The sequence below is a fragment of the Phragmites australis genome, chromosome 6 (assembly GCF_958298935.1).
Source record: "Phragmites australis chromosome 6, lpPhrAust1.1, whole genome shotgun sequence".
NCBI classification, from domain to species: domain Eukaryota; kingdom Viridiplantae; phylum Streptophyta; class Magnoliopsida; order Poales; family Poaceae; genus Phragmites; species Phragmites australis.
In genome coordinates, this window is record NC_084926.1 from 22,807,765 (window position 1) to 22,879,853 (window position 72,089).

Below are 72,089 nucleotides of genomic sequence, written 5' to 3' on the forward strand. Positions count from 1 at the left end.
CGTTCCTGGGCACTCAAATGTGCCTTGGAAATTGGCTATGAACTAAGCCTTAAGTTCTGCCCATGAACTAATCGAGTTGGGCGGCAAGTTTAGCAACCAGGACCTTGCGGGTCCATCAAGGGCGGTTAATAGGTAATTGGCCATTACTCGATTGTCACCACCGGCTGCTTGAATAATAGTGGTGTAGATCTGCAACCACTCATTGGGATTGATTTTCCCATCATATTTCTGGATCAGGCCCACTTTGAACTTCTCGGGCCACCAAATTGACTAAAGTTCGTGCACGAAAGCCTCACAGCCCCCGTTGAACTCATTAGGAGGAGGTGGTGGGGGACTGTCACGCCTACCCCTTCGAGCAGGGGAGTCATGTCGATGATCTCGTCCTGTAGATCCGCGGTCATAGTAGCGGCGATCATCTTCACAGCGTTCTTCATGGTGGTTTTTGATCACCGTCCGTAGATCATGCCGATTGTGAGGAATACGATTCTTCAGGTCTTCCTGATTTCCGTACCTATGGACAGGGCAGCTACAGTTTGGCCCACATTGTCATGTTCCGGCTCGACCACCTGAGCTTCCCGTCTGAGATTTCCCTACTCGAGAGTGTTCCCGCCCGTGGCTCCTCGAGCCAGGACTATACCAACTGGGGGGCCTGGAATCGCTGGGATTATTTGCTCGAGCAACTTGGATCTGAGCTGCATCGAGTAGGGTCTTGACTTGATTGATCATAGGAGTTAGCGGGTTTGCTGGATCTAACTCTGGAAGGGATCGGAGGATCCGATGCGCTCCTTGTATGTTAGCGTCCAGAGTACTGAATATGTCATTACCAAGGCTCGGTGGTGGTCGAGCCGATGAAGCTTCATGGTGACTGTTCGGAGGGAGCTTCTCCCTTGATCCGTGAGTCATCACGGGCGGAGGCGCACCCACGAGAAGTCACCAGGAGAGGCCAGGAGGTATCTGCCCTCCCGTGGTCCACCGGTGAAGGGTCATGTTGGGTGCACGTAAGACACCAGCTGCGGATGTTTCTGGTGGTAACTCGGCACCGGTACCGTTGGTGGCGACAGCTATCGCCAGACCTTTGGGAATTTTTGTACCGTGGTCGATCACGGCCATTGGATCTATTGCCATTGGGTCAGACGAGGGGGGTCGTTGCTTCTAGCCATATATACGAATCGATCTGTTCGGCTACTCTGGCTAGCGTTAGAATCACCGTCGCCACCCTCGTCGTTATCGGTGTCCATGCAGTGGAGAATATTAGGCTCCGTGGGATCCCACTCGAGATATCCCACCTCACGGTACGCATCCACTGGTCTGAATTCAAGGGTACCGGTGTGGATCAGTCCACCTTGGCCGTCCCAACGAAAAACCATAGTTCCGAAGATGATCTCTGAGTCGACGAGAGGGAACTCGAAGTTGTCTGTCATCTACTCGAAGTGGTCGTAGAAGCCGTTGTCAGAGAATCCGACGTAAACGTGAGCCCAAGACATGATTAATCCTGCAAAATAGAAGAATGCCCCTACCTCGCGTGCTAACTGTCGAAGATTAGTTTCTGACAATGTGTCCATAAATTGAATGGGTATCTTCGAGTGCAGGGATTAATCACGAGACAAGACAATCGATGTATACAGGTTCGGGCTTCCGATTGGAGTAATACCCTACGTCCTGTGGGGGTGTTGCTGCCGTATATTGATGATCTTGAGTAAAAGTAATGTAGCTAAAACTACTACAGAGAATATCATATCTAATCTAACCTAAAGCTAAAGTCGCCGAATATCTTCTCTGTTAGGGTCTTGATGCTTGCCACGAGTTCCTCTCCTCCCCCCCCCAGCCTTTTTGCCTTATATAGGGGTGAGGTACCGACTCCTATCCAGTCGTGGTCGATAGGGAGTTGTCTTCCTTGACGTCCTTGTAGATAAAGCTGTTTTGAGTACTAATCGTATTGAGTTAGGTAACCAATCGAAACCTTCTTGATATATACTTCCTTGATTCCTGGTGTATCAAGTACCGCTGATTTGGTTTCGTGATATCTAAAGCTTCTTAATATGTGTTGTACATACCCTGTCTGTATATGATATATTCCTTATACGCATATACCCCATAGTTAGATATTCGACATGTCTATCTCGATTTCTTGGAAGATTCGATTCTATCTTTTAGGGTTTTGGCACTACATATACAGGACAGACCCCCTCATTGTAACACACAGACGGATAAAGAATAGACAGTTTTTCCCCTACTCTTGTGTCTCTTTTTATAATTGTACGAAGAATAGACCACATCTGGATAGGAGTCGGTAACTCACCCCTATATAAGGCTAAAAGGCTGGGTGGAAAGAGAGGAACTCGAGGCAAGCATCAAGACCCTAGCAAAGAAGATATTCGGCGACTTTAGCTTTAGGTTAGATTAGATCTGATATACTCTCTGTAATAGTTTTAGCCACATTGCTTGTACTTGAGATCATCAATATACGATAGTAACACCCCTACAGGACATATGGTATTACTCCAATCGGAGGCTCAAACCTGTACACATCGATTGTCTCATCTCGTGATTAATCTCTGCACTCGAAGGTACCCATTCAATTTATGGACACATTGTCAAGAACTAATCTTCGACACATGTGTCTATGTGGAAAAGATATCATAAAAGAGGAGAAAATTGAGAAGACTCTTGACTTTCCACCCGAATGCGGCAAAATTCACACGTAATCACTGCCAATCGAAATACAAGAAGTATTCTGAATTGATTGACGTGTTCCAGCTTCATGAAATTCATGATGAAGTCATAAACAAGAACTTCTTATCCCAACCGCAAAGAAAGAGCAGTAACCTTGAAGTCAATCACAACTCTTTCAAAGCACGCAAGAACCATAATAAGAAGCAGAGGAAGGGAGGAAGGAAAGTGGTGGCAGACAAAGTCAAGCCTGATCATGATAATGGTAAGACAAAGAAATAAGTCAAACCATATGGTGAGTAAAACCAGAAATGCTATAAGTGCGGTGTTTAGGACCATTGGTCTCAAATCTGCAAAGCATTAAAGCATATTGTGGAAGCATACTGGAAGAAGAAGAAGGAGCAGCTAGAAGCACACCTCACCATTGCAACTGGGATGGAAGAGGACAAAGCAGCCATAGTTGAAAGGGATGCATCTCATATGGAAATTGATGACGCTCCCACACCAGCAGTAAAAGACCTCCCAATGAAGGATGTGGAGGCCTCTACTTTGCCCTCCTCCACTGCCACAGAAGATGTCATGAGGGATGAAGCGAAAAAGAAAGCCATTGAAGATGAAGTGGTCGGATATTTCATAGACTCTATCTAGAATTAGAGCAATTAGCTATTTACTTAATGCTGAATTTAGAAAGATTGAATGAATAAATGTAAGCTCTAGAAGAGAAATCTTAACTGCAAACAATATTTTTCGATAAAGCATTTAGTCTTGTTGCTACTTCCTCGCGTGTGAATGATTGAATGCTTTATTTATAGAATATATGTGGTGCTCGTATGGAGGAAGTGTGTATTGTGGATAGTGGAATCACAAACACCATCTTAAGAGAAAATGTGTATTTTTAGTCTATTAGAAATAGCACTGAAAAGGTGATGACTGTCACTGGTAGTGATAAATGCATAATAGGTTCTAGAAGAGCCACAATTATACTACCTATAGGAACTACATTGCACATTGAAGAAGCATTGTTGTACTCTTAATCTACAAGAAATTTTTTAAGTTTTAAAGATATTCACGCTAACGGTTTACATGTAGAAACGGGTGAAGAAGATGATAGGGAGTATTTACACATCACTAAGCATGATAGTGAAGTAAGAACACTAGAAAAATTTCCCTTCATAAGCAGTGGCTTGTACTACACTTGTATTAAAGAACCTGAAGTGTTCACTACCTTAAAGATCGTGTTTCGTAGTGTAGAATTATTCTCCCTATGGCATGATAGATTAGGTCACCCAGGTCTTAGAATGATGAGAAACATAATTACTAACTCACAAGGTCATGACATAAATATGAAGAATTTTTCAAATCATGAAAATTTTGTATACACTGTATGTGCTATCAGGAAATTAATAATAAGACTGCATACCTTGAAGATACAAGATGAAATCCCTACATTTCTGGACCGAATCTAGGGGGATATTTGTGGTCTAATTTAGTCTCTCTCTGGCCAGTTTCATTACTTTATGGTACTAATAGACGCGTCGAAGTGGTCGTATGCATGTCTATTATCTACCCGCAACCACGCCTTTGCAAAATTCATATCGCAGATCATACAAATCAGGAATAATTTTCCAGATCATCGCGTGAATCCATTAGAATGGACAACGCTAGAGAATTTACTTCTAAAGCGTTCGATGATTATTGCACTGGTATAAGAATTAAAATTGAGCATTATGTACCGCACGTCCACACTCAGAATGGAGTAGCTGAATCACTGATAAAAAGAATAAAGTTTATTGCTAGACCTTTGTTGCAACACTGTAATTTGCCTGCTGCATGTTGGGGACATACAATCTTACATACGACAGCTCTCATTAATTATAGATCATCCTGTTATAACATCTATTCACCTATGCAACTAGTGCAATGGGTAATTCCGAAGATTTCTCATTTACGCAAATTTGGATATATGGTTTGTGTGTCAATACTGCTGCCACAGCGAACCGCTATAGGACCTTGCTGAAAGTTGGAATAGATGTCGGTTATGAGACTGCATCCATAATCCGATATTTATAACCAACAACTGAAAATCTGCATACGGGCCGCTTCGTTGACTGCATATTTTTTATGAAAATAATTTTCCATTATAGCAAAAATGACTCTATTAAGCATGATTGTGATTTTGGTGATAACATGATTGCCAAGAATATATGTTAGTAGATCTCATGAATGCAATACATCAAGAAGTCACTATAGCCAAGATAAAGATTAACTGAATTGGGGAAGTTCCAGGAGAATTGACTTCACCGGATGGTCTAGTGCTTCGTGTGTTAAACTCATCGGAGTATTTCTAGCAAAGGGGGAGAAGACTGAGGACCTCACCGGATAGTCCGGTGATCTGCACTGGGTAACACCGGGGTATTTCTTGCAGAGAAGAATGCAAGTGCAGAACACTGAAGATCAACCCATCGGATGGTCCGGTGCTTGGTTTGTGCACACCGTATTATAGCACCAGAGCATTTCTTCCAGATGCGACTGGAAGTGTTAAAGAATGAAGAACAACCTACCGAAATGTCTGGTGCTCTGAAGATGAATGCACCAGAGCATTTTACACAGAGAGATTGCAAAGGCTCGGATGGCTCAAGATAACTCACCGGAAGGGCCAGTGATGGATTGAAGGTACACCAGAGTATCCGATGTTCACAGAGGTATTGAGTAGAGTTTCAACAGCTAGTTTCTGAGGTTACACTCATCAGATGATCCAATATTAGTACTACTGTTCTCATCGGATCATCCGGTGTTAACAACTTTTCTGAGCCGTTGGAAAAACGGCTAGTTGGCGGGTTTAAGGCTATAAATACCCCTCCACTTAGTCATTTAAAAGTGTGGCATGCTGCTGGAGTCTAGAGAAATATCATATACACTTGAGAAGACATTCAAACCATCAAAGTGCTTAAAGTGATTATCCAAGGTGATTAAGCACAAGATTAGAGATTGTTTAGTGCTTATAGGCCTAGCGTGAGTTGTAGTTAGGTGCTGCAGCTTGAAGAAATAATCAAGGAGTGATCCTAACTTGTACCGAGAGGTATACCATTACCTTAGAGTCTTGGTAACTCGCTGACATCTTAAGCCTTGGTGGCTTAAGCTTGTTGACCCTTCAACTTGGTATGGAGCAACGGGAAGACACGTATATGGGGACGCGGAGACCCTTGCCTTGGTGGCTTAAGCTCCGAAGTGATCACAGCGGTAAGTGATCAGAAGAAAAGTTAGTGGTGAGACCTTGTCTTGGTGGCTTATCGTGCTTGAAATCTTATCTTGTTGACTTGGTAGCTCAAGAGCCGTGACCGAAAGAGACTTGGCGACCAGAAGCATATCCTTTGTAGAGCTCCAACGTGGACTAGATGTGATATTCATGCTATCGATACCACGGGATAAAAATCCTTTGTGCCAAATTTATCTCTCTACCTTATTTACGTTTCCGTATGTATATACTCGCAATTTACCTTGTTAGAGTAAGTTGCAATTCTCTTAAGCGGTAGAGTAGACACACTAGATAAATTTAGAGCACATTTAGATAGAAATTGAGATAGATTTATTTTGTGAAGTTTTTGGAGCCATTAGTTTCTAAGTGTTCTAATTCACCCCCTCTTAGGACGTCACCTTTCCTCACATATGTCCCTTAACTCCCAAATAGCCAGAGACATTTGATGGAAGTGGGAAATAAGAGCTTACCACAGCCGATCATGAAAATGCCCCAAAGGAAAAAAGAAGGGGAACTAGTTGAAACATGACGATGGTATGAAACCTCAGGAAGTAGGTATACTGGATTTGAATCTTCCCACACAGGAAAAAAAACTAGTGAAAATGTGCGCACTGAAATCGACGCTGGTTACTCCAACAATAAGAAATTATGAAGAACAATATGTAGAAGCACCTGAAAGTATAGCCTATGATGAAATAGCAATAAACTATGTGAATTCAAGGGAATCCTGAAATAGAGCAATCACAATAGTTGACACATACTTCGTAAATAAAATTGTCACAGTTATAGATCATGACTCTGAGTCTGCATCACTCACTGAATATAGAATGAGGTCAGATTGGGATGACTAACAGAAGGCCATAACAACTGAACTGTAATCCCTGAACAAAAGAGAGGTTTTTGGGCCAGTATGCCGCATCAAACCAGTAGGATACAAGTGAGTTTTTGTTCGTAAGAGGAATAAAATGAATGAAATTGTGAGGTACAAAGCACGACTAGTTGCACAAGGTTTCACTCAACGACCAGACGTTGATTATGAAGAAACTTATTTTCCGGTGATGGGTGGCATTACCTTTAGATATTTAATCTCGATGGTAGTCAACCTGGAGTTGAAAATAAAATTGATGGATGTTGTGACTGCATATCTTTATGGGAGCCTAGATTCAAACATTTACATGAATGTACCTGAAGGAGTACCATTGTCGAATGAGGATAGAGAAAATAGACACCTTTATAGTGTACAATTAAAGAAGACACTATTTGGGTTGAAATAGTCAGGTATAATATGGTACAATTGTTTGAGTGATTTTCTTAGAAAACGAGGATACACGAATTGCATGGATTCTTCCTATGTATTCATAAGAAGGTCCCAGATTAGATTTTGCATAATATCTGTATATGTATATGATCTGAATACCATCGATACAAGAAAAAAATAGAGGAAACAAGTTCATACTTGAAGTCTGAATTTAAAATAAAAGATTTGGGTACAACCAAGTTATGCTTGGGCCTACAGCTAGAGCATGTGGTAGATGAAATCTTTGTACATCAGTCAAACTACACTCAGAAAGTGTTAGAGCGGTTTGGTTTTAAGAAATTATTTCCTGCTAAAACCCCCATGATCGGAAGATCTTTGCAAGCAGATCAAGATCCATATAGACCTAGAGAAGAAGGAGATGAAGTATTGTGACCAGAATTCTCATACTTAAGTGCAATAGGTGCGCTGATGTATCTGGCTAATTGCACTAGGCCAGACATAGCATTCGCAGTAAACCTACTTACACGATACAATGCAGAGCCCACTAAAAGGCAATGAAAGTGCTTGGAGGATATTCTGCACTACTTGCAAGGTAGCAAAGATCTGGGTCTATTCTACAGAAAGAATTAGGACCTAAGTTTGGTTGGATAGGTAAATGATGGGTATCTCTATGAGACCCACATATAATAAAATCACAGACTGACTATATTTTTCTATGTGGTGAAACTATAGTTTTCTTGAAATCGTCAAAGCAAGTCTTGTATCTATTTCGACGAACCACCCAAAAATAATAGCTTTATATGAAACCGCACGGGAATGCACATGACTTAGAAGAGTAATCAATCATATCCAGCAGTCGTATGGTTTCAACACTACTAACCTACCATTATCTATGAAGATAATGCTGCATATGTTGCACAAGTGTAATTGGAATATGTGAAAAATAATTTAGCGAAGCATATCAACTCTAAGTTCTTTTATGCTCATGAATTGCATAAGATGAATGAAATAAAGGTAATGCATACCAAGTCATGTAAAAATCTTACAGATTTATTCACTAAGTCTCTCCCTACATCTAGTTTTGAAAGATGTGTTTGTGGCATTGGGATGATGAGGCTTAGAGAGTTGCATATTTTAGTGGGTGAATTTTCACTAAAACCGATATGAAGCATTAAATCTTACTCAAAAAGATTAAGTACCTAAAGTTAATCAGGAAAATTATATGAAATATTTTGGGTGGATTGTACTATTCTTCCCTTAGACGAGTTTTCCTAAAGTTTCTCATGTTAAGGTTTTTAATGAGGCAATTCGTGTGACTATATCGCGAGCTATGGAGTCTTTCTTCTAATTTTTCTCACTGGATTTTTAAAGAGTTTTGATGAGATATATGTATTTCACAGAAGTGCCAAAAAAGAAATGTTAGGAAATCTAGAACTTTAGAACCAAATATGGGCCTATCTCGATCTCTTAGAAGATTCGATTCTATCTATTAAGGATTTTTATACTATACTAGTTTTTTGCCCGTACGTTGTAACGGGAGAAATAACAAAGGAAGAAAGAAAGTGCAAGACGAGGACTCGAGGTGCGCGGCGAGGTGCACCTAGCGGTCCCTGGCAGCAACGAGGTGCACCTGAGAGGCTCCAGAGGCTCGCGAGCTCCTGCTGCAGGTCCTCCCAGTGGACACGGACGATGAGCAGACGAAGGAGCAGGTAGAACAAAAGGCTAACGATACATCTATTAGGGATTTTTTAAGTATGAGAAAAGAAAAGCTTTGAAATTCATGCGTGGATGTAGTGATTCCTTGTTACAGGTGTAGGATCTTATCACATCGCCACATCTGTGTCCACAAGTACTGAGGAGCAATCTGAGTCTAAAACAGCTGAAGCTTGGTACATGAGGTGCATCAACGGTTTCGTCCGTATGCAATCCATGACCAATTTATAACTTCTCAATTGCGGAATGAAGCAAACATATTATAGCACGATGACCCATTCTTGAAATTCAACTGGAGGTGGTCTTTTTTCAGTAAGTTTGCAAACAACACCAACTGACACAAAGTTGGCAATGAATATTGTCACTCGACATGCAAAGATATATTTGCTCTAGTTCTTATCAAATTGATACAATACAAGGGATTGTATTATTCCGAGACTGCTCAACTCAGGCCCAATTGACAAGGCTCCGGATCCTGACTTTTACTCCTCTGAAATCCATTTCTCATAAAAAAGCAACTACACTAATAGATCGACATGGAAGAGAGTAATATGAAGTAGGTACGAGGAAAATAGAAATGATATTTTTCTGCTTTACCTAATGAGGAGCATGAAATATTGTATTATTGAGATTAATATGATGATGTGGTGAATAACGAAAAAGGAGAAAATCCAGAGAAGTACTACATTAAGGTAAACAGCATCCGAGATAACGTTTAACAAACGATACAATAGTCATAATAAGCAAAATAAACGCTAAACAATACAATAGTCATAAGCAAAAATAATAGCACAACTAATCTCTCATTTCGAAACGATACACTATCTGATGCGTTTAACAAATTATCGTACAACTTCAGAGATTTTGTCTTTAGATTCATTCCCATTGTATGTTAGCAGGTCAACCAGGAACCTATTCTTTAGTTCGTGCACATCCTGTAAGCGTATTATATTTTATTGTAATTGTCAAAAGAAGTGCATAGTCAGATGGCCAATTGCTTAATGCAAACCACAATGTTGTTGAGAACACTCACAGTGCAACATTTAATTAGCCAGCATCTATCCTGAGCTTCATGTAGTTCTTTGCAAGCATACAAGAGGCAGGTTTCTTTGTATAGGAGAGCAACATTCTAATATATCTGGGTGCAGTTGGAGCTGTCCATCGCCCAGCTCCAGCTGCTGCACGGTTACCCGATTGTCGCATCTCCTTAGCTTTGGCCAGCTGGGCGGTCAAATCCTAATCCAGAAGAAGAAATAGTCAGAAGAAAGCCACCAACAGAAAATTGAAGATGAATGAGAGGTGGAATGATACCTGTGGCACTTAATAAACTCTGCTAGCTCTTACTTCCGTTTACCAACTCCTTTAGACAAAAGATCGAGGTAGCAATCCGTGTTTGTATCTAATTCTTTTGCTTGTGTGCAAACTAAAATGTTCAGGGCATAGTACAGGCAGAAGCATAACAGGGAGTGAGTCAGATGTTGTGATACCGAAAAGAAGAGTTGAGTGTGACCTTAATCCACATATCAATGGCAGCTCCACCAGATTTGTGGACCTTAGGCAGGTGCAGTTTTGCTGCATTTTAGTGACACGTCAGAGATCTTTCAGGACCACCATACCACTGTTATACACTCAAAGAAAAAAAAGGAAGGTAAGTTACTTCCAGATTGTTAATAATATTTAATCTTCAGTCCCTTGCAGATATTGTCCTGGTTGTGTGACTTTGAGGTATGGTATTCCCCGACTACCACAAATCCAGCAATAATTCATAAGTTCTAAGCTACTACTCTCTACCAGCAATTGTCACTGCACTTCGCTCAAATTGTATAAATTGTGCCTGGTTCAATATAAGAGCTCCTTCACACATAGATATTGGTTCTGCCAGTTTAACTTCATCTCATGTGGTTATATTCATGAAAAGAACTTTGTTAGTGTGTAAATGTTCTGTGTGAAAGATCAAAGCAATCATCTTCTTCTGCGGATTGGATTTTTCATGGTTCATTGATCACTACTCAAGTGCCCATAGATAGAATGAAAAAATTGTAAGCCGAAGGCCATAACCTAAATATTCTAGATATAAGCTATAGCATATCTGATGGCAAACGAGTCAGATAGAACCTAAAAATTCTAAAAATTTGCTTCGGATTTAGAACCAAAAAATTCTAGATATAACCAAGCAAGGCAAGAATATGCAAATATTGGAACAGGTAGAAAACTAACCTGTAAAACCTTCAAACTTTGCGTCAAATTTTCCACTTCTGTTAACAGCATCCATTATTTCTTGCCTGTAAAGATAAAATTCTTCATTTTAATTAGGATAACCAAACAAGTAATACTGCACACAAAAATTGACTTTACATAACTAAAAAACTGACGTAAACAAGGTTAGCAGTGACCAGGAAAGAGGCTTATTATCACAGCCCAAAAAGGTTTGACTTCGAGGTCTATCAGAGAACTTAGAAAATGTAGGCACACCGGTTGACATATGTTGGTCATTCTATCAATAAACTCAACATCAAACCATGATGTGGGTAAATAAATTAAAAATAAGACACGCATCTGAGATAAGATTGTAGCTCATCTAACCTCATAATGAATCTGATTGACAATAGGATCTGGTCGTGTGTCACAAATTCCTTTCCTCGGCCAAAAAGTATGAGCACCTTTTTCAATAAAGAAGCTATCACACCATAATAGCAAACATATGCTGTATGAATAAGATCTTACACTGCAGTGTATCTAAAATAAAAGCTTCACTGATGCAAACATATACATCACATAGAATCTGAGTGCAAAGAAGCAGGCAATTGTAGAGTTCTATTCCATCCGGATAATAAAATCATACTGGCCTCAACATCTCACAATGTAATGTGACCATAAATTATTACAAACATTTCGACTGTGGTGTAGACATCCATTTACCACATAAACAGCACACATACTCCAACAAAAGAGGTTTAAAACAATAGATAGACTAAGATGAATAGTATAGTATATAAATAGACTAAAGTCATCTTATTTGTCTCTATCCTGGAGTAGGGTTAGATCACGTTCATCCTATGCAACACGGCGGCACGGGCGAACTGCCACACTCGTTGGGGTGCAATGAGTAATCGAATGTGTAGACCTACACATCAATTTGAGAAAGTCAGTTTTCTCTCTCAAAAAAAAAAAAAGAGTTGTGCATTGTCTTGCAAAAAAAAAAGGTAGAGTAGACAAAAGTATGCTACCTTGCAATTCTTGAGCTTATGCTCTATGTGGGGAGAAGATGAAGTAGCTATCTACAGTCGTGGTCATTCTACCTAATAAATTGCAGAAAAAGTAAGTACATATATATTGTAAAAAACTTTTGAAGCTAAGATAGTAACAATGGACCTAGATAATTTTCATACATCTTATCCTGTTAATTTTGACATGCACTGCAGCTAGAGTGTGAAAGTCTTCTGCCGCTGGTCACCATTGCCTGATGTGCCGCACAATGTGGGAATCCCATACGTGGATAATGAGCAATTTTTCTTTGCGAATTAGAATGTGAATTAAAATCGAACATTGCAAGAACTTATAATAAGCGCCAACGTACGTACCTCTCATTCATTATTGCGACATGCCTACTCGGCCGCTGTCGAAAGTTCTCTCTATTATGGATGTTAGTAACATAGACGTCCAAACCTATAACATCTACAATCCCAATAAAATATATTTAGACAAGCTATTATTAAGAATGTTTCACAATCAATAATTAAAGTAAAATAAGATACCTGCAAATGTCTTATCTGGCTGTCTGGCCACATCCTCGAATTCCATGAATCTACGCGGACACAAGGGTATGTTGATCGTTCTTCCTGGATTGTTGACTCTAGTATCGAAAGAAAGACTCACATAGTAGTCGGAACGTATGTAGAAAAGATGGCGAAAATGTACAACATCTGTGGGACCAAAACCCACACCCATGAAATTATACGATTGTCCCCTCACAAGGATATCGCTGAAACGGCCTACCGAATGCCATAGCTTACATTTTGGTGCCCTGCAAAAACCTATATTGATCAGGCACTTGATCCCATCACACGTACTATAGTTCAAAGAAATGAGATAAAATCCATAAATAAAAAAGATGTACGCACTTCCTCATCTACCAATATAAAGCGTAGGTACATATCGCCATTATACTCACGTATGTTCCCTTTCCAGAAGACCTTGGCACACACATTCCAGCGTCTGTACATATGTTTTTTGAAATGAGGACATAGATGACATAGAGTCTGCTATTCTTTGAAATCGATAAATGTACATAATTGGAAGATCTAAAGTATTTGTTATGTCCATCCAGGAAAAGATAGGGTATCACCGTAGCAATGGGCATACCTCTATTGATCCCCTGCTTGCTGCTTGGCGCGTCCTCCCCGGAGCGCATAACATCTTTGCCATATATATAGGCGGCCATCGGCAAAGGATCCTGCGGAAATCTCGTAACAGAAGAATAAAATCTCATGAGGATAGCAGACGTATGTACGCTTCTGCGAAAATCTCGTCAACATTATCCGCTGAAATCTCGTCTAAACTATTCGTGGAAATCCCGAACAATCGGTTGCGCAGGGGATGGTTTGGGGCAGGACGGTGTCGGCGGCGACCGGCCATGTGAAGGCGTGGGAGTGGGCTACCGGGGGATGGAGACCGGGGGATGGTGCAGGGATGAGGAAGAAAGGGAAGTGGGGAGAGAGCCCAAGGGATAGCCGGAGGGGACGGGGGAGGCAGCCGTGCGTGAGGGAAGGGATGGTGTCGACGGCGGTCGACCATGTCGAGGCGCAGGATTGGGCTGCCGGGGGACGGTGCGAGGAGGGGAGGAGAGAGCCCAGGGGAAGGCGGGGGAAGGGGACGGGGGAGGTAGCCGGGAGTGAGGGAAGGGACGGTGTCAGTGACGACTGACCATGTAGAGGTGCGGGAATGGGCTGCCAGGGGAGGGAGACCGGGGGCACGATGCGGGGAGGAGAAAGAGGGGGAGGGGAGGAGAGAGCCCAGGGATGGCCGGGGGAGGGACGGGGGAGGCAGCCAGGCGTGAGGAAAAGGGGCGGATGAAGGTGTTGGGTGGACGAATGAATTTCTTGCGAATGTTTTAAGTAGTAGATATATGGTATATAATCTCTCAGTATAACACATCGATGAATAAAAAGTAGGCAATTTTTTTTCTATTTTTATATCTCTTTTATAATTATTGTATAGAAGAATCGCTAAACTAAATCGGTAACGGTGCGTAGGCGACGACCCCGCGCGACAGGAGCATCTCAGTTAGCCCACGCGTTGTACCCGTCGTCCCCTGAGCCCCAAAAAAAGAAAAAGAAAAAGAGGCACCTCACACCGGTGGCACGGGCCATCGATTCATTCGGTTTCCTCCTCTGCCCTCCCCACCGCGGCTGCTGCGGCGACCCAACCCCACCCGCCGCCCCCTCCTCGCCTCCGACTCCCGCGCCGTCGCCGTCCAGAGCTAGGCTTCCGGGCGGCCGCGACCATCTCCCCGCTTCCCCCGCGCCGGCGCCTCGGTTCTCGCTGCCGGAGTCCTCGTCCCCGTCGGCGATCAGGCCGGCCCCGGAACCCTAGGGTTTCGCTGCAGCAGGTAGCTAACTGCCCCCGCAAGGGGCCTTCCCTTCCTCTCGTCCAATTCTCTCTGCTCGTTCGGTTGGATCGGGATTCGGGACGGGTGGTGCACGCCCACGACCGCGCTCGCTCGCTCTCTCGAGATCCTAGACCTAGGTGCGATTGATTAGATCTGTGGGATTGGGGGCGCGGGGGCTCCTGGTAAGCTTGGGGAAGCCGTTGCTCTTGTCGGATTTTTGTCTGTACCCGCTGCTCTGAGCTGATTTTGTATGCATGTGATGCGCTGATGCTTTTGTGGTAATCATGTTATTGGGTAGGAAAGGATTGTAATGTAGCTTCGTGCTTTATTTTGGCTGCGTGTGTGAGGTGCCAGCATCCAGCTGCAGTTCACTCTGAGCTAGCACGATGCAAACAATGCTAGTGGTGAAGAAGTTTTCAATATATGATGTTGCTTTCAACCAAATCCTTGTAATGAAACTGTAGCCATCGAGATCCCGTTTCTGGTAACTTTAACCTGTTAAGAACCATCAGGTGCTACATGCCCAGTGGGTCAGGGTCATCTATGTGGTCTGTAAGTTGAGTTTGTAGGAGTAAGTTGGCCACAAAAGGACTAGTATGAACTGCAAGTGTGCAATTACGAATGTGCACGACCTTGGTTTTATGTAATCTCGTATGGCTTATTTCGATTTGAACATCTTACACAATCTATGATGGCACTCACTGTGAATGGAACAGTGAAAGCACTATTATTAGGATTTAGGGTACAGGAAAAGGGACTCCTCCAGGTTCGCTGGTTCATCTATTATCACCTCTGCTTGTTCTTTGACGCAGAGCAATTTTTTTATGGAAAGATAATTGAAGTTTGCAGTAATTCATTTATGAGTGGACATGAGTGTTTATGTATATAATGTAGTAAATGGGATTTGCAATCATTTTACATGCTTTTCATTGTAAAACTTCATCATTTTTTTTTTGTTTATCTTTGCACCAGTTGCCATGGTAGGCCCAGTTGGGCCTTGCCAAATGAGCTACGAGCAATCTTATTGTCCAACTATCACTTTTTGCTACTGTTTTTCTGCTTCTCGGTAACTTTATAAGGTTGAGATATCAACTTTTGATCTAGATGCTTTCGTGACAGAAACATTTTGAGTGCATGATAAATCTAGATGTAACTGCCATATTAGACGGCCATTTATAGAAGTTCTATATGTTTAAGCTACTCATGTATCCTAACAGTAGGGTATGATGGTCAACTTCTCAAGTACGTCTACATCTGGTCAATGCCAGTTTGTTACTAGTAACCAGTGCAATTTGTATCTGCTGTACACAAAGCTTTCTTACTTAGACTCAGCGTTTAATTTTGAGTTTCTTATGATGCTTATGTAAAAATGATTTTTCATGTCATACAGGAATGATGAGTCATCAACAGCAAATGGTGCCTCCGAGGGCTTCTGTGAATGGATTCCCCCATCGAAAGCTGGACAAGGAGGGTAGTGGAAGGCATGAAAGTAAAACACATTTGGTGAATTCATCATCTGGTGGTTTTAGCAGTGCAGGTGAACATCTTACCTCACATGGGATCATTTACCTCAAGTTATTGTTTTCTCATCATCTTTTTAGTTGGATCTTGTGGGTTTCATCTCTAGCCTTCCCCAACTTACTTGGGACAAAGGTTTTTGTTGTTGTATTGTTCAATATTTATTGTTTATAATGTTCTATTTGTGTTCAGAAAATGGCAGCAAACTAGGGCATGCAAGCCATTCGAGGGATCGGCTAATCTATGTTCTAACTCAACTTATTGGGCATCATGTGGATGTGCATGTGAAAAATGGGTCTGTTATCTCTGGAATTTTTCATGCAACGGACTCTGACAAAGACTTCGGTACTCTTTTCTTTCTCGTTCTGTTACCTGACATGGTTTTCAAGAATCCTTTTCAGCATTCTGTTTGGAAGCCCATTTCCTGAATTGTATTTCATGTTATATTCCTTCAATATTTAGTGGCAAGCTTCTCCTGCAGGAGTAATCTTGAAAATGGCTCAGTTCATAAAGGATTGTTCTGTCAGAGGACAAAGCTATGCTGTTGATGTTGTAAAGAAGCCCGAGACTATGATAATACAAGCAAGGGAGCTTGTCCAAATTGTTGCCAAGGTTTTTTGCTCCATCTTTATTTTTCTTTGTCTATGCTCTGTAACTTTTCATTTCTTATTCTTTATTACTTTGATTTCTGTGGGCACCATTGATGTGCTTATGGATTGAATTGACAGGGTGTCATGAATTAGTATCCCATTTTTGTCTGTCATTAATATAATTATGTAGTGACTATTTGTTATCAATTATCAGGATGTAGCACTTGGGGGTGATGAGCTGCCAAAACGTCCTGGCCATGACAAAAGGAAAGACTTGCTGATTGATTCTGCTATTTCCCGCACTCATTATCCTGAAGAGAGAGAACTTGAGCGTTGGGCACCGGATGTAGGAGATTCAGAGTGCATCGAACTGGAAAAATATGACAGGAAGGGGAATAGGTACGATTGTATTAAATCAAATTCGAACTTTATTTCTGACTTTAATTGCAAAGTCATCCTTCTTAGTTATTGACACCATAATCATATGTACTTGAATGACCAATATCTATCTTTGTCGAGGATTTTCTGTACTGGATGGCATTGCATACACACAAATGTATTCACATGGCGTATGCTATTAACATCTATGGTTTGTGAGAAGAATTTATAAATTTAATGCAATTATTTGTGTATGATAAGTAGTGTTTGTGACTTCCATTTGAGATCCATAGCAATGCAGATTGCACGGGCATCTTGCTAGTACATGATAATATTGTACGACATTATTTGACTTCGTAAATGTGTAGGCACTTTTCATTTAAAGCAATGCCTGATCGTAGTGCTTGCATCCGTTGAATGTTTTGGATGGAAATATTGCTGGAACATGTGCTGACTTCACTAAACTTTTACAAAACTAAAAACTAAGGAAAAAAGAAGGTTTTTGCTCTACTGGCTGGTTTCAGCATGGTGTTCTGCAAGGAAAGAATGTTGCATAACCCTGTATTAGCGCCTTATATATTTTTTCATGTGCTTCTGTTGTGCGAGGCTGCATGCTAATTGGTATTTCATATGTTTTTAGGAGCTGGGACCAGTTCGAAACAAATGCAGCTTTGTTTGGAGTAAAGAGTACTTTTAATGAAGAAATTTATACCACAAAGCTTGAGAGAGGTCCTCATATGAGAGACCTTGAAAAGCATGCTTCAAGATTAGCTAGAGAAATAGAGGGAGAAGATACCAAAGATATTCATCTTGCTGAGGTAAGCCTATGCTCACATTTCCGTTTTTGCCCTGTTCTTTTGATAAGATAATGGGGGCGGCCATGATAGCAATCACAGACATTTTCTAGGTAAAAAAAGTTGCCAGTTCTCCATTTTCACGAGTTTTCACCTCGTCCACTCCCACTTGTTGGAAGATTAGTTGATTGTGGCAAAGTGAAAGTATTTGTAAAGACTGAAGTGCATAAAATTAGAGAATACAAGCACATGCACAATAGTCATTCTGATAGAACATTTGAAGTATTGAGATTACCTCTGCAGGAAAGGGGCTTACATTTGGGTGATGACTTGGACCATGATGAAGAGATAAAATATTCAGCAGTACGAAGAGACACTGATAACAGCAAATACAAGCCATTTACAAATGTCCCAAGCAGTACACATCATGTTAATTCACTTAACAGGACAGGCAACATCGATCCCAAGGATTCACTGGCATGTTCATCAACAAAGGTTCAGCAGTATTATTTTTTGTACTAACATATTCTGTATTCCGCTGTCCCTGCACCCCTATAGGCATTTACAGTCTTCAATGTGCAACTTTGCTGGTTGATTTATAATCACATTTTAGTGAAAAGTAAAAGCGAACTTTCATAATGAATCAAGCAATGTTATCTGCATGATGTGGTCTATTTCGTTGCAGTTTAAAAGTTTGACTGCATGCATTTTAAAAAAACCTTATCTTGGGATGTAGGGGTATGAGTCTGTGACTTCTTTACAAGTTTTCTTTTAGGTGGAGAAGTTTTGATATTGTTTGACTTTTCTCATGAACATATTGCATCTATTTTCTTTGGTCCACTTGCAGCATAGTTGGATGTTTCATTCTATGGAATGCCCCAATCCAAATTGGTTTTTGTTTTGAACAACTTGATTGTTTACAAAGAATAGTTATTCTAAGCCCTGATCGGCTCACTATTCATAAACAACAGCTATTCTAATGCAGTATTTCAAAGCATGACATCAACTATTTAATTTCTTAGTTTGCATTCTTGACATGCAGGATGAAGAATCATCTTCCTATATATTTCATGATACTAATCCATCTGCCACTATCCAAACAAAAAATGTTAGCCAGCTAACATCTGATTACCAGTCAACTAAGCCCTTGCCCACTGATGAAAACAGGTACAAGATCCTCTTTTTGTTGGTCACAAGTTTAGTCTATTCAATTTGTGGGCATAGAGATTGCATGAAAGACTTAAATTGTTATATTTTGCAAAGCAGTCCCAATATGAGTTCATGTTACCTGCTACAGTTACTATCTCACATGATAAAGTCTTTTATGATGTAACCTCAATGAAATTTAAAGGTTGTTGTTGAAATGTTTGTTTTAGGGAAAAGTCTACTTTACACCCTCAAACTGTCACGAAAGTCCGATTTTCAACCCTGAACTACAAAACCATATATCCTACAACCCCAAAGTAACAAAACCGGACAAAATACCCCTCACATACCCAAACCACCCCGGTTTTTCCGGACGTGGAAGTGGTTTTGCTGACATGGTACCACTTCCGCACACGTGGTAGACCAATCAGCAAAAAAAGAAGGAAAAAATCAGGAAAATGGAAAAAAATAAGGAAAAAATAGAAAAAATTAGAAAAAATATAGAAAAATCAGGGAATTAGGAAAAAAATAAAAATAGAAACAATAAAAAATTAGAAAAAAAAAAAATCTGTTTTTGGTGTTTCAACAATCACAAAAGTCTAACTGTCAAGCGACTAAATTTGGCCATTGTTACAATTGATGCCGGATTTTACCGGGGTTAGGGTTTCAAGATCAGGATATTAAGTTTTGGGGGGTTTTCATGGATACTAGGCTTAGAGGGAAACCCCCCAATCCCTAACCTCCCTCTAAGCCAATCCTCCAAATCTAGCACGATACAAGCTTCAGCGTTGACAATACCAAAATGCCGAGAAGGTGGCCATAAAGAACTTAGAATGGAGTGTGCCCGAGGGTAGAGTGATAAGATCTATTATACCAAACCTCCGCGAGTGGCAGCCATTTGCTCCATTGTCTCGAACATGAATGAACAGTACAACAAAGAAATGTTTTCAAACAATGATTGCGGCGTTCCGTTTAACCATCGGTCTGGGGAGGGTAAGAAGAACTCATAAGCAGCTGGGTATCTATCAGTTTGAATAATTCTTGCTAAAGATTACTTGTAAAAACCCAGTTAGGGATTGTGGATTTTTTTTTAATTTTTAATTTTTCCTAATTTTCCTGATTTTTTCTAATTTTTCTGATTTTTTTATTTTTTTTTCTGATTTTCCTTATTTTTCTATTTTTTCTATTTTTTTCTAATTTTTCCTGATTCTTTTTCATTTTCCTCTTCTTTTTTTTTTGCTAACTGGTGCGCCACATGTGCGAAACTGCCACCACATCAGCAAAACCACTGCCACGTCAGCAAAAACCGGGGTGGTTTGGGTGTGGGAGTATTTTGTCCGGTTTCGTTCCTTTGGGGTTGTATGATGTCTGGTTTTGTAGTTCAGGGTTGAAAATTGGACTTTCGTGACAGTTCGAGGATGTAAAGTAGGTTTTTCCCATTGTTTTATCTGTCTTCTACATATACCCTTAGGTCTGACAAAAGAAAAAAAACATGGGCTCGATAAGCTTCTCAAACTCGTACTGAGCCTGAGTCCTGAGTATTTACTAAAATACATTAGTATGGTATAGATAGTTTTTTCAAGCTGAATTCGAGCAGAGTTTTAGCTTTTTAAATAAAACTATTATTATTTATTGCTGAGCTGTAGCTTAGCTCAATTGAGTCAACCTCATGCCAATTTGGCTTTGATCCAGCTGAGCTTGAGCTCACATTCAATCTCTAAGTTTGGTAGTTCTTTGCTTGTTCTTAAACGAAGCCTAGCAGGTTCACTAGCATGGCTTGCTTGCACCCCTCAAGCTACATCTACCAGCACATTTTTTGGTGCTTTGTTTTGCTACTGAAGGAAAAATTTAATACTCCGCCAGATTGCCATTATTTTACTTGTATAAGGATAACACATCTTATGACAAGGTAGTTTGGGACATTGCAAAGCAAGCTTCAAATGCTTCAATTGTATGCTAATGACCAGAGGTATCTGTACAGCGAACAATTTTGCCGTTGCAGTAGGAAGTACATGAAGTCCATAGTTGCTATCTTGTTGGTCTAACTAATTCCTCACATCCATTCTGCTTTTCCTCTGATTTTTTGGAGCCACGACTTTCCATTGCTCCAGCATTTTTTAAAGCTTTATCAATTGTATCACTTCTGTCCTTTAACCATTAGAAATCTAACGATGGTATTGGTTTTATGCCAACATGGGAAAATATGCTCATCTGGACTGGCCGCTTTATGTAGCCTGTTGAGACATTTGAAACAGTAGTTTGTTGAAGGATTAACTACTATACCATAGATGAGTGATCTATTTAGCCTATGCAAAATATGAACCATATGTTTTGTAAGTAGTGTCAAAGCTTATATTGCCTTAGATCTGCAGGTGTCTGTTGGGTATGGGAGTGCAGGTGTTTGTTGGGTATGGAAGCACCAAGCATTCAAGTTAGGAACAATAAATCGAGGAAGTAGAACAGAACAGAGTGCCTTTAAAATTGAGGAGCGCTAGTTCATTTGCTGGAAATTTCATTGATAAAGTCATACATGGATGGGGTACAAGCCCTGGTTACAGGCCTTTCTAATTGTTGCGCACCGCCGATTTAGCAATATTTTTATCTTGCTTACATGCCGCTGGACATCTCAGAATTTTGACTTGCTAAAAAGCACAACAACGTACAAGAGGAGAAATTCTTGCACTGCTGCAAGTAACTTTGACTTTAGGCAAATCTTGAAACTCTGGATAACACAAGAATAGATGGGTTGCCAACTTCAGAAAGTAAATTAATGACAAATTTCCCCTTAATTCATTCCTTGAGATGTCAATTAACTCTCTGTTAAGCATAATTTCTGCTCTAATTGACCTGTTATTTCAATAAGTCATTTATGATAACCCTGAAACAGAACCTCACTTCTTCCACAGTCCGATTCATCTTGGAGCTGTTTACCAGAACACACTATTTGCCTTGCTCTAAATACAAATGTTATTTGGCACCCAACTGCTGTGCTAATTCTATACGTTTTTCCCTCCCTAGTCCCATATATCAGTGTGTATGTTTGGTAAAATTCTGCTCCAGTGTTGACCGGTTAAATATTGACATGTTTTCCCAATGACTGTCCTAGCAAGAACATGTTAGGGAAGATGACAATATCATATATTTCGCACAACACAGTTTGATATATTGTTGTACACTTTAGGTTGGATAATAAGCTCAGCAAAGATAGTAATGACAACAAGGACAACAGGAATTTGCAACGTGAGAATACTGTAAGTTTTCTTTTATATTACCATGTTAAATATAACAATGAAAAGCTTTTTTGTCACATCTGAGTTCAATTTATTTTCTTTGTAACAGTTATCTGAAGGAGTTAAACCGCTGATTTCCGAAGGTGAGTGGTAAATTTATGCATCAGTTGGAAATTTGCTATTTGTGTAAACTTTGCTGGCTCCTTTTCCATTTATTTTGGTCATTTGGATATGATGTTTTAACTCTGCATTTTTTTGTGTGCGATCATCGTTGTTCCGGAGATGGTTGTGTTTTATATTTGTTGCCTTTATTAGCTATTTATCGAATAAGTGAAGATTAAGTCAAGATGGGTGGTTCTGTCTAGTTACAAATTTTAGCTGTCATAAAGTCATCATATATCAGAAGCTAATTCAATAGAATCACTTGTTCACTATGTGTGCCAAGTTTACATTCCATAGTTTTGAGGTTTCAGCTTCATTGTCGTTACATCACTTCAACCATCAAACAATGAGCTCATGCCACTGAATTGATGTGCATCTGTAAATTTCGGAGCACATATCTTGTGAAACTTATTTCAGATGATTCCATATTGGGAGTCTCCTCTCTACAACCACAAGTGCTAGTTTCATGTATAAATGCTTCAGGGTGCAGCTAGTGCTGTAAATGATGTATCATTAGGTCTTTACTCTCACCACACATTTATTTTACAGCTGAATCTTAATTCATTGGTTAAATTGATTTGGAGGGTCCTGTAATTATGTGATTCTAATTCTATATTGCACGAAATTTGTCCAACAGCAGAATATATGATGATCCTATGCTATCTTTACAGATTTGGATGGTCCACCTTCAAGTTCGCATGCATATGAACCCTCATCTTTTGGTCATGGATTCAAATCCCCAGATGGTGCAACACCTGATTCAACAGCATCTGTCAAACATCCTTCTGCGGTGGAACCTGTGAATTCCTCTCAGAGACCTGGTAGTTCCACATCATCAACATCAGAGCGTATTGCTGCAAACTCAGTTGCGAGTGCTCCTGGCTTATCGCCAAGCTCTTCAATGGGATCTCTTACCTCAGAAAAATCAACTTTGAACCCAAATGCTAAGGTCAGGCTGACAGAAAGTTGTTTCTATATGTAATTATGTATTAGATTAAGGCATTTTCATGCTTGCATGCTGATGAGCATCAATTCCTCTAGTTGTTTGGCCATTTATCAACTACAATGACAATGGATTTTTATTCAGGAATTCAAGCTAAATCCTAATGCCAAGAGTTTCACTCCATCACCACCTCTGAGGCCACTGCATCCTCCAGTGTCCGATGGATCATACTACTATGCTAATAACATGCCGACGGCACCTCTTGGACCTAGTTTATCAGCGGGCATGGGGGTGAGCCTTTGTATTTTTTTTTATTTCATGTGCTTCTTAAATTGTACGAAATGGGTGCAACATATGAATTCAAATTAAATGCAGACCGTCAAATAGAGATCTAAATTATGAACACATTTCTCAGTTTGTTTTCTCAATAGCATTTTGTCAATAGAAATAACTTGCTATTAAAGTTTAGTTACCTGCTAGTCAGGCAATTTCTGATGTAATAATTCTTATTGACCGTCTTTTCTTGTGGTCATAGCCTTTTTTAACTCTCTCCAATCTAAGATTTCTTGAATTGTTCTCCCTGATAATCCGAATCTTACAATATTGACTAGAACAAGGAAGTTTCTCGACCATTAGTAATATATGTGAAACAGTGATTGTACATACGCTCACAGCGGGTACCTCCCTGATAAATCTGGTTTCAGCGTGATCCTGGCCAGCCAGGGTTCGGTACCCCCCCCCCCCCACCTGAAAAAATCAAAGCCGATTGTACAGACGAATTATATTCCCTGAAATTAGTAGAGTTAACTTTTTTTCTTTCCAAAAGGACCTAACTTAAGATATATTTTTACTGCTTTGCGATAGTTCTTAAACATTTACAAAGTTTAAACTATTTTGTGTTGTTCTTTTCAAAAGTTTGTACTTCACTAGTTCACTTTGCTAGTGTCTTTCGCATTTGTTCATTCTGCTATCTATGCTTCAGAATGAGTAAATGTATAACTGTCACTTACTGCATTGCATAAACTAAATTGCAGTTCCCACCAGCATATGGTGGCCAGCCTATCATGTATAATACTCAACCTGGAACTTCCCCCCAGGGTTACATGCATCCTGCTGTGCCACAGGTGAGAAAGTTTTACCTGTATTGAAGTTAACTATTCATTTTCAGTTGGTTTACATCTCTGGACATCATGTCTTGGCTAATTGTCGATCTGAAGTACTGCTATGCTTGATGTTCTAGTCTTTTTTTCACTAGCTTGAGTCCCCATCTAGATTTTCAGATGCCCCCTGGAATTCTCTTGGGTCAATTATCTATATAATGCTGGTTCTCATTTAGGTCTGGCCAAATAGTTAGATTTCGCAATATGCTGTCTATAGCTGTTGCGTTTAGCTGATGAGCTTTTGGACATTCAACCTTAGTTATTTCTCTATTATTTCTGCCTTGATTTATCCTTTTTTAATCTTCTTTTTCTGTCTTCACTTAACCATTTTGACTTGCTATGCATTGTGATCAAGAAGCTGCACATCTCAGTTGTTTCATGTTTCACATATCATTGACATTATTTGGAGCACCTTCTGTCCAATTCCTGGATGTGCAACCTTGAAAATAAGCCATGCAACTTGATGGCAACCTGTCGATTTCGCTCCTTCAAGTTATATGACTGTTTTATATGTGCAGTATGGGCAGCAGATGATGATTGGGCAGACTCGTCCTGTTTATTATTATGCACCTGTAAGCCAACAATGACTTTTTTATGTCTTTGTACATACATGCACCATGACAATTAGAGCATGATATTCAGGCAACCCTGCCTTGATTGTGTTTAAAATCTGTTGTGCAGGAGATGCCACAATACAGAGGAAGAAATTTCTAGATAGACTATTGAACTGCTACTGGATGGAAGTCGCAGCAATCCCCATTTGTGGGATTATAACCAGGTCAAACCGCTATTAGAAAGGAAAGAACTGGCGATGATCTCTGATCAACTTGCATGTGTTACTTGGACTAAGCTCATCATTGTTCTACAACAGTATTAAAGCCCGAAGCAGGTTAACTGGATTTTATTATTATTGTCCTATGATGTTGTAAATTAAATTGTGGGTCATCTGTTCGACCCAGAAATGATATTCATAAATGTGTGACCTGGTTATATTTATGTTTTCCTTCTGCTTGTAATATTTATGTTTATGTTTTCCTTCTGCTTGTTCTGATTTAAGATTTGAATTGAATTCTGAGAGCTTAAGTAGATTGAATTGCTGACCTACCACCTGTTTGATGGACACTTGTCTGCTGCAGGGTACCTTATCTTGCAGACATTTGCAGAATCGTCCTGCTGATCATTTATGTTATTACTTGCCATGTTCATGTTCTTTAACTGTGTTTATAAACATTTTGCTTTTGGGTGCATATGTAGTTTATCATATGATATTTCAATGGCTTTATTTGTATGGGCATCGTTTGGTTAGCATCCATCTGATAACATGGCTATTTGAATGTGTGGGGCGTGGTCTAAAAAATGAATGTGTGCTTTGGTTCCTCGGCTTAATCGAAGCTGTTCGGATTGTTCATTTTGTATACATTTGATCATCATCCATAGAATTGATTTCTTGATGCCTTCAAATTATTAGTAACACCCTTGACCACCTTATACATTAAAAAAGAGTACAGTAATCTTCAATCTGAATGTGAATGGAAATGGTAGTGTTATTTAATTCACTTAGTAAAAGTATGCACACTATAACTATCGGAAGTGTCTCAGGGAAAAAGGGGGACAATGCAGTGTACTAGTGGAGATTGGTGTGCCCTCGCGCACCATTTGCTAGAAGAGATCATGTAAAAAGTTTGAAGTATGAAATAAATTTGGAAAAAAGGTAACATTTGATACATAAGAGAGCTTAATAGTTAAGTACAACCAACGGTATATATTACACAAAGATCAAAATAGCATTATAGGATCATCTAGTTGTTCAGCAGAGAACAACGTTATATATTACACAGAGTATGTCAAGGAGGATGTATGGAAATATAAATTGTTTAAAACACATTACCATGGTGTTATATATAGAGTATGGAAATATAAACTGTTTAAAACACATTACCATGGTGTTATATATAGAGTATGGCTTTGCCAAGGTGGATACATGAAAATATAAACTATTTACAACACGGTACCATAGTTAGCACCATAGTTATCCATATAGCTTACATGGTGCTAACGTTCGTTCTCGTCTAATAATTCCTTTTGTCATATCTGAAATCTTTTAGTGCACATAAGCTTCTTGTTTCAATGTAATGTATTGCTTTCAGAGCTACGTTTTCTTCGGCGCTAAAGCTTGCAAAGGCACACACAATACTTAGTGATAGTCTCATTGAAGTCACCTCGTAGTCCACTGGCAAGATAACCATCTTGCTTCTCTAAATCCTGAAAAGAAATCTTGTCTAAAATATATAGAATAATCATTTCAGCAAAGCCAGAAAAAAAGGTAACATGGAAAAAATAGACCTGGCCAGCTGATTCTCTATCCTTAAATAAGGACTAGCGCACATATACCTTTTTATCTCCAACCTCTGTGTCTTGGCTGCATTGTATAAAAACAAAAATATCAGAATTCACTTAACATATATATATGGTATAAACTGACATACAAAGCAGTCATTTGCTAAGTGAAAACAGGCTCAGTATATGTTATTCTCAAAACTGGAATCAAAGTGAATCATAGTACCTGGCTCAGACAAAAGCAATTGGTGTTTTGAAAGAATTGTGTAAGCATATGCGGTGATACAACATTTTGACCATATGAACAAATCATTTTCTATTATTCAAAGCACTGCATATGAACTGCATATGAACTGTGCATTATAATTTTATATATAATTTTTTTATCCAACACGAATGGCAAGGGCTTTTTTTTAAAAAAAAAAAATCTGTCATTCTCAAGTAGCAGAAGCAAATCATAGTACCTAGGCTCAGACAAATGCAATTAGTGTTTTGATAGAATTGTGTGAGCACAAGCGGTGGTACAACATTTTGACCATATGGATAAATCAATTTCTATGATTCAAAGTACTGCACAAAAACTATGCATTATACTGTTATATATAATTTTTTTATCCAACACGAATGGCAAGGGCTTTTTTTTTTTTAAAAAAAAATCTGTCATTCTCAAGTAGCAGAAGCAGGAAGCTATACAATAACATGTACAACCAATCTGGTATTCCATCTATTGAACATTCGAACGGGCACAAGCCCTAGCTTTTCAAATAATAAAAGCATAAATCTACTTCAATATAGAAATAACATGTGTCTGAGATATGTCCACAAAGCAGAAAGCTAATTCGATATAGAAATACACATGTGACTAAGATGTGCACACAAATCATAGAAAAGATATATAGTTGCCTGTTGAAAACTGGAATGCAGAAATCAATTAGGCAAGCTTGCTGTCCAACTTTCTTGCAGATAACTTAAAAGTGTCCAAAGCTATTGGTTAACAAAATAGGTATACTTCGTAAATAATGTTAGCAAGAAAATCTATTCCACTTCTCATTATGCCCTTAAAATCGATAGCAACTGTGATGTGATATGAAAATGATTTACAAATAAGCTATAGGATAACGGGTATAGTACAAACAGTATTGTAAAGGAGGTAAATCAATGCTTTAAGTACGAACATGAACAAACAAATATCATCTTGTTTTTTGGTTGTAGCATTCAGTCGCATGGGCTCCGAATAGAATGCATGGTGGATACCACCAGCAGGAGTAGAAACCATCATGTGTATTTTCTAGCCTTCCAAAAATACATGCAAAATCAAGCAATGGCCCAACATAAAAGCATAAATTTTAGGCTATGTAGCCAATAGAATAGACTAACTTTTGTAATGGAAAGAGGTAAAAGACTCCAGAGCAAGGAAAAACACGACAAAGGATGTGAACAATCCTTATCCTATCTAATCATATACATAGCTAGAACCGTCAGATATATAGTGAAAGTCTGGTTTATCTGACATCTACCATAGCTAAAAATTGACAATACCATCTAGATTTCCCACTATCCTAATAATAAATCTTCAGCACAACATGACATAGTTTATAACAATTTTGACAGGAGCAGCCTTGAATGTTGAAAAAAATACAACTCGGCACTATTTTTTGAATTGGTCAAAATGAGCACAATACCCATTTTTGGAATAACCAAACAAGGCCACAAACAGCAATAACAAAAAATGTAAAACACCGTTAGCCGAGAAATATTTTTAAGGAAATAGCATTCAATAAGCATTGCCATGATCTGCCCACATGAAGACATCTTCAGCAAGCAATAAGTTCTCTAAGCGATCAGACCTGAATATTTGATACTTTCTTGAATGGAAAGAAACTAAATGAAATCGATAATATGCAAGTACTTGACCAGATAAAAACTTTTATAGCCCTTATATCTAGCAGGCTTATCACTTGCGCTCCATAGCATATTGATATGATGTGCCTTAAAGAGAGAAATGACATAATCTTTTAGGAGTGTCATTTTGTAACTAAGCAATGGAGCACTACATGAGACAACATCACCGCAGAAAAATTATTCTATGACACACTGCACACATAATGAAAACTAAAATATACAATGCGAGACGTTCAAGACGCTCTACATATTCTTCTCCCTTTTTCTAAGCTTAGATAGGTAGGATAAAATTTCACAATAAAATACAGGATATCACACACTGCAAGAAAGTATGGGTATGATTTACGAATCAATGAATTATCTAAATGAATCACCGCCTAAAGGAAAATTGATAAACATCAAAATCAAACTTGTCTAGAAAAGCATGAGATTAAAAAACTGATTCAATAAACTGCTTCAAGCTTTATTTAGCAACATTGAACCGCATTTTATGAATGGGAGCATAACAATGAAAAATTGACCGACTAAGAAACCTTTTGTACGCTACATTACAAACCAAAACAATCCATATCAGCAACGGGGTGAGCAGAAAACCAAATTTTGCAGTGAATTTCAATGCTCACTAGCGTATTAGAATCGTTAGTGCTCTCCTTTCCTAACAAGGACAGCCTTACTAATTTACTTAGCACAGCTGCAGTTCCCTGCCATTTCTTACACAATCAGAGGTATACAAGGCAATTTTTGTCGGTGTGCGTTTGCGTGCGTGGCTACGGGTGGTTTGGTTTTGCGTTTTGCGTGTAAACGTTGCTTTCTTTCGTTCTATAATGCAATGACGTGCAGTTCTCTCGCTTGTTCAAGAAAAAAAAAAAAAGACCTACTGCTGCCTATTGCCCCACATATCTACTTCAATGCCTTACAAGTGTGAAAAATCCAGCAAAGGTTCCATGCAGGGCCACTTAAGGAAATGAGGTTTACAACATACATAGTAAGTATTCATTTTAAAAAATAAAATATATATCTAGAAACACCAGCAATTATTTCTAAATCTAGATGTTAAAGCATCAATACTTAATTACATGAGCTAAATTTGGTGGGTAAGAAAGAAGTAAATGGATCAGTTTCTACCTTGGTCCTCGCATGAGCTACCAAATTACAGAGCATATCTAATAAATTAGCAGATGGCTATATTCTCACACACACGATAATTAATTGATAGAACAAACAAAAGAACAAAGATGCGCCATCGTGGCCTTGCGCATATAATGTGTTAAGGAAAACGATATTTGCTTCCAGTATAGACACAAAACCACTGCAGTCTCTGATCTTGCAAGGATATGCTACTTCTGCCGTAGCCTCCTCTTTAGGAGATAATATCAGTGAGGAATCTTTCAGTGACAACCCACCCAAGATCATCTTTTCAGCATGATCTTTATATAGATTAGAAAACCATGGGCTGAAATATGCAAAAAGAAAAAGGTGATTTAAAGGAAAACAGCAGTAGAGAAAAATTACTAAATAGATTAATCGCAAGGCTCTTCTAATAAAAAACAAACTGATTGTATCCGAGCAATTAGTAGAACTAATATGGGATTTTCCAAAACATTTTATCAACATCCTAAAACTGCAGTTTCAATACATATGCGGGACTATTGATTCATTTATCAACATCGTACTTTTCAGTTGCTGCCAAAAAAAAAAGGTCCTCCGGCTAAGCAGGTAGCAAATGCTAACAAACCTATGAAAGGAGAAGACATTTCGGCCTGTTTTTTCTATTGGCAACACAACTGAACTGGATGATCCTCCATGTGCGATAAGAGCCTTTTTGCCTTTACCATCAGTGCCTTCGTTACTGGACCTCCTTATGGTTGGAATTGTAGGGTGCGTACCATATGAGTAGGCATGTTATTTACCTGGTATGAGCGCTAGTGTCCCCTGAAGCAGTTGTCTGTCAAATGATTATGAATGTATACTTCTGAGACACCAGAGATGCCATCTCATTTGGGATGTCATTAGCTCTCCGGCAGCTTGCCAGCAAGACGACGGCCTATGTTTTCGAAGAAAACAAATTCTGCCTCGTCTGATCCATCAGTTCCAACTAAGAAGATCTCGTACTTGGACAGGAAGCAATAGAAAAGGTAACAAAAGGGCTACTCTGATCAATTCATATATAAAAAAGGAGACCCGTAAGTTAGTGAAAATAAGGATCTAACAAAGAAATGGCACCTGAATTTATATCCTATGCACTGCTATTCCTGGCATTTATATCCATTGCCGTCTGGAAGCAAAGTCTTGCTGCAGCAGTTGCAAGAAGGAAACCACCAACTCTGCTGTAACACCTTAATTTTTCTAATTCTAAATTTTTCTCAAAATTTGTTAAAGTTCAAATGAATTTAAATATTTTATTTTAAAAGAGAGAAAGCCCTATTTTATATGGAAGAAAAAGAAAATGACATAGGATATAAGTGAATATTTTGCATTCATGCTGAATTAGGCAAATAGTATTTTATTTGATTTTTTGATGAATTTATTTGAAGAGATTTTTGCCTGTTTTTTGAATTTGAATTCATAGGAAAAAGAAAAAGAATAAAATTTCTTCTGGGCTGCCTTTTCTCTTTTCGGCCCACTTTCTCCTCGGCTTCGGCCCAGCCGCCGCCGGTTTCCCCTCCCTCCTGGGCCGTGCCCTGCCTCGGCCCACTCCCGCGCGCCAGCCGAAGACGTCCCCGCCAGCGCCGCTTTCACCTGTGCCACCGCCGTGTGGGACCCGCCGGTCAGGTCCATCGTCTCCGAATCAAACTCTGCCGCGCCGCCGAGTCCGAACGGGAGATCGGCGCCGCCTTGGAGTCCTGCAGTGCCCTGCGACCTCCGAGCCGCCTATATATGTGCCCGTCCCCTCCCCGAACACATCTCATCCCAAATCCGCCGAGTCCAGAGCCGAGGTTGCAGGTTTCAAGCCCCGCCGCCGCCATTAGCGCCGCCACTCGGCTGCCCTCGCCGCTACGCCGCTCCCGTGCCAATTAGCTCCAGTCTAGCCACCCCCGAGCTACACCGCCGTCCGCAGGAGCTCTAGCCGCCGTTATCTTCGCTGTTTGGTCGCCGGAGCGCCATCCCCGACGAAGACCCGAGCCTTCCGCCGCCCCTTGTCGTCGCCAAGCTCCTCCAGAGTCGATCTGCCCTCGGTAAGCTCTCAAATGGGATTCTCTCTCCCCCTGATGCTATTCCACCGCTAGTCGTCGAAGTTCGAGGCCGGCGACGACCTTTTTCCCCCTGCTCCGGCGTGTCGCCGCCGTGCCGAGCTCGGCTCCACCGAGAAACCCTCCGCCAACAGCGCCCTTTGAGCTCAGCCGTTGGATCTATCCTCATCGGCCCAGATTAGATCTATTCGTACCCCTTCGTTGGCCAGTAGCAGTTCACCACGTGTCACCTTTAAACCAGTCAGCATCCCATGCCTCGTCACCCTTCCACGTGTACGACACCTCTAATGCTCAGCCCATGTGTCATGCCCAGTCAGATCCAGTCAGCTGCCACGCAAGAAAAGGTGTTTTCCAGTATAAAAATAAATCTGATAATTCCTTTAATTGGTAATTTTGCAATTTAGCCCCTGAACTTTTCTGAAATAACAAAAATAGCCCTATCTTTTTACAGTTAGGTCCCTATACTTTTTCATAATTACATTTTGATCCCTCTATTTTTACAAAAAGGTCCCTGGACTTTCTGATAATTCAATTTAAGTCCTTTTCTTTTTCCAGATTTAACCCTAGACTTGTTTTAGCCCTAACTTTTTCATCGCAACTCCGATTTAAGCGATTCTTGCGCCGATGGATTCGTTTTTCAGTGCTCTTTCTTTTTAGCCAGTTTTTATCTCGTTGTTCTTTTGTTTTGTGCTCTGTTCTTAGTGTATCTTGTTTGTTTATTTGCTGGTGATTGTGCGATTAGCCGATAACGTCCCGAGTCAATTTGAAGAACATCAAGACCAGGAGCAAGAATACACTGAGCAGCAGCAAGGAGAAGGCAAGTGTCCTTGATCATATTGAACCTATGTTTTTAAATGTTTTGTTTTACAAAATTGCATGCGATGTCTGTCAATATGATGGGTAGTCACCTATGTTAGGGTTTTCCCTAGATATTCCCTTATCATCCCTTGGAACCTAGATGGTTTATGGTTAAGAGTCTTTTATGGGTAGATTGCTTAGCCTTGCTTTGAGATATTGGGAAGTGTCATAATTTTGACTAATGAACATATGCAGTAATGATGGTTAATATGATGATGTTTTAGCAACATGGAACCTTAGGTCTTGAGCATAGGGGTGTTGGTGATAATTGTCATGGTTATGACGTTGGTTTAGTGTTTGCTCAAGTAACCTAAGTAAGGACCGGTTCTGGAGCGATAACCCAAGAAGTAACGTACCAACCACGAGGCTGATATGGGTAAGGTGTGATATACTGATTAGAGTCTGTCCAGTGTGCGTTGGGTCAGCACAAAAGGGGGCTTCTGGGTAAGAGCTTTGCTTGCGTAAAGCCTGGCGGTGAAACCTAGTGGGCAGACATGCACTGGATTAGTCTCTAGTTAGTGGAAAATGTCATACAGTGATTCTTGGCGGCACACCACTGGCGTGTGTTAAGTGTCTTGCAAACACGGCAATATGGAATTCACTGACTCGTGGGTAAAGTTGGACAACCTCTGCAGAGTGTAAAACTGTTATAACAGCCGTGCTCACGGATATGAGAGACTTGGATCCTCACATGATTAGATGGTGGGTTGGTTTTGGTTCTGGTACAGGGAGTACTAGATGTTGTGGTTTGGTCTTAGTACGGGAAGTACTAGACAGTTGTGGTATGCAGGGTGGGAAGCCTTGTATGCTAGATGATGTATTGTTGGGTTACATTCATTTAATACATGTCTAATGCTTTTGAGTCCAAATGTGTTTTCATTACTCGCATTTACACAAATAATACCTTGTGTCAGCCTACTCTTGATATAAGTCTGCATGTCATTATTTTTCCACACTTGCTGAGTACATTATGTGCTCACCCTTGCTTTCCCCTGCCAAAAACATATGTTGCTCAGTGGAAGACTTTGAGGATTTCCAAGATGACGATCTGGTGTTCTAAGGAGCGTATCTTCCAGTCGGTGCCTGTGGAGTTTTGGTCGCCAATGCTTTCGTTTCGCTGCCGTCGTTTAGATGATGTCGTTTAGGTTAATTTTGAGATTGCTTAGGTAAAGTCTTTTATTGTAAGAAGAAAACGTTTGATTAAATAAAGTATTGCTTTTGTTACTTCACCTATGACGTCTTTATATGTGTTAAATTTTCTGGGCACACATAAGCCGCACTTGGTTTTGACCGTTAAAACCGGGTGTGACATCTGCCCTGGGCTAACTCTTGAGATAACAGTGGTGCATTCAAACCCTTCAGACGCTGAGAACAAACATTGCCACTGAGGAAAACACTTAACTGGAAGTCATATGTGTTGGTCAACCTCAGCTCCTCCAACGTTTTGAAATGTGGTTGAGCATAAATCAGACGGGGAACTGGTGGCCACTCATCTGTGACATCATGCTTGATGGGGATCAAACTCACCATGCAAGCTGTGAGAAAGCAAAGCCACTGTCAGAATAGAATGCAAAAGTGCAGAAAGTAGAACAGCAAGGAAAATGCAGGTAGCATGCAAATGTTCAACTAACAAAAAAGAAAAATAGAAATGGAAACAATGCTAAAAGACGAGCGAAGCACACCACAGAATAATACATGTTCAAAAACTCATGTACTTTCGGAACATCAAGATTTATGTACCAACGGCAAGCTATGTTTCCACCAGAACAAGAGCAGATGTCGATATCTATGCTAAAAGATTTGACGCCGCATGGAAGGCATTTATGCCACCTTGTAAGATAGTTTCTCTTCTAGTTATCTAAGAGAATCCTAGACTTGGCCAAGATAATCGTGAAGTCAATGGAAAATCAGATTGGCCATGCTCCTTAACTGACAGAGTCACTCTTTCTGTCCAAGTGGAGTTACATTTTTTTCATGGAAAGATGGCAAGATATACAGAAGAAATGTGTGTTACCATTTCTTTTTTTATTAGTACGCCCGGATGAGCAAAACAATACAAACAACTGTGCATTATTATAACTATTCTAACACATCTTGTCATATTCGTTGATCCTAGAATTCCTCATGAAGGCTTATATTACATTCATGGTATCCTAAAAGAGTGTCAAATTCTATGCAATGGTACCCCAATATGAGCATAGGTCATGTAGTCCTTTTGTGCTCATACCTACAGTGTCTACGAATTCGGTGAGCAATAAGGATGCAAACTATATCAGCTGATGTTCAGAACATTTTGTCTACAGCTCAAAACATTAATAATTTAATGGTGTGATGAGCAATGCAAATGTCAGCAGCTGCCAGCATATATAAATTTTGAAAACATCAGCATCTCATATTCGACAAGACTTGGCTCAATTTCACTGAAACAAAACAGCTTGAGCTGATTTAGTAGTAGATGGTAAACATTTGTGTTAGAGCCAATCTATGATACAACAAAAGCTACCAGCAGTATGTGACTAACCTCTTGTCAAATTTAGCCTCCTGAAGGGCCTTCCCATGAAACAGTACGGAGGCGGTACTGACATATTGAGCTGAAGTATGTTCACCTCCATGAAAGATCTTGTCATTGAATCAACAGGTAGAGCATTATTACCAGTTCAAGAAGATCTTCCCTTGCGTAGGTGCAGATGCATATTAGGATAAGATCCTCCACAACAATAATGCTAACTTCTTGATACCATAATATCCATTGCTGCTTCCACATTACAAAATGAGAACATTGGAGCTGAGGTCACTGCAGATGATATACAACATCATAGAATCCAGATCTTGAAATTCCAAAAGGGTATATCAATGCATAATCGGTATTTATTTTCAATCTTTATCTACTTGTAAAAAAAAGGAGATGCAATTATAACCTGAGTCGAAAGTAATAGTTAGCACATAGCTGCGAGGAGCACCTGAATTGGCAAATGAAGGAGGCAAATGAGTGAATTGCTGGTGTCGAGGCTAGGAACCTATCATTGCTACAAAGCTGCCTGCAAATAAGCATCTTCCATCAGATCAATTTGTGAACAGGGCCACGAAAGTAGTACCATCACCAAGAATAAACATTAATTTGTATTATTTTTTTGGCTGATACAAATGAACATTTTCTGATGGATACATGAAAAAGAAGCTATAGATTCACAATGAATGGACATCCTAGGGAAAAATGTTGATATTGTTCTTTGATCGACCTCCCTGGTCTTACTATATACAAAGCACTAACATAAAAAAAAGGTTCCTAGGCATGACAGATGGGAACACACAAAGCAAATAAATCTGTGTTTTTTTTTTTCAAATTCCTGGCCCCTTAGGTTGTCCTACTGCAACAAAGGCAATGCACACAGATGTAAATTGGAGATGTAAATTTGAGAGAAGCAAATCTGATAGAACGGCAATAGACATGTGAAATAAATGCTAAGCCTAGTAATATATCTTGATTGATACCTTGTGGTACCACTCAAACATGCATAAAAACAACCTTATCAATCATAGGGCATTTTTTTCTGGATAAGTAGTTGAAATCAAAGAAATGAAAAGCTGCAGAAATGTAAAACTAAATTATGAAATAGATAAAGGAGATGCATCCACTGAACTGATAACAAAGGACTGGGTAAAAATTCCTGCCCCTCGGCAATCCTCGCTATGCTCCTATATATCCCTTTGTAGAGCATGAACAGGAACATTTGCACTGGTTTGCAGTAGTAGGAACGAATATGTGCACCTCAAACTGCAAAAAAATGATGAGAGAAAAAAAGTTTAGTACCCCTGGGTGTTTTATCTTTGACAAAAAAGGCTGCAGGGAAGTGCAACAACATGTACCTATGGTATGATAGTAATCTTACAAATAAAGATCCCAAAACTGCACCAAGCATGTTGCTAGGCAAACATATACCACAGTAGCGAAAGTGACACTAAAATAAATAACAAAAAAGAATCCAATTTAATGACAATACAAAAAAGCATAAGCTAACTGGATGGATCAAGAGAGCATGATACACGCTCCGGCTCATCGAGACGACGAGGATGGCCTTCAGGCGTTACCTCGCCTGGTACACACCAGGTACACGAGGGCAGGTCCGACGTCGAGCCCTTGGACGCCACGTGCAGCCACGGCGCACTTACTGCCTAGAGACACTGCCGCAACGGCTCCCCGCCGTTGTCGGGGTTGTAGATGCCGCCGGCAGATGGAATACTGGAGGGGTGGCGCGAAGCTGCTCGATGGCTGGCGCTGCAAGGGTCGTCGTCCTCTGAACGGAGTGGAGCCCCTTTGCTCGGAGCGGCACGACAGGCGCATCCCCACCGCTTTGACACACAAAACGAAGATCCTTCCCTTGGAGAGCCATGGTGGCAGCCTCTCCGCGTGTCGGGCGTGGAGTAGGCCAGCGAAGAGCAATGGAAGGAATACGACGATGAGGGGAAGGACAATGCGAGGGCCAATCCGGTGGCAGCGAGGCATGAGGTGTGGGGGGGGGGGCAGGTAAGTCGTGCCGGGGAGGCAGCAGGCGACGCTGGGAGCGACAGCGGCAAATGGGGGAGGGGACGACCATGCAGAGGAGCAGCGGGGGTGGCGAGGCGCTGGGAGAAGGGTAGCCACGGCGCCGGCAGATGGGATGAGAGGAGAGGAGGGGTGATTGGGCACTGAAGAGGTGAGGACCCGGGGGAAAAACAAAGCCGGCGATCGGAGTCTCTAACGCGCACGCCCCAACCACTAAGGGCGTGTTTGGTTTGGCGCACCGGCGGATGCACGCACCAGCGGATGCAGGCATCGGCGTATACGTTCCGCGAGCTGCGCGTTTGGATGGCGTGATGAGATGTGCGAGACTGCACCCGCTCATGCAGCTATACGGCCGCCCGCTGCATCCGCACATACGCTGAAAATGGCCGTAAGTCGCATGCAGGCCGCCCAGATGCAGCAGCCGACAGCTTGGACCCACTCATCAGCGACAGCGAGCTCCCTCATGCAGTCTTAGATTCAGTCTACCAAACACAAATTCAAATTCAATCTGCATCCGCTCATCCAACCAACCAAACACACTTCTTTTCTAGAATACGAATCCCCTCAGACTGCTTCCCCTCATCCAAGATATACGATGCAGCTTTACGAAACCTCGTGCGGACAACCAAACACACCCTAAAGGCATGACTGGCTAACCGCAAGGAACCAGCTGGAGCCCACCAGGGAAACATGAACCACATGACGCCGCGCGTACCGCACCGAGCTCGCGCGTGAAAAAATCGGCCATGCCACCTAACCGCGCTGGAGAGGCAACGAGAGCCGAAGGATGGAGCAATCCGACGGCAAAGAGAAACAGGGCAATGTGTACCGGCTGGGAGGCCAAGAAGTTGGCCGGGAATATAGATATAGATGTTAGGCTACACGGCGGTTTGGTTGGATGGGTGGGGTTTACACGATTTTTTTTACTTTATTTTTTCTTTCTTTTGTTACTTGAGTCGAAGAAGTATGATAATTTTATAACTATACAAAAATTGCTAATCTTTTCATTGGCATAGTTTATTTGGTTAATAGTTAATTGTTTTCGTTACAGAAAAATATATTAGTAATTAAATTAGTTAAATCTTTTTTGGAGGTTGATAGTTTATTTGTTGGAGAAGAGTGGATCCTTCTCATTTCGGGATCATAGTAAAATCCAATCCACATCGATTAGTTTTGTTTTACTGAGGACTGAGATATGTCCCGTCGCCGTTGATGCTTTTCATGCGGATCAACCGGAAGCACAGATCAATTCGACGCCCTGGTGGGATTTACCGCCATCAATCCAAAACCTGTGGTAATTTCCTACGTCTTTACTTTTTCTTACTCGCGCTCCTTCCTTCCCCTGCGTACTTCAATAATGCGGCTAAATAAACGTGAAAACTACTCCATTACACATATGTACAAGTATTGAAAATTCTAGAAAGCAATACCGGATGTAGGGGAGACGATATTATGCAGTCAAGCACAATTTCAAGATCAAAATCGATTAGTTTTGTAAGATAGCACAATATCTCAAGAAAATGATGAAAAATTGTATTCATCGTGAATTTTAGTTTCTTTTCTTCGTGTTTGTCAATATCATGTCTTGCAAACAAAATCGAGTTTGGTTTTAAAATTTTGCATCATGTCCCTCACATATAGTATTTTTTTCAGAAATTTCTAAAACGAAACTTTTATACACGTTTTTAAAGTGGTTTTCACGATTCCATCGAAATGTGCAGTTTCCACACAATATGAAATAAGCAGGCTACATGAGTTGCACACGTGCTGAGTTGCCATATCGTCATATTCTCTCATGGTTTACCACCATCCATTTCTTTTTATGAGGGGTGCATGCGCTTCAAGACCTAAACTTTATAATCTTTTATTGACAAAAGATTTTATGAGAAGAAAAATGATATCATTGGATTGTATTTGAAAGAAGTTTCCTATGTTTATTATGGTCGTGCTGCTATGAAACTATAATATAAGAGAAACTAATGGTTAAAGTTCAGCTTTAGAAATCGCATTGAGTCAAACCACGCCACAAATTTCGAAATGCGAGGAGTTCTCTGAGTTATCACTAATTACCATAAGTTTATTGTAGAAAAATAATCCTTACAAGGACAGATTCACGGGTCATGGTGCAACATCGGATACCAATCCTTAACTGTAGTGTGGAGCGCTTGCAAAAGGAAGAAAGTAGTGTGAAGTTATCTCCGTAGGAATTCAAGCCCGGCCTGCCCGGAAATTGCAATTTTCTCTTAAATACTTGTATAAAGGTATTAGGTTTTTTCTTTTGCTACTGAAGGAACACATATATGCTCCTACACACACCACACATGCGAGTGTGCGTCCTACAATAAACATAGAAGCGTAAAGAGCATGGGGCATGCTTTACCATGAAGTGACTCGTGTGTGTTTCACATGTATGAAGTCACTAACTGGTACAACAATAATACAACAAAAGGATAATGGGATACAATGTGATTCCTCCTACCAAACGTGCATGGCCATCCTCTTCCTCAGATTTGCCTTGTAACTAATGTCTGCTAGTATCCATTACACCTCACAATTCCGTCACTTGCGAGTGGAAGACGAACTCCGGAAACGCCACGGTGACATCTCTGCACATAACACAAGCATCAATACATCCAAGCTGACGATGGTTCACAAAAAATGTGGCAAGTTCAGGAGGTTCTTTTTTTCTTTCATCAAAACACCATTGCACGTAATTTTATTTATTTATTATCCACCTTGCATGTATCTAATAGTTTCAAAATAGTCCAAAAGAATATAAAAGTTTCAAACCCACTGAAACCATCTTAGAGGGATCAAACATCAGCCGACTTAAACATCAAGCAAATATTTGTTACCAGATGTTTGAGGTCTCTATAACTCATTTGTCTTCTTCTTAAAAATGAATTATAGGGAGGATTTCAAACTGCGAGCAACTTTAAGACATACGTAGGGTCTTACCTGAGGTATGTCAGAGTCATATTCTTCAGAAGAGATGGATGTGCGTTCACGAGACTGGACCACTCCTCGAAATCAATCTTCCCATCTCTCTTTGTATCTGCTTCTTCAAACGTCTGCCATGACAAAGTGAATCAATAGTGATCAATAGTGTAAATCTTGTTCTCCTAATCTATATTGATATAAAAGACCTTGTCGATGATGCTTTCGATGACCTCGTCTGAAAGGTTCATATTTGATTCCGCAAGCGTCGCCTCCATCATTTGCTTCAGCTGAAATGGAGAAAAAGTGTATGGTATTACCTGATATCATTGATGATAAAACAAATGTAATTCATCTTTCGTACTTTGTTCTTCGGTCTATATTACAGCTTATAACTAACAGATAAAAGGATACAAAAAGTTACTAGAAGCCCTGATCTTCTACAAATTTGCATAGTATAGGATAATTAGTTAGACAATCTCAAAATCACCTCCTGCCTTTCGATGAAGCCCTGACTCTTGAGATCATACAGTTTGAAAGCAACTGAAAAATGGTAACTTTTGTAAGCTCTCTTTATTTGAATGTTCAAACCACGGTAATAAGCTAAACTGTTACGCCAAAACTATGAACAACAACCGCATGTATAATCGGATAGAATTCACAGGTCGCAAGACAATATAACTTGTCAAATAATGCAAATTCCGGTGTCCATGAATACACCTTAGGGCATAATCACACTTGTTTTATTTGTTTTTTTCACAAATATGACATGGCACAATATGAAAAGCCCCTAAAGAAACCCAAGCATGCTATTTGACATGGCCTATTCACTACTTAAGGGTGTTTTTTTGAAGGAAGATTGCACCAGGAGTCTTTAAAGTTATCTAAGATTCGAACTAAATTGTAAGGATTTGATCTCGATTCCCCTTTTCCAAATGGCCCTAGCAGCAACAAAGAATATCACCATATAAATTTAAGTGTAATCAACTTGACGGTCGGGCAAAAATAAATACATCTGTTAGAAAAACCTGTTCGAACAGATAAAATATCCATCAAAAGATGACAAGCAATCAACGAGGCACTGCATTTGTAGTATAGTCTTTACTGGTACTAATTAGTCCTTGTCAAAATAAGTGCATATAGAGGTCGAGAAATAACATACAATCGAGCTAGGTTAGGGATGGAGAATATTACGATTGACCTACAATTAATCTTATCATCAACAGGAGCGTCAGGATGAAAGACAGATAGAGCTCGTGCAAATTCCTCAAATCTGAGTCCCTTGGTTTGCTTCGTGTCAAACAAATCAAACACCTGAAAAAATGTGAAAAATATCTAAATAAGAAAATGCTGGGTAGGTTTGATTCCTTTATCGATAACCATTACTAAATGCCATCATGCCAATGTTGTAAGAATGGTTAGGGACTAAACTATAATTCATTTATTTCCAGTGTACCAACTAATGATACTTTAAACTAGCACGATCGTAGGGCTTATACATTTAAGAGAAAGGTGAAAGAAAAGGGTTGAAAGAAAAACCAGTGTTAGCTCATGCGAGCATATATATATATGACATACCCGATGTGCAAATATGGTGCCTCCTTTGTTGGGACCGAAAACTCTGAGGTTGAACTCTTCCTGGAAATTGGGAGGATCATGAACGTGAGATATAAATCGATGGATGCAGCATGCTGTAGATACATATATTTTTTAAAACCCATTATTTTCCCTACTTCTCGATTTTGATGTAAGAATTTTAATCACTAGCTAGAAGCAACTTTTCTAGAATTATAGTAGCAAATTCTTATGTGAGTTAGCACATATTCAACAACTAGCTGGATTTTACAGCACAGCACAACAAGCACAGATAGTATTTGATCGGATTACATCTGAATTCCACACAAGGCATGCATACAGTTGAGAAGAGATGGACAGGTCCTTTCTGCTCACCTTGCTGATCATGCCGTCCTCGACAGCGGTGCGGTCGATCCTCTTGAACAGCACGTAGAGGGCTTCAATCTCGTTGACGCTGACTGCACTCACGAACGCATGCAAGAGCAGAAACAATCAGAAACGGCAAAGATGTAGGGATGGATCGGAAGCTAGCGTACATTGCAGATGCATGGGATTGGAATATATGAATGCATACGTGTTGAGATAAACTAACCAATCTACTTACAGATTGTTTGCCTCGCCAGTGCCTCAGGATCGCGGAGGCCGTCCCTAGGGCTACAGCAGCGAGTCAACAGGTGCACCACCTCGGCGAGCCAGGACCGGAGCGCCGCCATCGCCGGCGTACGCTCCTCCTGTGCCGCCGCCGCCGCCTTGTCGCTGTTCACCAACGGTTCGTCCTGCCACAAACCGATTGGTACGGTGTCGACTAATTATATATAATCAACGATTAACAAGTAGATCGATCGAACGGGAGTGATAGGCAACAACGTAGCATAAGAGGGACAGGAGTGCAGAACATACCATGTAATTTGGAGATCGATCTAACGTATTAGTTCATCCAGAGAATATATAGGGAGAGTCGGTTTGATTCCGGTTGTGTGGGAGAAGGAGAGGACTCTCTTAATATATGTAGCCGTGTACGTCAAAGCTATATCCGAGTCTCGTGTGGAGTCCAAACCGAATCTGACGGGTGGGTACGGTTAGCTAGCGTGGCGATTCTCTCCGGGCCATGGACGCGCGCGTATCTATCTTTTTCGCCGCAATTCTCAAGCGCTACTACAGATTTAGTTATTAGTTTCGGTTAAAAAATATTATTAATATTGGTTTTTAAATCAGCACTGATTACATCATACTAATAATAAATATCAGTACTGGTCTATAAGAAAGAACTGGTAATAGTAGTCTGAGTATCAGTATCTACTAGTATTACAAGCTGGCACTGATATGAAGACTATCAGTATTGGCTTTTTGTTATGAGTCGGCACTGATTACCCCTTCCATGTACATAATCTAGCCGTTGCCAATAACGGTACAAATAATATCACATACAACAAAATAAACATACATTTAAGTTTCACATACACATATAATCTCACATTCATACATAATTAATTCATATCTCATCTCATTCGTGCGTACATAAGCATGTTCTTTCACATGACATTCACTAAACTCCGTAACTAAGACAAATTTATAACAAAAATTCATAATTAACATAAGTATGCAACAAAAGGGTTAGAAACTATATCATTTATATTTTCTTGATAACCGAAGACCTTGAACTATATTTTTTATCTTGAGAAAAATCAGGTAACGAACTCCACAGGCTAGGTAAAGGGACGACGTCTGAACAATACCATTTGAAAACATGGTACTTGCTGGACTGTAAAATGACTTCATCATTGATGAACCCACAGAGTTGTTCCTGAAGTACGATAATTCTCTACGGTATGATGATACCTGTTTCTAGCTTGAGTTCCTGCAATTACCAGAATTTAAGAAATCAATCTATTTGAACATGACTAGAAAATAAAATTAATCATCAATGTATATACCATTTACCTTAGAATTAGTAATGCTACTGTAATTGTTTTCAGTGAATACATACATGAAGTCACACACATAGTAGCCACATAAATTATTACACTGGGTGGTCTGAATATTACAAGAAAAATTGGTTACGACTTTTCATTCCTTCCGGTATGAAAAGTGATGTCATTTTATCTTGACGTAGCGCACATACACCTTATACTACTATTACAGAACACCACATATGTAACGCCCTATCAGTGTCGATTCGATAGTAATCGGCACTGAAGATGTATCAGTGCCGGTTCTTAGCTAAAACTGGCATTGGTAGTAACTGTATCAGTGCCGATTCTAACCACGAACCGGCACTGATAATCAGTATCAGTGCCGGTTCTAGTTACAAATCGCTATTGATAATTGTTACTGTAACAGCTTATCTTAAAACATTCATAACTTTTTCACACAAAGTCAGATGGAAAAAAGCTTTATATTAAAATTATAGCTCTCGATGAGATCTACAACTTTGTAGTTGAAAATATTTTAATTTGAGATCATTTAGATGCCCAAATAATTATAATAAAGTTACATCAATGGTCAATGACAGCTCATATTAAAAAATTCATAACTTTTTCACACGAAGTCGGATGAGGAAAAACTTTATATGAAAATTGTAGCTCTCGACGAGATCTACAACTTTGTAGTTGATCACTTTTTATTTAAGATCATTTATATATCCAAATAGCTATTCAAACGTTCGATCAGAAGATGTCAAAAAGATTTATTTTGCTACTATACTCACGAATGGACGATAGTTAAGGTCATGCGTACGCATAGGCTGTGAGGTTATGAGTTCGAAATTTTATTGTCGCATGCGAGCGAATATCATGTGACTTTGTGAATATTGGGCGCGGTCGGGTGGGCAGCCTCTGGTCGTGAATTTTTTTAAAACTTTTTTCGACCCGAAAAAGTTGAATCGAGACCGACTATTAGTGCCGGTTGGAGCTACCAACCTGCACCGATAGTGATTTTCAGTGCTGAGTAGTCAGTGTTAGTTCAAAACCCATCACTGATGATGATTTTAAACTGACACTGATGAGGTGTTTTTGTGTACTGTACGTCTGTGATTATTGACCGTAACTAGACTTAGATTCAATCAATTCAAAGTTTACTAAAGCATTAATGAAATGATTAGTTTACTTTTGTAGTACGTCTATGATAGATTAGTATTCATCTATTGGATTTCTTATCACATTGAGGACAACGATACTGCTAAGGTCAGTCTGAATGACAAAGGGGGTCCAGTGAAAATTGCACATATGTCATCATAGGTAATTAGTCCTAAGTCCTAACGTCGTGATGCTAAAAAAGAGTAGAACAAATATGGAGGGTGTAACAATCCAAGTTCTTAAAACCATAGAAATAAAACATTTCAAAGAAAAATAAAAAATTATATATGCGTATATTTTTGATTGCTTGTTTGATTGCTTGATTATGTGAGCTAATGTATTTGTATAGGTAGTATATACGCTATATGTATAATTATACAAGTGTATATACATGAGAGAAATTAGAGAAGAAATAGAAAAGCTTTTCAAGCTAAGCCCATCTCCCTTCTCTCCCTCTCTCGATTTCAGCCCGGTCCAGCCTGCCACCATCTCCCTCTCTCTTCTCTTTCTGGGCCGAAGCATAGCTCATCAACTGGCCTGCTCAACACGTCTCCTACCTCTAGCCTCTGCTCCCTCTCCCTGCTCTCTCACGCGCCGCCGTGCTACGCCATCAAAGGAATATGAGCCGGCCATGGGCCAAGAAGAAAATCCGGTGCACATACGATGGAGAAGGTCTTCTAGAAGGTCGCTAGCTGAGGATAAGAAAGAATCATGGTTGAGGACGCCATATCTCCAATCGCAATTGAGCTCAAATCGGAGTCCGAGTTGTTTCCACTGCCATTTAAATCGAAACCGAGCCGCCCTCAAACTCTATCTCCTCTGGGTATAAATAGCACCCTATACCCCTTCCCTAGAGCATCCCAGAGCAAGTCATCCGTTTAGAGCCAAGAATCACCGAGAGAAGCTTGTTCGCTGCCGTGTCAGTGAGGAGAGCTATCGCCATTGATCTCGCACGCCGAAGCTTGATCGCTACCTCCAAAGAGTTCTCTAGCACCGCAGGAGTGCAAGGAAGCTTCCCGAAGCAATCCCAACCGCCGTTTGCCACCGGAGCACCATCTACAACGCCAACTGAGGAGAATCACCGTCGTGTGCTGTCGCCCGCCTCTCTGGAGCCTCTCCAATGTCGACGTGTCCCATAGGTATGATCCCCGTGCCACCCTGATTCTTTTGAGCCACTCGCCGTCAAGTTTAGATTGCCGGAGCGCCGTTCCGACGAGGTTCTGGCATTGCGCCACTGCGGAAGCCGTCGTCGCCGCCTCTGTTCAGCCGGAGATGAGAGCCAGCGCACGTGAGCCATCCGATCCGAGACCAAGAGCCGATATTAGAAGCCCTCATACCCCTTCGCTAGCCAATTCGAGCGCGACAAACCTAGTTAGCCGGTCTTCCACCTCACCTTGCCACATCGGCGGATTCCCTGGCGTGTCATGCCTTCTCAACAAAGGATACCCAATCAGCATTCTTGTTTTTCTTTTTAATTGTTTATTGCTGTGATGACGTCATGAAGCCTAAATATTACTCAATAAGTAGTTTTTCAATGTAAAAATAATAATAAATAGGAAATTAATTTCTAATAATGTTTTATATGTTTATATAATTTAATTTAGAATAATGTTTTATATGTTTATCTAATTCTATTTAATTGTTTTAATGATTTTATAATTCAAATAAACACTAGAAAATTCTAGAAAAATCCCAGCAACATAAATTCATCTGTAGATAATCTTTTCAGTCTTGTTTTAATCTTTAGAAAATCATAACTTGTCAACTGTAGCTCTGTTTTGACCCGTTCTTTCGCCGAATTGTCCGGAGTAGTGTAATCTTGTGATGATGATGTTTGTTGTGTGATGTTTTGTTCTTTTTGGATCTTGGTGTTTATGTGTTGTTATTTTTCCGCGTATATTGTGGGTAGACACCAACGTTCAGGAGGAGCTAGAAGGTCTATAAGATCAAGATTTTGAAGACCCAACTGAGTTCAATGAAGGCAAGTTGTGTTCTTGATCATTTTTATCTCAGTTTTACAAATGTTTTGTTTTAGAAACATGCATGCTAATAAATTTTTGGGAATCCTAAGTATTAGGCTTTACACTAGTTTTTTCCTTATCATCCTTATCGCCATAGTATGGTTTTGGGTTATGGATGGGTAGATGATACTTAGCTTTGCTTTGGATGGTAATTATGATAATTGTTCCACGAACTGGATAATGGTCCTATGCAACAATAATAAAATATGATGGAATGATTTTTGTAGTAACATGGTATAGGGATTTGATCAGATAGTATTATGAGATGTATGGTTGGGAAAGTGGCAATCTTGCTCAAATCTAAGTACCGATTCATGGAGTGACATTTCTTTGTTTATAGTACAACCACAAGCCTAGAATGGGGATAGGCCTAGCCAAGTAATTTGATTACTCTCAGCATAGTATAGACCAGGCATAAGAGCGGTGAATGGACGATGTATTGGGATCCGAAAGGTGCAAGAGGGGGCTTTTGTTGTTGAGATGGAATCACACGGCAGTGAAACCTTAGCAGGTAGACATGTGCTGAGAGGAGGCATTGTAAAGGCTTTGTAGTGGATTCCTAGTGCACACCTCGGTAGTGTGTAAGAGTTATCTGTTGACCAATGGATACTCAGCAAAACGGGACGATACATCTTTTAGGTAAAAGTACAACCTCTGCAGAGTTAAAGCTGAATATTTAGTCGTGCTCACAGTCATGAGCAGCACTGAAAACCTACCATGATTATAACTGGATGTTTTGGTTAGTCGGGTCAACTGTGATGGTGGGAATCATTGCTGAGGGTGGTCAATCATAGTGGTGGGAACTATGATTGATAGTTCAACCTTAGTGGATGGAACTTTGGTTGAGGTGATGGTTAGTTGGTTAAGCTAATATGGATAGAATCTTGAGGTGGTTTGTTATTCACTTAATTATTATTGCTTTTCAAATATTTTTATTTAAGCACTGATTTATGCAAGAGAGTCATATAGCCTTATTCTTACCAATCCTTCATATGCATACTATTTCCTTCACAACTTACTGAGTACGACAAGTGCTCACTCTTGCTATCACCAAACACTCAATTGGAGAAGGTGTCGAGGAGTACGCTGAAGGTGGATCGTTCTAAGATGATTTCTACGTTGATGATGCATGTGGAAGAGTTGTGAGGATTAGAGTCTTCGTAGTTCGTTTAGTTTCGTTGCAGTTTATTTGGTTCTTCGACCCTTGAATGTCACTTTTTGTAAGACGGTTAATTCGATTAAGTATGGATATTGTAATGATTATCATCAATAAAGTCACTATGTATTGGGATTGATTCTTAGACTTAGCACATAGATGAGATTGGTTTGTTTCTTAAACCGGTCTTGACAGAGGAAAACACATACATAAAGTTATAAGGTAAAAATATGTATCTTTAATTGGTACGTAAGAATAAAATCAAAAGCATAGTCCTCAACTTCTTGTGGCTTGGTGCGAAAATGAGACTATTTTACGCTAAGCGCAAGACGCTCTTCACTGCAATGGCGCTCTACTTCCCATTGTCTTCACTTGTAAAAAATAAAAAGAGAGTAAATTTCACAAAACTACACTACGATTTAAGAACTATTGCAAAATTACACTTTTACAAAGCTATTTCCCACAACTACCACTTTTCTTGTCCTTATGTATCACAAAGCAACACTTTTAATAACAAATTTAATAAAACTACACATTAATTGTCATTAAGTATCATAAAACTACACATTTTAAGAATTTATATCACAGCAGTACACTTATATTATCATTCCATTTCACTAAACATCCATATCACATTTGGCAAAATTGGTCTTTAAAAGTGTGGTTCAGTGATAGTTTTTACAATCTTAGTGTGTTCTATGAAATTCACTAAAAAAAAAATGGTGACCACCGTGTTCCTGTCAGAATATAAAAATGACATGCCTCATGTTCAAATGGGAAGAAAAAAACAGATACATGAAAACTTTCAACTTTTAACTCAAGTAAGTTGAAAACTTCGATAAGAATCAACTTAATTATACCTCTTTTGGGAAAATATATGGCTTGATGCCAAACCTCTGAGTAAACTAGAACCTGAGATATATAATATCTGTGATGACAATAATATTTCTGTGCAAGCATGCAAAGACAAAAAAAATGGAACATGAGTTTCTTGGTGATAGTTACATGACACTTTCCAATTTTTCTGATGCATTGGACGTCAGTGTCCAAGCATTACCATTTACATATTTTAAAACTGTTTTGGAGTTCTGATCATCATAAACACAAATTCGCCCCTAATCTAAACCCACATTGCAATAATAGGAATTTCTGTATACTAGAAGTACATCTAGAGATAGATGGCACTGCGAAGGCAAGGATAATAGATTTGCAATAATATTAATTTCTGAACACTAGAAGTACCTTTTCAAAAGGTCTACAATGAACACTTTTCATTTCAAGAATTGAAACTATTGTCCCTTAAAGAAGAAGGGTGGAATATGCAAGCTGCAGGATTCAGCATAACAGCACTACCCTTTAACTGTACTTGAAATACACTTTTAGGTGCTGTAGTATATATTGCAGAAGAACTTCATGGGAAAACATCACATACCAAATGGTTCATTTCTCACAAAGATTTTTTTTACGCTCCTGTATGCTTATTCTCATAGGAACGTGTGGATTCCATGTTTCTTATGCCAGGAGACATCACACCAACAATTAGATGGCAACCATTATATGTGCAAGTATATACATTTTGGGTGTTGGTAAAAAGTGAATATGCAAAAACCAAATGGAAGGGTGTAACATGGCATCAAATGTGCGACAAGTGGGAGAGTGAAGTGTGACTGCAATAGTACTCTTCTTATTCTTCTTCAGCTGACAAGTGGTCCATCGCAACATGTTCAAGATTGACATTATCAAATAGCTATGAGGATGCAATAAGCATCATACACATGGTACTTAAAGGCTTTCAAACGAATAGAAGAAAATCACTAAGCAAAAAGTTACCAATCAACATGATTCGAATTCTTACAAAAGAAAATTTGATATGAGCTTTATTCATTGGCCAAAGAAGTACCCATGAAATAAACATGAATTCATAAATATTCAAAGTTCTTTATGAATTGTAATCTTCAGGAAAACTTTGTTTTCTATTATAGAATTTGATGCAATAACATAATAACACATTTTCAAGGGAGCCGAGGATGAGCTTGGTCAGTAGCAGAACAAGCAACCCACGTCACTGGTCAACTTGTTCGATTTTGAATACAAGAGAAAACTCATCTTCTATGCAGTTCAGTGATACACCTTTTTCTTTGATAGCCAATCCAAGATCTCTCCAGCCAAATAAAGAAAAGGATCAATGTTATACAGATAGCATTTACTACTCGGCTAATCATTAAAAAAAGATAGCAACACTGCAGGTGGTCTAAATCATTAGAGCAGACTGGGATGTTAGATTCATTGTATTAAGCTTAGCCTCTCTTCCTTCACTCGTCATTTGTGTTGTTGTGTGATCCTGCTCAGCATCAACAACAAATGGTGCACCCCTTTCACTTATATACTATTTCATTGATAGAGAAAGGTATATAAGTGCAGATTAACTTATCAAAAAAAGAAACTATAGAAAACCTCTGCACAAATAAAATATGGTAACAACAAATTATATCAAGTAATGCCACATTTTAATAAGCCAATATAGATAGTGTCGGTGTAATAGGTAAGGGGTGCCCCACGTGGCGGGTTCCACGCTGCCAAGTGTTAGCATGCAGCAGGTATTGTCTAGACCGTGGCCACACCGTGCGAGGAGGGCAAAGCTCGCACGACCATACCTCTGGTCATGCAGCGTTGTCCTACGACCATCCCCCTGGTTGCGCAGCAAGGTCCTGTGACCATCCTCGCTGGTTGCAGAGCAGTTACTCACCTACCCGATCAAGTCTCATTTAACGCTACCTACTGGAGTGTTTTTTCCTTCCCCAGGCATTTGCTTTCAGCGTGGCATGGTCGTGGAGCGATGTGGAGTTGCAGTGACCTATCCCATAGCATTTAATGCCGTATGATGGTCTAACGGGTGAGCGTGATAACGTTTGGTGATGGTACAAGACGCGCAGGACGAGTAGAACAAGGCAGACATGCCTATCCGATGTCATGATGGGTTAGGGGAGTTGGCTCTGTCATGGGTAGGTCTGACATAGGGTTTGGCACAATCTATTTGTTTGTGCATCTTTTCCCTTGGTATATAAAGGGGTCAAGACCGTGTTTGTAAGAAGAGGATATTCTATAACAAGTTCACCCAATTCATAAGATAATACATATGACGTAGGGCTATTATTCCATGGGAGGCTTGAACCTGGATAAACCTTGGTGTTCTTGAGTCTAGATTGATACACGCATATAGGAAACGTGGATCAATACGCCCCTCATCTGGTATACCCCGAATTATTGTTAGGGATCATCCCCCGATAGTTGGCGCACTAGGTAGAGTCCTGTTTCGAGGACCCTGACCGTCGTGAGGTCTTCATCATGGGATACGACCCAAATGAGCCTCGTGTGCTCCAAGCATGGGTTATCGAATGGGAGTTTGAGGACTCTGAGCCTGAGTAGGAGGTTTGCATGGTAGCCCATGTAGTAGGGGGTAGCAATGATGCTTGTATCACAAGAACCGAAGGCGAGCCCTAGGTTGTAGGCCAACAGCAAAACCCAATTGGCGCCAGGCATGGGGGAGGTCCTACCTTGCCCCCACAATAGCAACACCACCCGGAGGAGCGCCTGTGTGAAGAGGAGACCATGGCAGCATCCTCGTCAAGGCTATCTCGTTGCATGAGGAACATGAATGCCAAGGGCTCCCCCTTGCAATGTCTTGCTGCTCCATGGTAAGCAGCTCGACTACGAGGTCATGACCCCCGTACAGAATCTACAGACTACATGGGTACCTTTTGGCCACCCATCGGTTGCGGTACCAAAGGGTTCGCTGGTGGCACAGTGGCTACGTGATCTCACCCTCTCGATAGAGATCGCCCGACACTAGACTGTGGCAGCGGCTGCCTTATCCTCCGTAAGGAACGATCGGGATGGTGGTCGACCGGGGCCACGATGGGTTACGTGGTAGGAGGAAAGCTGTGCTCCCTCAGTCCTTGGAAGTACGAGGTGACCCCCACCACACCAGGGTAGTCCGCATGCTAACCTGTGCGACTCGTTGTGCCACTGTGACCTCTACCACGTAATTCGAGGCCAGAGGGCCACCCAGAAATAGGAAGAGCGTGCATGAAAAGAAGAGGAAATGGGCAAGCAACCCTACCACTCACCTTCCCCTCATCAGGAGGCGTTGAACTCCTCCATCCCCTCACTAGGGTCGTGAGACCTTCGGCTCTCTCCCCAATCGCGGCTGCCCAGCGACGAGCGGCTCCCAGTTATGGGATGGGGTGCAATGCTTTCTTGGCCTGGCTATGAGGGGTGCATTGGACGGATAATTTTTGGCTAGTCCTATTCGAAAAGTATGAAAGCTCAACCAACCTGGAGGAGTTCCTACAGATCTACACCACCATGGTGCAAGCTATGAGAGGTGACGGGAAGGTCATGTCAAACTATTTCTTGATTGTCCTGGCCAGTTCAGCATGGTCTTGGTTGATGAATCTCCCCCGTGGGTCGGTTCGGTCCTGGGAAGACTTGTGCGACCAGTTCGTTGTCAACTTCTAGGGGCCTACACCTGACCAGGGGTTGAGCATGACCTGTATTAGGTCAGGTAGCAGCATGGCAAGCCGCTGCGAGACTACATCTGGCATTTCACTGAATGCCGGAATACCATTCCAAAGATCATGGGTGAGTTTGTGGTCATAGCGTTCCAGAGGGAGGTCAGAGATCAGAAGATGGTCAAGAAGCTAGACACTAAGAAGGTCCAGAGCACCACCGAGCTCTTCGAGCTCCCTGATAAATGCACGTAAGGCACTGAGGCTCGAGAGCACCAAATTAGCGTGAAGCCGCACATGACCTCCGACCAGCCCACTTCTTCCAAAGGAGTCAACTGGAAGGAGAAAAAGAAAAACAAGCGCAAGGCCGGACCACCTGACATCATGGCTATTGAGCAAACCAGCCAACCATGCCATGCTTCGAGAAGAAGGATGGGAAGAAGGGCAGAGGCTACTGCCCGATCCACCGTACTAATGCCCATTACTTGACCGAATGCAAGGTTGTGCAAGGCATTATCGACCAGGAGCTCAGGGAGCGTAAGACCAGGCACAATAGCGATGGTGAGGACGAGGCCAACCCTGAGCAGTTGGCTCTGGGATTCTAGTAGGCTAATCACATGGTTTACCATATCTTTGGGTGAGCCACGACGTACTCCTCAAATAAGGAGTACAAGTCGGTGGTCCACGAGGTATGCGCAACCATGCTAGGTTCGAGTCCACGACTGAACTAGTGAGATGCCCCCTCACCTTTAGCTAGTTCGACCACCCTGCATGTGTCAAACGCCCCCGACGATACCCCATCATGGTAGAGCCCACGGTGCACAACATGCATATGGGCCACACACTGGTCGATGGAGTGAGTTCCATAATAGTTCTCTTCATGGACACGCTAGACGCCCTGCAGATCTTCAGGAGTGTGTTGAAGCCATCTCCTCCCTTCTTAGGGATCAACCCAAGCTCTTGGGCCAAGCTGTTGAGATGGATCAAACTACCCATCATCTTCAGTTCACCGAAGAACTTCAAGACCAAGATGGTCCTATTCGATGTGGCGGACTTTCGAACCACGTACAACACAATCTTAGGTCGATCAACAATGGCCCAACATGGTTGTCGCCCACTATGTGAACAAGATCTATGGTCTGAAAAGAGTGATTACCATAGTGGGCTATCGAAAGATGGTCCTACGCTACAATAAGAGGAGTGTTGACATGGTCGAGCTGTCTCTATGGTCGCAACCTGAGAACGTAGGATCAAGTGGTCGCCCTAAAAAGGTCCACATCACCGCTAGTTCCGTCGATCGGCTCAAGGCATTATGCCAATGCGATGATGACCCAACCAAGATGGTCCAGATAAGGGCCAACCTAGACACCAAATAGGAACTCGCGCTCATCACTTTCCTCAGGGCCAATGCAGATGTATTTTCTTGGAGTCTGTCTGATATGCCCGGAGTCCCTAGGGACATGATCGAGCACAAGTTGTCAGTGCGGCTAGAGGCACGGCCGGTAAAGCAGAATAAGCGCTCTGGTTCATGCCCAACTAAAAAGAAGTGCTTCGTGAGGAGATCGACAAGCTCCTAGAGGCAGGCTTTGTCTAAGAAGTGCAAGACCCAGAGTGGCTAGCCAACCCTGTCATGGTACAAAAACCCAATGGTAAGTGGAGGATGTGCATCAATTTCACCGAACTCAACAAGGCATGCCTGAAAGATCTATTCCCCTACCCCGGATTGTCCAGCTCATCGACTCGACTACTGGTAGCGATCTGATAAGCTTTTTAGATGCCCATTTAAGGTACTATCAGATTAGCATGTGTATCGAAGATGAGGATAAAACCGCTTTTGTAACACCCTTTGGGGTCTTTTGTTATGTAAAGATGCCTTTTGGCGTAAAAAGTGTCGGTGCCACTTAACAATGGTGTATCCAGCTCATCCTTCGACCACAGATTGATAGGAATATTGAGGCGTACGTCAATGATGTGGTTGTGAAAATCTGGATCAAGAACGACTTGGTCGCAGACATTGAGGGAACGTCTAACAACCTTCGGATGTAGCACATGAGACTGAACCTGGAGAAATGCACGTTTAGTGTCCTATCAGGGAAGTTGTTCAGTTTTCTCATGTCTAGTTGAGGCATAGAAGCAAACCTTGACATGATCAGAGCCATTGATTAGATGGGATCCTTGACCTGGTTAAAGGAGGTTCATAAACTAACAAGGTGTGCGGCTTGTTTGAGTAGGTTCATCTCGAGGATGGGAGAGAGGGGGTTGCCACTCTTCAAGCTTCTAAAAAAGAGCGACCATTTCCTATGGATGCCAGAAGTGGAGGCGGTCTTCCAAGATATCAAAAGGTTCCTCTCCTCCCCTCTGGTGCTAACCGCTCCTCGACCAGACAAGGAGCACCTGCTCTATGTTGTAGCCACCCCACAGGTCGCGAATTCAATCCTGGTCATCGAATGAGAAGGTCTTCAGTGACCAGTATACTATGTTAGTGAAGTCCTACACAACGCGAAGGCTCGGTACCCATAGACATAGAAGTTTCTATATGCCATACTGATTGCCTCTTGCAAGCTCAGGCACTACTTATAAGCCCACAAAATCAAGGTAATCTCCTTGCTCTCGATTAGGTTAATCCTCCACAACAGGGATGTAGCAGGGAGAACAACGAAGTGGGCAATAGAGCTTAGTGAGTTCAATATTCAATTCGTCCCCTAAATGGCTATTAAGTCTCAGGTGCTGGTCAATTTCATGGCCGAGTGGTCATCCTTTGAGGCTGAGTATGAACAACGACCTGAGTCGAATGAGCACAGTACCATGCACTTCGACGGGTCATTCACGCTGAAGGGAGCGGGGACTGGAGTGGTCTTGACATCACCAACTAATGACACCCCCTCAGGAACGTAGTTCAATTATGTTTTTAGGCCACTAACAATGTTGCAGAATATGAGGGCCTCTTGTCGGGAATGAGAGTAACATCTTTACTTGGCATAAAACACCTGCTAGTGAAAGGGGACTCGCTACTAGTTGTAAACCAAGTGCAAAAGGAGTTTCGGTTCTCTGACCTAACAATGGCGGCATACCTCGCTGAAGTGAGAAAGTTGGAGCAATGCTTTATCGGTTTCAAGGTTAAGCATGCTATCCGTAGGGACAACTTTCTCGCCGATGAGCTAGCCTGTCTAGCTTATCATGAACTTGTCCCAGTTGGAGTCCTTAAAGAAAGACTCACAGGACCATCCATTGCGGTCTCAGGCCAACGTGAAGGGAATACCCCGCTTGGAAATGGAGCACATGAGGTAACACCTTTGGAGGTAACACCTCCCTTGGTGCAGTCCTCGAGCGGCCATCATGTGGTCACCCAGCTTTATTTAGGTATGACCTGGATGGATCGGATCTTAGCATACCTTCAGAATTGAGTGATCCCTGATGATGACGTGTCATCAGAAAGGTTCATGCGGTAAGCCCGCAGATACTCCCTGGTAGAGGGATGCCTTTACTGCAGGGTGAGCAACAACCTTTTACTAAAAATGCATCACTCAGGAAGGGGGGAGCACAATGCCCTTTGATATCTATGGAGGCATATGTGGTAGCCACACTTCATACTACACTCTGGTCAGAAAAATGTTTCGGCAAGGATTCTATTGGCTTACAACCTTGAATGCTTCCAAGCTGGTGAAATGGTGCGAGCCATGTTAGTACAATGGCCGACAGACCAACCTACCGGCCCAAGCACTATAAACTATACCACTTTCTTGGCCTTTTGCTGTCTAGGGGCTCAACATCATGGGACCTTTCCCCAAGGCCCTTGGTGATTTTGAATTCCTGTTTGTGGAAGTCGACAAGTTCACTAAGTGGATCAAAGCTGAGCCTATCGGAAAATCACTGCCGCAGCAGCGATTATGTTTATACGAGGGTTGGTAGTGTGGTTTGGCAGTCCAAACAATATAATTATAGACAATGGGACTCAGTTCACCAATAGTGCTTTCATAGACTACTGCGAAGAGATCGAGACCAAAGTTTGCTATGCGTCGGTTGCACACCCCTAAAGCAATGGACATGTCAAAAGGGCGAAAGGATGATACTACAAGGGGTCCAAACCAAGGTCTTTGATCGGCTTAAGATATAATCGAGATGCTGGGTGGACAAACTCCTCACAGTACTTTGGTCATTGCGAATGACTCCTAGTAGGGCTACGACCGATACTCCCTTTTTCTTGATTTTTGGCGCTGTGGCAATGCTCCTCTTTGAGATCACCTTCCAATCTCCTCGAGTGACCAACTACTTAAACGATAATCAAGTGGGGCGATGGGAGGATGACATAAACCTAATGGAAGAATTCTATAATCGTGCTCTAATTTGAGCAGCCCAATACCAATAGAGCCTCATACACTACCACAATCGCAAGGTTTAGGAGTGAACACTGGTCACAAGTGACCTTGTCCTTAGACAGATTCAGAATAAGGCAGGTAGAAACAAGTTCTTCCCCAAGTGGGAGGGGCCCTGCAAGGTGATCGAGGTTACCTAACCTGGTGAGGTCAAGTTAGCCATGGAGGATGGCTGTGAATTACACAACTCTTGGAACATAGCCCAGTTGCGCAAGTTCTATGTGTAAGGTTGTTCAAAAATGAGCCATTTCTTCTATTTGCAGGATCTTCCAGACAAGTGTGGAGTATGGTTTGTAAGTTTTTCTAATTCAAAGACAAAGTTCTCTATTTTGCAAGATCTCCTGGACAAGAATGATGTTTTGTCAGCGTATAAGTTTTTTGATTTAAGGGTCAGATCACCTAGTTGGCAGCCATCTTGCCGACCAGTCGATCGAGGGTGAGAGCAGTTTAGATTTTCCTTGTTGGTTTTCCTTGCTTAGGGTTCCACTGTCTCATCATATTTTTGTTTTGGCTAATCGCTCACACTTGAGCGCCAAATAAGGAATGCAAACTATCGCTCATTTAGTGTCAAGGGTAGGGGCGTCTAATGGATACTGGCCATGAGGCCACGAGTCCAAACACGGGTCGAGCACTGGTTGCCACCGAAAGGCTTGTTGAGCTAAGGGTTGTCCTAAGCACCACAAATCTAGTTAGTGAGTGGCACGAAAAGTCAGGATCCCCCTGTAAGTAATGACCATCGCGCGAGTAAGATTTTTTTATATGAAATAGGTTCTAATGATTTTATTTAGTGTCCATAAGATCCAAAGATACCCCCTTAGTGGGTCAAACCGAACGGTCCAAAGAAGGGAGCGAGCTGCATATAGACATGAGTCTACATGGTCTCTGAGCTCTGCCGTGGTCCGCTGAACACTATCAAAACTTGCAGAGACTGCCAGAGGGAGGTCGAGGTTAGGAAAGTGATCACTGATGTAGGCGAGGGCAAGACAGGCACCAGAGACTCTGACCTCAAAGAGGTGGTCACTGATAGTCTCGTGAAGCCTCTGCTCTAGGTCACCTACCTCCTCAGAGGCCACTAGAAACCAGTCGATATGACTGGTCACGATATCCCTAGGGGTTAGATGGACATGAATGCCGATGGCCTGAAGTAGTGAGTCAAAGGGGGTGAACACCCGACTAAGGCAATCGAAGAAGTACGCCTGCCACTGGTCGTTCTCCCTTGACATCCACTCCAAGTCCCTTTGCACCGTGAGTAGTTCATCCTGGCAGATAGGCCACAGAGAGAGCAAGGGTCAGCTGGTCGGGTATTACTTGACTAGTCTAAGACTACATGTGGCCTAGCCTATGGCAAGACTGGCGTACCTCGAAGATCACTATGAAGGATCTCTTGCTCAACCGTAAACCCAAGTTCGCACTTGGCCACCGCCTACTGACTAAGGCAATCGGGGGCTCAGAGTGAGTAGGTGATTCGGTTATGTCAGGGACTCTACGACCACAAAAATGACACAAGCCCATCAAAGAAATCCAGAAGGTCAATTAGGTATCATACAAACTTAAGATACAAGTTGGTGTTTACTCTTTTTTGGTCTCCACCCAGAAGAGCGACCCTATGAACTCCAGCAGCCCTTGGCACTCTGCCTCTAGCTTTGCCTCGGCTTCTTGGCTAGTGGTTATGACTACCTATGCAGTCTTAGCCGCCTTTGCCACATCCTCCACTGTCCTCACCGCCAGGATGCCTAGAAGCTAGATAAACTTCTCCACTAGGATATTAATGGAGTAGGCCCAGCCCTGCGCGGACTCTTCCTTCGGCTCGTTGGCTTCTAGCCCAACGCTCCTTAGGGCCCCCACATTATCGCAAAGGCAGTCCAAAGAAAGCTGGGTGTCATCCGCTCATCCTCCATTAGCTTGGAGTGTTGAGCGACAAGCGTAACCCTCTCCGCTTGAAATGCGTTCTTCTCCAGTTGAAGTGCAACATTCTCCCATTGAAGCACGTGCCTCGTCTTCTTTTCCTCAGCCACCTACCTCCCTAACTTGGTGCATCTATGAACCGCCTCCTCCTTCTTAGCGATTAACTAGATGATGGAGGTAGGGAGGTTGGCGACCAGGGAGAGCAAGTCAGAGGCCAAAGCGGGCACTGGAGGAGGCACGAGGGTTATAGCGAGCACTTCAGGTGGTGTTGGGACCACAGTTGACTCGGAGGTTGGAATGTCTAGCTGAGGCACCGAAGGAGGAGTTTCTACTAGAGTCGTTGATAGGGTGCAAGACTTGCAGCAACAACAAGCTGTGGGGTTAAGAAAAGAACTCAAAATGTCTATGCCAAATTGGAGGACTTATTGTGTGGCTGGAGGGGTGAGAACAACTCTCGACCTCGTGAAACCACTGAGTTGATCCAACGGGGAGGCCACATCCACCATCGTGCCATGGGTAGACGATGTCCCATGAACACGTTTGGATGTTTCCACGAAAGCCGAATCCTCTGTAGGCCTTTTTCCCCCATGAATGGAGAGTCGATGAATAGACTGGTTGGACCTAGCTGACTTGGGGAGTGACTAATCGCTCCTAGTGGCCGACATTGCTCTTCGTACCTCCACCCGTGATCAACTTTTGACTATGAGCAGTCTGGTCCCTGACTTGTTTAGGGCATGGCTGGTCGCTACTCTGTTGACCAGCGCTGTGCGCAAGATCTCCACTTGTGGTCGACATTCGACCCGGAGCGGTCTGGCTGCCTCCGTGACAAAGTGTGTCAGAGGTGTGACCAGATAAATCAAGTGGAGGTGGGGCCATGCCCTGTTGGGCGCTTGGGTGGAGATCACGATGAACTCCACTCCCTGGAGCGGGTTGGCCGGAGACCTCCGTGACCTCGTCGATGACTAGGTGTAGTACGTTGACTTTAGGGAGACCCTGCAAATGGTGTCAACTATGAAAATCTAGGTCATAAGAAGGCTCGGGGGTAGGGAGTGTGGAAATGCCAAACTTACCCTCCTAAGTTGTGCTCTCTTTGGAGGGGTGAGATCACATAGAGGAAAGGAGCTGATTGGAGGACCGTCTTTCCTCGGGGAGCTCGACACTCAGATTCTAACCCGTGAGTTGACAGTGCCGTTAGTAAGATCTGAATAATAGAAGGGGTGTGAGAGGTCACACACTTTTTGGAAGAAAGGAAGGTACCGAGGATTCAATGGTAGGGTAACTTGTGAAGCTTAACCAGGTCTCATCATTTGGCCTGGAGTACATGAATGCTGGGTGTGCTCGCCTCCGCTAGAGACACAACTAGCGTTTGATGTAGTCGCGAGCGATGTCCAACCCAGTCAACCCAGCTTTTTGAAACTAGCCAACTCGTTTGACTAGGGTCAGTAGCTTAGGGGTGGTCGTGGGCGAATTCCCCCAGTTCTCCATGCTGTGCCAGCATGCTTGCCAAGTGAAGGTTGTCTAAGGAATCATCAGTCATGAGGTAGATCCAATCCTCTCTCTAGCCCGACCATGATGATTTGAGGCCCACCTCGATGTAGGAGTCCGCGGCGCTATCGTGAATAGGCTTGCAAGCGGTTCGGATATTTTCCACTTCGGATTTGGAAAAACAGATATGAATGGTCTTATCTAGATCCGGATACGGATATTTCAGGATTGGATATAGATACAGGTATTTCTTATCTGGATAAGGATACGGAAACATAAATGCTTTCTGAGATGGATACAGATAATATTAGGATAATATCTAGATAAGGATATGAATAATCATATTCACCCGACCCATTGAAGAACAAGCCCATCACCATCGCCAACAGGGCAACAACACACCACAGCCCTAACTACTTAGATTACATTATTATTTTTGTTGTTTTTATACGTATAATTTATTTCCCATATGTGTGATGTTATACTACATTGTTATTTTGTTATTTTATACACACAATTTAAGGGGTCTTTATAATTTGATAGATATCTAGATCCATATTTGTATTCGATTCATATTTGCATCGTATTTGTTTCCGATACTATCTGTATTCATTTTCATTTGCGATTAAAAATAATGATAAGGATATGGAATGACTATTATCTGTCCGTATCTGATCCGTTTTCACTTCTAATCGTGGAGGTAGAACCCGCAGCTCCCGGTGGCCGGTACGGTCACTGACCGGGCTGTGTAGAAGAACCGGAAGGGGTCGAGGCATGACTTGACCTTGACAATTCCCACAAAGGTGAGTGAAAATGCTCAACAAATAGAATGATCATCTCAATTGGAGCTCTAGCTCATCCCAAAATTCATCAGCATGGAACAATCACATACATTCAAACCTAAAGCAATCTAGCAAGTAAATCTAAGTAAAAATGAAATGTAGATCATCTTACTAACCTTAGAGCACCTTGAGCGTGTAGATTCCTCCAAATTTTGAAGTCTTCTAGCACAAGGTTGGGCACAAATGGTAGGAGCCAAGCAGAATAAAGCTCTTCTCTGTTCTGTTCGACCTGGGAGAGAAGAAGGTGGCTTGCCGACCCGTAACACGAACCGACAATGATACTATTGTTAAAAGCCGGCACTGAAGTATCAGTGCTAGTTTGTGCCAAGAGTCGGCACTAATACCAAGTATTAGTGCTCGTTCAACCTAGCTCAATCATTGATCGAGCGCAAGAAGTTATGAACTGACACTGATACTTCATCAATGCCAATTCTGGAAGAGCTGTCACTGATGACCTGGTGTGGATGATTGTTTCTGTTGTAGTAGAGGTGGTTGGTATTGGCGATGGACTGCGGATAGAGAGGAGTTATCGAGTTAGCTAGCTTAACTAGTTGAGCAAGACATCCCCGGTGAGGGGACGCTACGCAGCAAGGTAGCGAGCTAACTTCTCTCGGTTGGCTAAATGGCTAACTTCAGTAAAATATCATCACAAATGAGGCCTTGTCGCTTAATATCGCAAAAGGTTGTGTCATGAAATACCATCGCAAACGTGAAGAATTATGAGAAATAGTAAACCGTTTCATTTCACTTAGCGTATGGAGTGAAATCTATCAGTAATCCCTAAATTTTCTCATGTTCTCAGCTAGGTCAATAAACTCTCAAATTACAAATTCAGACCCTCAAATTTGCTAAATGTAGCATTAGAGTTTTGTACCCCTTTAAAACGCCCCTGATACCTAGGTGACAAGCCAACATTGTTCCCACACGGAGAGGCCTAATTATTGGTGTCTTTTTACATTTGAGACCTTGTAATAATATGAAATCATTACCCCTCTTTCTTCTTTGTCCCTTTTTCCCACTTGCAGCTAGATCCCACAGTTGCCCGACCTCGGTTGTTGGCCTTTCCGTATCCACCTTGTTTCTTCCTCCTATGTCCCCTTCCATTCTTTCTCCAGTCAAGCGGCCGCTCACCGGCATTTGCCATAACCTATTGTTGCGTGCCCCGCCACGAGCCATTCCACATTGGTCACGTTCCTAGCACACAAGATGGGAAGCTTGCACGTGCCTAGCTCCCTTCCCCTTCCTTTCTTTGCTTCGGCCAATTAAGCATTGTCACACACGAGCACGTACCACCACATGCCTTAGCTTGGGATGGATGGTCAACGCAGAAGCTACACTTTGCCATGACCCGCTGGAATGGATGCTCAAGATTGGAGGATACCGATTGGCTCGGGCATCGATGACTATTATCAGCTCTGGCCATTTTACGATTACCTTTGTCGATATGACTATTATTGCATGCTGCTGCTGGATTAAGAACAGTTTACTCTGCTCATTTACTGCATGTTTTACTTTAGTTTAATTAGAACTAATGATGTAATTAGGATGGATATATTGTGGAGAGCTTAGGGGAGAGTACCATTCCTATTTTGCTATCTTGTTTCGGAACTATATGCTATGGGTGAACAGTAAATTTTCCCCTCCATCGTTGCTGTTCTTCAGAGTTCTTGTTGTTCTTCAATTTCTAGTTCAAATTAGTCTCGAAGTTAAGACAATTGGTATTAGAGCTTTACTTTCCTTGGATCCTTGGTGAAAGAATCGGATCTAGCTTTGGGTTTTGCAAAATGTTTGTGAGTAAAATCCCCGGTGGTTAGAGTCGATTCCAGATCGATAGCAACAACGATGATGTGGATTCAGGCAAGGGTTGCTTGGCTAGTCCTTGTGTAAAATCCCGAAGATGATTTCCATCTCAGGTGGCGATAGACATCACGATGTGGACCAACTAGTGAGGAGCAATCTCCAACCTGATCTGCACTGATTTGGTGAAGGATGACTAGGAACACCAGGGTAGCGGCATCGGCGGTTGCTGCAGTTGCAGTGTTGGCATCTTCGACCACAGCAGCATCTAACCATGAAGAGTTGGTGGCGTTGGACAGATCTAACCTTGGGTTCACTGAAATTGTACAAGAGGATGTCATGGATCTAAAGTTGAGAGTGGGGAAAATAGAACTCCACACCACCCATGTGCAAGATCAGCTTACATTCCATACAATCCACTTTGCTGGAACTTGTAAAGAGCTCCAAGATAACGATGGATCCATGCTTGGAGAGAACTCATGAAGTGTAGATTGATGGAGATGTGACAGAAGAAGCTGAGAAGGACCTGACCAAGGTTATGAGAGGGGAGAAGCAAGGGAAGCTGGTGGATGAAGGTAACACTGAAGTATCTGAACACATCACTCAACATCAAAATTAAGTATATGGAATTGTTTACATTGATGCTCCTACTAGGCATAACATTAGTTCACATGAAGTGGAATTAGTACATGATTGCCTTATTCATTCATAAAATACTCACCAGACTAGAGTTCATTCACAATCTGCATACATTCCCCCACTTGATAGGCCACATGAATCCCATAGGCAGAGTCCATGGTATAAGCAAGATAGAATGGGACAAAAGTTTTAGGAAGGGAATTTCAGCTTGTCCATTTCCAGACCTAAGCTTAAATTTCCTGGGTTCCATAGGGACAATCCAGTAGGGTGGGCTAGGTAATGTGAGAAATATTTTGAGTTAGCCAATGTGCCTCAGGATATGTGGGTTTCCCATCTATGTTGCATTGCTCAGGCAGGGCTGAGTACTGGTGGTCTGGTATGAGATTGTCATCCAAAGTGGTGAGGTGGGCTCAATTTTGCACATTAGTTTGCAACAGATTCTCTGAACAGCATGTTTGATGTAGTTGAAGTATTTCACTCTCTTTCACAAGAGATCAGTGTAGCCAATTATATTGATAAATTTGAAGAACTTATGTCTAGTATGCAAAGGAAGCACCCAGGTCTCCAAGAAGATTATTATGTGAGGTATTTTGTGAAGGGGCTCAAGGAGCAAATCAAACACTATTTGAAACCTCACAGACCTCATAATTTGAATGATGCTTATTGCATTGCTAAATATTTGGAGAGAGCTGTTTTGAGTAGAAAGAGTAACATGGGATCTGCTGCCAATTTACCTAGACATACATACTCAAAAAACACAACACAAAGACTAGCTACCAACTGTCAAGGTAGAAGTGGCATAGGAACAAGAGAAACTAGCAAATATTAATGTGAAGCCCAAAGAGCTTGGAGCCTGTTGGAGGTGCTTAGCTCCATGGACTCCTAAACACAAATCAAAGTGCAAATATTATCAAGGGTCTGCTCATGCTATATCCTTGGAGCCTGAAGAGGTGTCTGACACTAAACATGAACAAGAATGCTAAATGCTCCCTAATGAGTCACATTGCTAGCAAACACCTACACTTGTGCATATATCAAAGCATGCAATACAAGGAATTAGAACAATGGCTATATTTTTTCTACCTGTGATTATTGGAGGAAAGAGAGCAGTTGCCTTGGTGGACAGTGGGAGTACCAACAATTTTATTGATGTATCTTTTGCAAAACAAGGATGGTTGTACTATCCAACACATTGGAATGCAGACTGTGAAAGTGGTAGGAGGGGGAGAAATACAAACTGGAGGTCATGTTCCTCAATGCTTACATCAAGAGCAAAAGGAAAAGTTCAAGAATTCTTTCCAGCTTCTAGAATTGAAGTGTTATGACCTCATTCTTGGTTGTGATTGGATCTAAAGTCATAGCCCCATCAGTATTGATTTAAAGAAAAAAGTGCTGGTTATGTCAAAAGATGGGGGAAAAGAGGCGAGTTTCTTAGATTATGCTCATACATAGAAAAGTTGTGCAATGGGGGAACATCAGTTGAACAAGGTACTTTCAAAAGGAGTTATGGGATTTGTTTTACACATTAAGGCTGCTATACCTGGTGGAAATTCATTAGGCAATCATGGAGATTTAATATAAGCTTTCTTGGGAAAATATTTAGAAGTGTTTGAAGAATCTAGTGGGCTGCCACCTGAGAGAGATTGTGCCACTCAATACCTTTGAAACTAGGATGTACTCCTCAAATTTGAGGCCTTATAGGATGCCTCATTACCAATAGGATGAAGTAAAGAGGTTAGTGAAATAAATGCTAGCTCAAGGGATTATTCAATCAAGTGAAAGTTCATTCTCATCACCCTCTATTCTAGTAAGGAAAAAGGATAATTCTTGGAGATTCTGTGTGGACTACAAGCAACTCAATGATATTACAATCAAAACAAGTTCCCAATTCCAGTGGTAGATGACTTATTTGATGAGCTGAATGGAGCTAAGTATTTCTCAACGTTTGACTTAAGATCCAGGTTCATCATATTTTAATGAAGGAGGAAGATATACCTAAGACTGCCGTCAGAACCCATCTAGGCCACTTTGAATTCCAAGTGATGCTATTTGGGTTGACAAATGCCCCATCAACATTTCAGTCTATGATGAATAGTGTGTTTACTGAATATATTGTACTAATTTTCATTGATGATATTTTGATATACAACAAATCCATGGATAAGCACTTGCAGCATTTGGAAAAGTTTCTTCATCTACTTTGTGTCCATAGGCTCAAGGCAAAGAAGATTAAATGTATTTTTGTAATAAGGCAAATTGAGAATTTGGGGCATGTCATCAATGAGGAAGGTCTTTCTACAGATATAAGCAAGGGGGAAGCAATGAGAAATTGGCTAGTCCCTAAAAATATCATTGAACTTAGGAGCTTTCTTGGGTTAGCTGGCTATTATAGGAGGTTTGTGAAATTTTTTGGGGTAATCCGCAGGCCACTACATGATATGCTGAACAAGAACTCTTATTCTTGGAGCAACGACCAGACACAAGCCTTCAATGAGATCAAGCAAAAGTTAATCACCACACCACTGCTGGCATTACCTGATTTATCTAAGACATTCACCCTGGAAACTGATGCTTGTGGAGTAGGAATTGGTGTCGTTCTCATGCAAAGTGGTAGACCCATTGCTTACTTTAGCAAGGCTCTAGGTAAAAGGGCTCAAAGTCAATCAACATATGATAGGGAGGCCCTAGCTATATTGGAAGCCATCAAGAAATGGAAACATTATCTTCTTGGGTCAAAATTGATCATAAAGATAAATCAACAAAGTCTAAAATATATCACTAAATAAGACTAGTTGATGGGATCCAGCTAAGCTACTTCTGAAATTATTGCAGTTGGATTACACAATAGAGTACAAAAAAGGAAAGGAAAACAAGGTAGCAAATGCTTTGTCTAGAACTGAACTGCAATGCCAAGCTATGTCTTCAGTCCAACCATTATAGGTTAAGAAGTGTTGGAGAGCTATACCAGTGATCCCTTCTTCCAACAACTCATTACTCAATTGGTGATAGCTTCTGATCCTTCATCTTCTTACTCATTACATGGGGATATATTGAGGTATGAAGGAAGAATTCACATGGTAATTACACTAGCATACATAATCACATATTGGCTGCAATGCATTCTTCAGCTATAGGAGACCATTTTGGGATAGTAGCTACTTACTAGAGAACAAAAAAGCTATTCCACTGGGTGGGTCTCAAGAAACTAGTTGAATTATTTGTCTCTTCATGCCATGTATGCCAAAGAGCAAAAGGTGAACATTGTCACTACCTGTAACTATTGGAGCCACTTCCAATTCCAGATATGGCATGGACACAAATATCCTTGGATTTTATTGACGGATTTCCTAAATCCAATGGTAAGGATGTCGTGTTGGTTGTAGTGGACAGGCTCACCAAATACTCACATTTTATTGCTTTGGCACACCAATTTACAATAACTAATGTGGCCTAGACTTTTATTGACCATATTTTCAAATTACATGGCCTACCAAGTGCAATTGTTTCTCATAGAGATAGGATATTCCTAAGTGAGATATGGCAGTCCATATTCAAGAATCTGAAGGTGTCATTGAAATTTAGTTCAGCATACCATCCTCAAAGTGATGGTCAAATAGAAATGATCAACCAATGCCTAGAGAATTATTTGAGGTGCGTAGCATTCAATAAACCCAAAAGATGGTTTTATTGGCTACCATTAGCTAAATGGTGGTATAATACTAATTATCACACATCACTAAAGTGTACCCCCTTCCAAGCTCTATATGGGTTCCCACCCCCTTTGATTAGTGAGGTTTCTGTCCCAAGATCTGATTCTCTTGCTCATGACTTTCTAGTGGAGAAGCAAAACATGATTACTCAGCTGAAGTGGAATCTGTCACAATCTCAAGCTAGGATGAAGAAATTTGCAGATTGGAAACATTCTGATAGATAGCTCAGTGTGGGTGATCTTGTATATCTAATAGATAGCTCAGTGTGCATGATCTTGTATATTTGAAACATTCTGATATGCAGCTATCCTTTGGCTTGAGGAATTCCTTAAAACTAACCACCAAGTTTTATGGATGATTCAAGATACTGCAAAGGATTGGGCAAGTAGCATACAAGCTTCAGCTACCTCCTCATACTCAAATCCATCCGGTGTTCCATATTAGCAAGCTCAACAAACATATTGGAGATCACGCTATTCCTTCTGAAGAACTTCCATTGGTGGATTCAAATGGGCGTATCAAAGCTGATCCAACTACAGTATTGGAGACTAGGGCTCTTCCGAGGAAGGATCAAGTAATCACTCAATGCTGGTACAATAGAGCAATCCCCCACTTGAAGAAGCTACCTAGGAGGACAAGACTTTAATCAAGTCTACCTTTCTAATGTTCTATCGAGGATTTCTCAAGAAGTGGTGGTGTAAAGACCAGGAGGTCCAGTTCATTTATGAAGATTTGCTTGTTTGATCACTTGAGGGCAAAGTGATTTCTTTAGTAGGTGGCATCTGTCATGACCAGCTGGAATGGACGGTCAAGATTGGAGGATACCACTTCGCTCGGGCAGCAACGGCTATTATCAGCTCCGACCATTTTACTGTTACCTTTGTCATTATGACTGTTATCGTGCGCTGCTGCCGGATTAAGAATAGTTTACTCAGCTCGTTTACCACATGTTTAGTTTAATTAGAACTAATGATGTAATTAGGATGGATATATTCGGGAGAGGTGAGGGGAGAGTACAATTCTTGTTTTGCTATCTTGTTCCAAAACTATGTGCAACAGTGAATAGTAACTTCCCCTCCGCCATTGCTGTTCTTTAGAGTTCTTGTTGTTCTTCGATTTCTACTTCGAATTAGTCTCGAAGTTGTGACACAATTTCCTTCCTTCTCCCATCACCCTCCCAAGGAAAACCATAACTGAACCTTTGAATCTGTGACCTCTCATCTCCTTTCTCTTCCTTCCAATTCACTGCCGATGCAACACCCTAAATTTGCCCACGGTGAATCCCTTGCTGATTCCTTGCACTCAGAGAACCTCACTGCAGCCAGGAGTCCATCAATCCCCTCTGTTCCACTTCCTGGCTACCGGAGCATCACTGCATCGACCCTTTGCTATGGCTGCTGCCCCACTGCTCCGACCCTCCTCCGGCCTAGCTGAATCCACTGTTGGCTTCAGCACGGCATGAGGACACTTTTGAGGCCCTTTTCTATAGCCCCTGTGCATCGGAGGCCGTCGTCACCCCGATCAGTGAAGATGCCACCAATCCCCTAAGCTGCTGGTCCATGGCACTGTGAGCCACTGTCGAGGAGAACCCTCTCACGGGTTCACAAAGAAATAGCTAACCTATCTGCGATAACGCCGTCGCACACCAAGCTGCCGTTCACCAGCGCCACCACAAAGGCCAAGCACAATTGGGGTAAAGGAGCTCAATTTGATGATTTCTAATGTTACAAGGTCTCAAATGCAAAAAACACCCCAAATTCTGCCTGCTTGACATGCAGGCTACACAGAGGCATGCCACGTAGGCAATCGGGTGCAATCCGAAGGGATATGGAACTCTGACAATACACTTAGCAAGTTTAGTAGTTTGAATATGCAATTTGAGATTTTATGGACCTTGATAAGAATGTAGGATAAATTTAGGGACCGCAGATGGATATAGCTCTAGCGTATATAGCTTTGAAAATGAAATATTTGTAGATTGAATGTGGGATGGAAAACTTCTCAATGGAGATCTTTTTTTGGGGACTCAACGGACAATTTGATACATGCAACTTCACTAAAGGGGGATTAGGTTAAAAAAAACCCTAAATTTGTGCATAAACTTCATTCACAAGTTTATTAGTATAGCACCGTAACATAGATATCATGGAGGAAAATGATATCGTGCAAGAATATAACATTCTACAAATTAAATGGGCTCAAAAGGTGAAGATTTTAAAGAAGGAAAATTTAGGTTTATGCCATCAATTTCAATGTATACCACTAGTTTTATATTATTTCAACATTTGCCAATACTTTTATAATATTTCGCCTTATGTCACTAGTTCCAAAACTTGTTTGACTCATGTAGCTCAAGTCACGTTCCGTCTAAGAATGTGGATATACTGCTACACATGCGCACCCCCCCACCGCTGACCTTCCAGTCGCCCTTGGGAAGAGAGAAGAGAGGTGGTGGACCTGGCTGGAGATGAGGGAGTGGAAAAGTAATAAAGAGAAATGAGGCACCTATGTTTGAGCTCGCCACGAGTCTAATAAGTTTTCAAGTGATATGAAACTAAATATTACAGAAGCCGTGGCAAATATCGAACTACAATTGATGCCATGTCATGAACTTAAATTTTCCTATTAAGATTTACAGTAGTCGATCCCAGACCAGAATCTGAGGCCAGTAACAGCGTGAGAGCCTTATCTTAATAAACCATCAGAACTTAGAGCCCCCATCTGGCCAATTCCGTTTTTCAGTTTAAAGCACAATATATCATGAAACGAAATAGTCACAAAGCACATGATCAACAGGGATCTCGATGGTGTCCGAAGCTTCTGGTTATGGCGTGCGCATTCTTTGAGCCCCCTCTTCATACTGACTGTTCTTCCAATCCCCGCAGCCTCAAAGGAGCTCCAACTTCTCCAACATAGATTCCTCGTACAACTTATCAGCAATCCAAGATTTTCCACCATATTTGCTTGATGCATTTCCAAACCTGTTTTGATAACCAAATAATTATGATAGTTCCATAAGCCCCACAATACAGCAGCAAAGATAGTGTGACAGGCTGTGTTTCTTATTAGTTAAGCCAAAATCTGGCCACTGATTCAAAAGTTTTACCAATTTCATGTCCAAAATCTTAACGACATTGAACCAGGCAATTTTAGCAATATCAAAATCGAAAAATTAGTGCAAAATAAACTCCTTTTCATTGCAGAAATTACATTGCTCAGGTTTCACAAATTCACTTTTTAGCAAGTTATCTTCGGCCCTAACTCATAAGTTTGTTATGTCCCAAAAGCCATATAAAGATCTGAACTCCAGGAAGGATCTGAAGCTCCCAAACAGCAGCCATAATGATGGGTTAACACATCTACAGTTGATACTAGAAAACAAGACCGAGAAGAATACAACCCATTGCTTTCATATTGTCAAATAAGGGAATCACCCTCATCAATCCAAGTAATATAATGAATAATATCCAGTAATTCAAACCACTAGTTCATAAGCCCCTCCGAGAAAGTCCTTATAAAATTTCATCTTTATTTTACCATCAACTACGATGTTACCTTTCATTAACCAAAATACACACACATGATGGCCTTATTCTACATCCAGGGTGTAGAATAAAATTCTACACCTAGCGCCAGTGTCCCACCAAACGAGCCAGCAGCCCGATGCGCTTCGCACTATCCTGCGTCCTTGCTCGCCCTTGATCTGATCGAGATGGATCCCCCGCTCACTCGCGACCCCGACTGCACCCACCATCCTGCGTGTAATTGATTGCCCCAACCCTTTCGCTCCGCTCCACCCATCGACCATCTCGCCACCGTCTTTGTGCCTGAAAAAGCTCCAGGTCCACCACCCCGCTGTTCGCCCGACCGAGTTCCACCCCGCTCATCCGTCCCCTGCACCCCAAATCTCCAGCACCAACCCAGCCGATCTTTCGTTGTGGCTCCGCCACAGCCAACCGAGGAATCTCACCGGCACAGTCCAAAAGCATGGCACAACGTAGCTTCCAATGACAGCAAGGAAAAAGGGCAGGAATTGGATGCCCCGGTGGAGGGAAACCCGTTTTGAGGGGAGGGAGGAAAATTATATGAGATCCTCCGCAGAAAGGTCTCCGTGAGACCTTGATCCACACCGTTCGTTCTGGATCCAACGGTCTGATTAAACATAGGTGAGAGAAGGAGAGGACACGTGTCACACGGAGATGAGGATCTTTCTGTGAGACCCGATCTCATATAATTTGCCTCCGGAGGCTAGTATAGGTTTGGGTAATACTACTGCTTTGCCACCTATTGCCCTGCATTCTTCCTCCTCACCGGTAAGGAGGAGCTCGGAGAGGACGCTCTCAAATTTGTTAGTAAAATCAGCAAAATCAAGGGACAACCTACAGGAAATATTATTGAATCCTGAGATGCCTTGGAAGCTCTCCAATTACTGACGACACATGATTTTGCTAAGCGAAGTGTGGAATTTTTCTATGACTTGAGTGGAGTTACTAAACGATTAGAAGTTTACTACTGAAATCTCCCAGAGAAGCACTACTGACATATGAAATGATGAATTACCGAACTTTGAAAATAACAAAATTGCTATGAGTTGGAAAAACTGACGAAAAATGAACTATCAAATCTTAAGAGTCGAGTATTGAAACAATGAAATACGAAGACACTTAAAGGATGAACTACTGAAATACGAAGACACTTAATTGATGGCTATGAGTACCATTTGGGCACCCCAAATCGCAGCTCCATGCCTAGGAGGTCATTGTGTTTCGAATACCAGCGCGACGGAGCTCACAGATGCCGCCTCTCTGAG

The 72,089-nt window shown here is 41.5% G+C and overlaps 2 protein-coding genes and 1 long non-coding RNA gene across 6 annotated transcripts; 1 reads left to right on the forward strand and 2 right to left on the reverse strand.

The window, feature by feature from the left end:
• Positions 1–14,232: 14,232 nt before the first annotated feature.
• Positions 14,233–25,528, forward strand: LOC133922132 (polyadenylate-binding protein-interacting protein 4-like). Its single transcript, XM_062367326.1, has 15 exons — positions 14,233–14,505; positions 15,896–16,042; positions 16,216–16,368; positions 16,505–16,635; positions 16,828–17,012; positions 17,632–17,809; positions 18,089–18,280; positions 18,828–18,952; positions 22,113–22,182; positions 22,271–22,304; positions 22,995–23,272; positions 23,411–23,557; positions 24,301–24,390; positions 24,945–24,998; positions 25,108–25,528. The coding sequence occupies exons 2-15, from the start codon at positions 15,898–15,900 to the stop codon at positions 25,138–25,140; spliced, it is 1,815 nt and encodes a 604-aa protein (XP_062223310.1). The 5' UTR covers positions 14,233–14,505; positions 15,896–15,897; the 3' UTR covers positions 25,141–25,528.
• Positions 25,529–34,031: 8,503 nt separating this feature from the next.
• Positions 34,032–37,197, reverse strand: LOC133922133 (uncharacterized). Of its 4 annotated transcripts, none has more exons than XR_009910387.1 (6): positions 36,804–37,197; positions 36,582–36,673; positions 36,356–36,489; positions 35,675–35,752; positions 35,236–35,508; positions 34,032–34,249 (listed from the first exon to the last, which is right to left on the reverse strand). It is a non-coding gene; the product is annotated as an uncharacterized LOC133922133 (long non-coding RNA). The 4 variants fall into 4 exon arrangements; XR_009910389.1 differs by having other exon boundaries at positions 35,905–36,489; XR_009910388.1 differs by having other exon boundaries at positions 35,675–36,489; positions 36,605–36,673.
• Positions 37,198–39,444: 2,247 nt separating this feature from the next.
• LOC133920552 (calcineurin B-like protein 6) lies at positions 39,445–42,537 on the reverse strand. Its single transcript, XM_062365162.1, has 8 exons — positions 42,374–42,537; positions 42,145–42,227; positions 41,773–41,832; positions 41,400–41,508; positions 40,685–40,737; positions 40,404–40,484; positions 40,216–40,328; positions 39,445–39,863 (listed from the first exon to the last, which is right to left on the reverse strand). Exons 1-8 carry the CDS (start codon positions 42,480–42,482, stop codon positions 39,806–39,808), a joined length of 666 nt encoding a protein of 221 aa, XP_062221146.1. The 5' UTR covers positions 42,483–42,537; the 3' UTR covers positions 39,445–39,805.
• Between the last annotated feature and the right edge of the window lie 29,552 nt (positions 42,538–72,089).

What these genes read in the sequence shown, in the direction of transcription:
- LOC133922132 (XM_062367326.1), top strand. Translation starts at nt 15,898, where the DNA reads ATGATGAGTCATCAACAGCAAATGGTGCCTCCGAGGGCTTCTGTGAAT. An exon ending in TTGCCCACTGATGAAAACAG is followed by an intron (nt 18,953 to 22,112) that starts GTACAAGATCCT and finishes TGTACACTTTAG; the next exon opens with GTTGGATAATAAGCTCAGCA. An exon ending in GTTTATCAGCGGGCATGGGG is followed by an intron (nt 23,558 to 24,300) that starts GTGAGCCTTTGT and finishes ACTAAATTGCAG; the next exon opens with TTCCCACCAGCATATGGTGG.
- LOC133920552 (XM_062365162.1), bottom strand. Translation starts at nt 42,482, where the DNA reads ATGGCGGCGCTCCGGTCCTGGCTCGCCGAGGTGGTGCACCTGTTGACT. An exon ending in AGGACGGCATGATCAGCAAG is followed by an intron (nt 41,833 to 42,144) that starts GTGAGCAGAAAG and finishes CCCAATTTCCAG; the next exon opens with GAAGAGTTCAACCTCAGAGT. An exon ending in TGTTGATGATAAGATTAATT is followed by an intron (nt 40,738 to 41,399) that starts GTAGGTCAATCG and finishes ACCATTTTTCAG; the next exon opens with TTGCTTTCAAACTGTATGAT.